We start from the raw sequence: 71,928 nt of genomic DNA, 5'->3' as shown, positions 1-71,928 counted from the left end.
GTGACTGATTTAACAATTAATTTTTAATATACACATAATTATTTCTGAAATATAATTCGCATGAATTGGTTGGTTTTTTGTGACAGTGGATTATCAGCAGGTTCATAGTTAGCTAGAGAGCTTTTATAATTGATGATAATTATTTCTGAAATATAATTCGCATGAATTGGTTGATTTTTTGTGGCAGTGGATTATCAGCAGGTTCATAGTTAGCTAGAGAGCTTTTATAATTGATGATAATTATTTCTGAAATATAATTGAAGAAGTGGCATGATAAAAGAAAGATATAATTCCATATGTCTTCCTTCTTTTCTGTATTTTAAATTATACCAATAGAAAAGTTTTAATGCAAGCAATATTAATAACACAATTAGTTGGAGATATTATTTAGCTAAATTTTATAGGCAATTGTTTTGATATTTTTTTAAAATTAGAGAATAAACTATTATTTATTTGTATTGTCGTATGATAAATCTAGTTGTGCACTTATTTAATGAATGAAAAATATTTCTTTTATATTTTATTTAAATATATCATATTTGAATTAAATTTTAAAATAATTAATTTACTACATCTATTTTACTTTTCTAAAAATATAAAATTTTGATAAATATTTGCAAAATTTTAGAGTTCAACTAATGTATACTCGAAACTTAAAATTGATTAGAAATGTGATCATTTAATTCATATGTTATTAGAAGCCTGTGCGTATGAATGTGTTATGTACGTATGGGTGAATAATTACGTATAAATGAAAAGTGATCAATCATACAAGTATATAATGAAATATGAAAATAACATACTGAATAAAATAATGATACTAAAAGAATTATAGACAAAATATCTGCTTATTAATTGGTTATTGTTTGGTTGCTCGTAAGAAAGGTGGATTGGATGGTTGGTGAGTCAAAAGTAACCGGTTGATCGGGGTCTCGAGGGTACTTTTGAACTTGGGCACGAGTTTTACGAAGAGGTGTTGTTCCTAGTGTCGGTAGGTCGACGGTTGGAGCCACCTGTAAGGACACTCCGATGTTAAAGTGAGCGTTCACATAATAAGGCGGCTAACTAGGGTAAGTGTGATATACCCCTAAAGAGGGGTAGATCCCTTTCCATTTATACCTTGTACTTTGGGTGGGCCCTTTGTCCTGGATCCGTCCGTTTATAAGCTTTTGTCAGCTATCCAGGTCTCCATCAAGGTGTGAGGCGACATGCAGGTCACGTTCGCATGCGGGTCGACGACCCGTCGAGTCGGCAGTCCGTATGGTGGACTTCTGACCCTTGTTGGGTTAGGTTGGAACATTGCCCCCAAGGTGACAAACTATGAAGCTCACGGTTTGGTACGTTCTAATTGTTCACGTGCTCCCGGATTGTGGTCTTCCTTTGCTCGGAGGCCCGTCAACAAGATCCACGCCTTTAGTGCGCGTGAGCTGCCCCCAACCATTGCTTGGGGCATCGTTTCAATATCCGTTCCTGGAGCATTAAATGTTCATTATGGTTGATTTGAAAGCGAATAGAAAAGTCTATTTTACCCTTGCCTTTTCGCACTCCCCCTCTGATGGTTACTATTCAATATCTATATCTCCTTCATAACTCCTTCCATTTCCCATTTCACTCTCTCATGCATCTCCCCTCATTGCCATCTTACAAGCATTGGTTTACCTTCTTTCTACTGCACATTTCACTGCGTTTGTCTTGAATTCATCACTTTCCTCCACTTCTCTTACTGGTACGTTGATATCTCTGTTCTTATTTCCTTTTTTCAATGATGTTTGTTTTCATTCGCTATTGTGTGTTGTATTTGTTGCATTTTGTTCCTACTTGCTTCACCTAAATTGGAATTGCCATTGCTAGTTAGTTCTTAGGGGGATACCATAGGTGTTTTCGCTCCTGGATTTAGGTCCTGGACTGATGCAAAATAGCATAGCGTAGTGACATAGCGAAACATTATTCCATTTTTTCATTTCTTTCAAGTTTCCGACCTCCCGTGTTGACTTTAGTGGTGCCCATATTGTAGGTATAGTGCAATAAACCGTGGCTCAAAACCCTGTAGGCCGTTACGCTTGGGTTACTTTTAATGTGACCAGCACGACTTCTAAGATAACCCAGGAGGAATTACAAGAATTTTGTAATTCTGGGGTGTTGTGCGGCGGTGGACCGGAGGATGCGAACTACGACGTGTTCGTTCCAAGAGCCAGGGAACGGATTTGCCAATTAAACTTGTTGTCTCTCCAGATTCCCGACTGGTTGTGGGTATACAAGCCCTTTTTTACCATACTAGGAGTTTGTCTCCCCTTCTCGCCTTTCGTCATGGCCTTATTAAATCAGTGTGATGTTGTCCCGTCTTAACTTCACTCGAATAGCTGGGCTGCCATTCGTTGCTTTGAGAGGTATGCGAATACTTGGAGCTCCCAGCCTCCATTACTATTTCCTTATATTTCTTCCTACTCACCAATGCCCCCCCCCCCCCCAGGAAGGAAAACACAAAAAGGGATACCTCTCCTTTCGAGATGTATATAATCGATGGATCTTTCGGCTCTTTGAAGATTCGTTTAATGGTTTCAAAGAAACCTATTTCAAGGTTAGGCCGGCTCAGGATCACCATCCTTTTTGGCTTACCCTTGAGGGTGAAAGATGAATTCCAACATACTGGAGCTTCGATGCCAGCTCCAACTATTTGATAAAAATGACCTATGAGGTAAGCTTTAGATCTCCAACTTGCTTATTATTCATTTACTCCCGCGTTGGTGTGTCTTACCCTTCCGACTTTCTAACTTGATAATGTTCTGTTTTCTTTCTTGTAGTTGCCATGGCTGCTAGGAACACGAGCTTGACCCACTTGATGACTCATTTCTTCCCAGCGAAGACAGCTACGATGGCAGCTCAAAAACTCCTTCTGTAGAGCCTGAGTCCTAAGTCGTCGTGAGGGTGGAACTCAATCTCACCCGTCCACCGAAGCACCCCCCGAGAACTCTGACAAGAACCCTGCCGCCGACGAGGCGAACCGTGGTAAGGGGTTACAGACCGAGGATGATCCTGAGGTGATTGTCATCACCAACCCGAAGAAGAGAAAACCAAACTCTGGCTCTGAAAAAATTCTCACCGTCATGGAAAAGAACTTTGATGCAGGGTACTTTATTGATTCCCAACTCTTTCCGGGTACTAAGGAGTTCTTCTGGGAAGAAGACCTGGCTACCCAGGCGAGGTGGGCCTACCATAGTCTTCTCCGGGCAGCCGCTATCGCTAGGAAAGTGGCACCCGTGCTGGCGCAAGGCCAAGTTTTAGAAGGAAAATTTAAGGCTGTCCAGAGTGATATTACCAATCTGAAGACTTAGAAGGAGTCTCTGAAGACTTATCTTGATGAGGAAGAAAAGAAAGCCCAGGAGAGTTCTGTGGAGATTAATCGTCTAATGGATCATGACCTCTCACTTTCCACCAACTCAACACTGCTTTAGTTCGGGCTACCGTCGGAGAGGGTAAAGTGAAAAATCTGGAGGAAAAACTTGCTGAGGCTGTAAGGTTAGTAGAGACTGCTTGGTAGGAGGCCTTGGCCATGAAGAAGAAGAACAAGGAAATCATTAAGGACACTGATGAGCGGATATTTTATACGCTTTTTGGGGATAATTTCATGTGGATTTTAGTATGTTTTAATTAGTTTTTAGTTAAATTTTATTAGTTTTTAGGCAAAAATCATATTTCTGGACTTTACTATGAGTGTGTGTATTTTTCTGTGATTTCAGGTATTTTCTGGCTGAAATTGAGGAAGCTGAGCAAAAATCTGACTTAGGCTGAAAAAGGACTGCTGATGCTGTTGGATCCTGACCTCCCTGCACTCGAAATAGATTTTCTGGAGCTACAAGAGTTCAATTGGCGCGCTCTCAACGGCGTTGGAAAGTAGACATCCAGGGCTTTCCAGCAATATATAATAGTCCATACTTTGCGCGAAGATAGACGACGTAACTTGGCGTTGAACGCCAAGTACATGCTGCTGTCTGGAGTTAAACGCCAGAAACACGTCATGATCCGGAGTTGAACGCCCAAAACACGTCATAACTTGGAGTTCAACTCCAAGAAAAGCCTCTACTCGTGGATAGCTTTAGTCTCAGCCCCAGCACACACCAAGTGGGCCCCAGAAGTGGATTTCTGCACCAATTATCTTAGTTTACTCATATTCTGTAAACCTAGGATACTAGTTTACTATTTAAACAACTTTTAGAGACTTATCGTGCACCTCATGACATTTTCAGATCTGAATTACATACTTCTTGACGGCATGAGTCTCTAAACTCCATTGTTGGGGGTGAGGAGCTCTGCAGCGTCTCGATGAATTAATACAATTCCTTTATTTTCCATTCAAACACGCTTGTTCTTATCTAAGATGTTCATTCGCGCTTAATTACGGAGAAGGTGATGATCCGTGACACTCATCACCTTCCCCAAATCATGAACGTGTGCTTGACAATCACCTCCGTTCTATATCAGACTGAATGAGTATCTCTTAGATTCATTACGCAGAATCTTCGTGGTATAAGCCGGATTGATGGCGGCATTCATGAGAATCCGGAAAGTCTAAACCTTGTCTGTGGTATTCCGAGTAGGATTCTAGGATTGAATGACTGTGACGAGCTTCAAACTCCTGAAGGCTGGGCGTTAGTGACAGACGCAAAAGAATCAATGGATTCTATTCCAACCTGATTGAGAACCGACAGATGATTAGCCGTGCTGTGACAGAGCATAGGAACGTTTTCACTGAGAGGATGGGAGGTAGCCATTGACAACGGTGACACCCTACATAGAGCTTGCCATGGAAGGGACTTTTCGTGTGTTGAAGGATTTCAAGGAAGAGTTGTAGTTCGAAGGACAAAGCATCTCCAAAACTCCAACATATTTCTCATTACTGCACAACAAGTAACACTGTTATCCTCTTTTATTTTTATAATCAAATCTAGTAATTTCACTTATAATCCTATTGGCCTCCTGACTAAGAGGAATAAAATAAATATAGCTTGCTTCAAACCAATAGTCTCCGTGGGATCGACCCTTACTCACATAAGGTATTACTTGGACGACCCAGTGCACTTGCTGGTTAGTTGTGCGGATTACAAATTCGTGCACCAAGTTTTTGGCGCCGTTGCCGGGGATTATTTGAGTTTGAACAACTAAAGGTTTATTTTATTTCTTAGATTAGGAATAATTTATTTTTATTATTTTTATTGTTATAGAGTCATCAAATTCTGATAGGATAGTTTCTTTTCAAAAATTTCTTTTCAAAAATATTATTTTTCTTTATTAATTGTTAATTTTTCGTGAGTTTAGTGTCTTGTTCTAAGTTTGGTGTTAATTGCATAATTTATATTCTCTTTGAAAAAAAAAAATTTTTTCGTGTTAGTATTCTAGGTTCTTCCTTGATCTTCAAGTTGTTCTTGTTCACTTTTCTTGGTTGATCTTTAATTTTTCTTGACTTGTGTCTTTTCTTGTTTTTCTTATACTAATCCAAAGCATTAGTCTTCCAAAAGGAATATACCTATTCAGAACAATTGTTACCTTTTCTGCCCAATTGGCTAGAATATTGGTTTATATTCTTGATGAGTGAGCACCAATACTTTTGAAAATCTTTTTCAAAAATAATTTTTCTTGACTTAATCTTGTGCCAAACTCTAAGTTTGGTGTTTTCTTGTTAATCTTTCTTTAATTTTCGAAAATTTGTCTTGGTTTTCTAAAAATTTTAAGTTTGGTGTTCTTTCTTTTGTTCTTGGTGTTCTTGTGAATCTTCAGGGTGTTCTTGAGTTTTTCTTGTGTCTTGATCTTAAAATTTTTAAGTTTGGTGTTCCTTGGTGTTTTCCCTCCAAAAATTTTCGAAAATAAGGAGCATTAGATATAAAAAATTTTAGTCTTGTGTCTTTTGTGTGTTTTTCTCTTTCATCACAAAATTCAAAATTCAAAAAAAATATATTTTCTAACTAATTTTGAACTTCTCTTTTCGAAAATTTTATATAAAAATTCAAATTTTAATTTCAAAATATTTCCAATTTCTTTTATTTATTTCGTTTTTTATTTTATTTTATAAAAATTAATTCAAAAAAAATTAAAAAAAAATTAAAAAAAATAAAAAAATCAACATATAAATTATCCCTTGTATTCCATCATGGAAGCAAGTAGGAATGAACAGTCCAAGAGGACTCTGGGGTCATATGCTAACCCCACTACTGCTTCATATGGGAGTAGTATCTGTATACCCTCCATTGGAGTTAGTAGCTTTGAGTTGAATCCTTAGCTCATTATCATGGTGCAGCAAAACTGTCAGTATTCTGGTCTTCCACATGAAGAACCTACAGAATTTCTGGCACAATTTTTGCAAATTGCTGACACAGTACATGATAAGGAAGTGGATCAGGATGTCTACAGATTATTACTATTTCCATTTGCTGTAAAAGATCAAGCTAAGAGGTGGTTAAATAACCAGCCTAAGAACAGCATAAAAATATGGAAGCAGCTGTCAGAAAAATTCCTGAATCACTATTTCCCTCCAAAACGGATGACACAGCTAAGGCTAAGCATCCAAGGCTTCAAACAAGGAGATAATAAATCTCTTTATGATGCCTGGGAGAGATACAGAGAGATGCTAAGAAAATGCCCCTCTGAAATGTTTTCAGAATGGGTGCAATTAGACATCTTCTACTATGGGCTTACAGAAAAAGCTCAGATTTCTCTAGACCACTCAGCTGGTGGATCTATACATATGAGAAAAACAATTGAAGAAGCTCAAGAGCTTATTGATACAGTTGCCAGGAATCAACATCTGTACCTAAGCAGTGAATCTTCCATGAAAGAAGAAGCTAAAACAGTAACTGCTGAGCTCAGTCCGGTGGATCAGGCTAATGAATTCAATCAGCAATTAGACTTTCTAACTCAGCAGCTAGCCAAATTCAAGGAAATATTACAGGAAACAAGAATGGCTAACAGGAATATGGAAGTACAATTAAAGCAGACAGAAAAGCAACTGTCAAAACAAATAGCAGAAGAATGTCAAGCAGTTCAATTAAGAAGTGGGAAAACATTAAATACCTCACTTCAAAGCAGCAGGAAACCAAGAAATGAACAAATGGCTAATCAAATCCCTCTGAGGACAGTCAGAGCCTAGAGAGGAATAAAGCTGGCGCTGAACGCCCAGACCATGCTCATTCCTGGCGTTCAACGCCAGAAACAAGCATGAATCCGGCGTTGAACGCCCAAAGGGAGCATGGTTCTGGCGTTCAAACGCCAGTAACAAACAAGGAAGTGGCGTCTAACGCCACTCCAGCTTCCACCTCTGGCATTCAAATGCCAGTGGGGGATCAGTCACATACAAGTGCTGATAACAATCCTTCTAAAAAGGCTTCCCAACCCACTTCTGTAGGTAATAAACCTGCAGCAACTAAGGTTGAGGAATACAAAGCCAAAATGCCTTATCCTCAAAAACTCCGCCAAGCGGAACAGGATAAGAAATTTGCCCGCTTTGCAGACTATCTCAGGACTCTTGAAATAAAGATTCCGTTTGCAGAAGCACTGGAGCAAATACCCTCTTATGCTAAGTTCATGAAAGAGATCTTAAGTCATAAGAAGGATTGGAGGGAAACTGAAAAAGTTTACCTCACTGAAGAATGCAGTGCAGTCATTCTGAAAAGCTTACCTGAGAAGCTTAAAGATCCTGGGAGCTTTATGATACCATGTACATTAGAGGGTACTTGTACCAAGCAAGCTTTATGTGATCTTGGAGCAAGTATCAACCTAATACCTGCATCTACTATCAGAAAGCTTGGTTTAACTGAAGAAATCAAACCAACCAGGATATGTCTTCAACTTGCTGATGGCTCCATTAAATACCCATCAGGCGTGATTGAGGATATGATTGTCAAGGTTGGGCCATTTGCCTTTCCTACTGACTTTGTGGTGCTGGAAATGGAGGAGCACAAGAGTGCAACTCTCATTCTAGGAAGACCTTTCCTAGCAACTGGCCGAACCCTCATTGATGTCCAAAAAGGGGAAGTAACCTTGAGAGTCAATGAGGAGGAGTTCAAGTTGAATGTTGTCAAAGCCATGCAACATCCAGACACCCCAAATGACTGCATGAGTGTTGATATTATTGACTCTCTGGTAAGAGAGGTCAATATGGCTGAGAGTCTCGACTCAGAGCTAGAGGACATATTTAAAGATGTTCAGCCTGACCTGGAGGAATCAGAGAGAATAGTAGAACCTCTGAAAATCCCTCAGGAGGAGGAGAAACCTCCTAAACCCGAGCTCAAACCATTACCACCATCCCTGAAATATGCATTTCTGGGAGAAGGTGATACCCTTCCTGTAATCATAAGCTCTACCTTAGAGCCACAGGAAGAGGAAGCACTAATTCAAGTGCTAAGGACACACAAGACAGCTCTTGGGTGGTCCATCAGTGATCTTAAGGGCATTAGCCCAGCTAGATGCATGCACAAGATCTTACTGGAGGGTGACGCCAAGCCAGTGGTTCAACCACAAAGGCGGCTAAACCCAGCCATGAAGGAAGTGGTGCAGAAAGAGGTCACTAAGTTACTAGAGGCTGGGATTATTTATCCTATTTCTGACAGCCCCTGGGTGAGCCCTGTCCAAGTCGTCCCTAAGAAAGGTGGCATGACAGTGGTTCATAATGAAAAAAATGAACTGGTTCCTACAAGAACAGTTACAGGGTGGCGTATGTGTATTGATTATAGAAGGCTCAATACAGCCACCAGAAAGGATCATTTTCCTTTACCATTCATAGACCAAATGCTAGAAAGACTAGCAGGTCATGAATACTACTGCTTCCTGGATGGATATTCAGGTTATAATCAAATTGCAGTAGATCCCCAGGATCAGGAGAAAACGGCATTCACCTGCCCATCTGGAGTATTTGCATACAGAAGGATGCCATTTGGCCTGTGCAATGCACCTGCAACCTTTCAGAGGTGCATGCTCTCAATTTTCTCTGATATGGTGGAAAAATTCCTGGAAGTCTTCATGGATGACTTTTCAGTGTTTGGAGACTCATTCAGCTCCTGCCTTAACCATTTAGCACTTGTTCTAAAGAGATGCCAAGAGACCAACCTGGTTTTAAACTGGGAAAAATGTCACTTTATGGTGACTGAAGGAATTGTCCTTGGGCACAAAATCTCGAACAAGGGAATAGAGGTGGATCAAGCTAAAGTTGAAGTAATTGAAAAATTACCACCACCCACCAATGTTAAGGCAATCAGAAGCTTTCTGGGGCATGCAGGATTCTATAGGAGGTTTATAAAGGATTTTTCAAAAATCGCCAAGCCTCTAAGCAACCTGCTAGCTGCTGACACGCCATTCATCTTTGATAAAGAGTGTCTGCAGGCATTTGAGACCCTGAAAGCTAAATTGGTCTCAGCACCAATCATCTCTGCACCAAACTGGGCATTACCATTTGAACTAATGTGTGATGCCAGTGACCATGCCATTGGTGCAGTGTTGGGAAAAAGGCATGACAAGCTTCTGCACGTCATTTACTATGCCAGTCGTGTTCTAAATGACGCTCAGAAGAATTACACAACCACAGAAAAAGAGCTACTTGCAGTGGTTTACGCCATTGACAAATTCAGATCCTATTTAGTAGGATCAAAGGTGATTGTGTACACTGATCATGCTGCTCTTAAATATCTACTCACAAAGCAGGATTCAAAACCCAGACTTATAAGATGGGTGTTGCTTCTGCAAGAGTTTGATATAGAAATAAGAGACAGAAAAGGGACAGAGAATCAGGTAGCAGACCACCTGTCCCGAATAGAACCAGTAGAAGGGGCGTCCCTCCCTCTCACTGAGATCTCTGAAACCTTTCCGGATGAGCAACTCTTTGCCATCCAGGAAGTGCCATGGTTTGCAGACATTGCAAACTACAAGGCAGTGAGATTTATACCCAAAGAGTACAGTAGACAGCAAATAAAGAAGCTGATCACGGATGCAAAGTATTATCTTTGGGATGAGCCGTATCTCTTTAAGAGATGTGCAGACGGAGTAATCCGTAGATGTGTGCCTAAGGAAGAAGCACAGAAGATCCTATGGCACTGCCATGGATCACAGTATGGAGGACATTTTGGAAGTGAGCGAACAGCCACAAGAGTCCTCCAAAGTGGCTTCTACTGGCCTACTCTCTATAAAGACTCCCGAGTGTATGTACTTAATTGTGACAGTTGCCAAAGATCTGGCAATCTACCTCACAGTTACGCCATGCCTCAGCAAGGGATCTTGGAGATTGAGTTGTTTGATGTATGAGGCATTGACTTCATGGGACCCTTCCCACCATCATACTCAAACACTTATATTCTGGTGGCAGTGGATTATGTATCCAAATGGGTGGAGGCTATTGCAACACCCACCAATGACACTAAAACAGTGTTAAAATTCCTCCAGAAACACATCTTCAGCAGATTTGGTATCCCTAGAGTGTTAATCAGTGATGGGGGCACTCATTTCTGCAATAAACAGCTTTACTCTGCTCTGGTGCGTTATGGAGTTAGCCACAGGGTAGCTACTCCATATCACCCACAGACTAATGGGCAAGCTGAAGTCTCAAATAGAGAACTCAAAAGAATCCTGGAACGGACTGTAATTAACCGTAGAAAGGATTGGGCAAGGAGCTTGGATGATGCTCTGTGGGCATACAGAACAGCATTCAAGACCCCTATAGGGACCTCTCCATACCAGCTTGTGTATGGAAAGGCATGTCACTTGCCAGTGGAACTGGAACATAAGGCCTACTGGGCAACCAGATTCCTAAACCTTGATGCCAAATTAGCTGGAGAAAAACAATTGCTTCAGTTAAATGAGCTAGAGGAATTTAGACTCAATGCTTTCGAGAATGCAAAGATTTATAAAGAGAAAGCGAAAAGATGGAATGATAAGAAATTGTCATCCAGAGTCTTCGAGCCGGGGCAGAAAGTTCTGCTATTTAATTCTAGGCTCAAATTATTCCCCGGGAAATTAAAATCCCGGTGGAGAGGTCCATATGTCATTACAAGTGTATCACCATATGGATACGTAGAGCTTCAGGATAATGACTCTAACAAAAAGTTCATTGTTAATGGACAGAGAATTAAACATTATCTTGAAAGTAACTTCGAGCAAGAATGCTCAAAACTGAGACTTGATTAGAGCTCAGTGATAGTCCAGCTAAAGACAATAAAGAAGCGCTTGCTGGGAGGCAACCCAGCCATTTACAAAGTTTATTTATTAATTAAATAAATTTCCTTTTTTTACAGGTATGTGTCCAAGTATCTTCAAAGGGTAAAAATAGCAATTGATTGAATTCACAGAGTTACAGGGAAATTTGGAAGCTCACTGGCGTGAAAAAGCCAGTAAGAAACATTTTGGGCGTTGAACGCCCAAAAGAAGCACCCACTGGGCGTTCAACGCCAGTAAGGGTAGCCATCTGGGCGTTAAACGCCAGAAAGGAGCATCTTCTGGGCGTTGAACGCCAGAAAGAAGCACCTTCTGGGCGTTTAACGCCAGATTGTTAGCATCCTGGGCGTTCAGAAAAACGCCCAGTGACAAAGGACTTCCTGGCGTTCAACGCCAGAAAGAAGCATCAGCTGGGCGTTGAACGCCCAGGAGAAGCAGCATTTGGGCGTTAAACGCCCAAAACATGCATCGTTTGGGCGTTTAACGCCAGGATGGTGGGGAGGAGGTAAAATTCGTTTTTCTTTACAATTTTTCTAAATTTTTATGTTTCAATTCATGATTTCTTGCATAAACATGTTTCAAAATGTCATTCTTCAAAATCAAATTAGTTTTCTAAGAACCCTAATTTCTAAAATCCCTTTTTCAAAAATATCAAATGTATCTTAATTCATAAACACAAATCTTTTTCCAATCCAATTCTTTTTCAAATATTTTTTCTTCTCATATCTTTTTCAACTCATCTTATCTTTTTTCGAAACTGCCTCTCCTTCTACTCCTCTCCTTTCCTTTCTTTTGCTTGAGGACAAGCAAACCTCTAAGTTTGGTGTGATTTGCCATGATCACCGAGTTAAAACTCATTAAGATCATGGCACCTAAGAGAACAGGAAGAGCAAGGATGTGAACTTAAGGGAGCTGAAGCGTCAGAAATTAATTCTTGAAGGCACCCCACAGACTAGAGGAACATCCACTTCCCAAAATACAGGTTGTTAAGTTCTAATTCTAGCTTTAACTCTGTGATAGTATTATTATAGGATTTTACCTTAGAAGTTATATAGGAGTAGTAGTAATTAGCATATCTATTTTGGCTTTATTTCCAATTAAGTTATAACTTATTTTTCTCATCATCATCAAACATGAATAAAATAGTAGATTTGTAGAATAAAGAGGCAATTTAATTTTTTCGAGTTCTTAATAAGGAAAATTCTAATTATTTATATGTGGTGGCAATACTTTTTGTCTTCTGAATGAATGCTTGAACAGTGCATATTTTTTATATTGAAATTTATGAATGTTAAAATTGTTGGCTCCTGAAAGAATGATGAACAAGAGAAATGTTATTGATGATCTGAAAAATCATGAAATTGATTCTTGAAGCAAAAAAAAGCAGTGAAAAAAAAAATTTCTTGCGAAAAAAAATAATATTTGGATCAAAAGGAATAAAAGCCAAACAGCCCTTAAAACCAAAAGGCAAGGGTGAAAAGGATCCAAGGCTTTGAGCATTAATGGATAGGAGGGCCCAAGGAAATAAATCCAGGCCTAAGCGGCTAAATCAAGCTGTCCCTAACCATGTGCTTGTGGCATGCAGGTCCAAGTGAAGAGCTTGAGACTGAGTGGTTAAAGTCGTGATCCAAAGCAAAAGAGTGTGCTTAAGAACTCTGGACACCTCTAATTGGGGACTCTAGCAAAGTTGAGTCACAATCTGAAAAGGTTCACCCAATTATGTGTCTGTGGCATTTATGTATCCGGTGGTAATACTGGAAAACAAAGTGCTTAGGGCCACGGCCAAGACTCATAAAGTAGCTGTGTTCAAGAATCAACATACTAAACTAGGAGAATCAATAATACTATCTGAATTCTGAGTTCCTATGGATGCCAACCATTCTGAATTTCAAAGGATAAAGTGAGATGCGAAAACTGTTCAGAAGCAAAAAGCTACTAGCCCCGCTCATCTAATTTGAATCTGAGCTTCACTTGAAACTCTGAGATATTATTGTTTCTTAATTTCTTTTCATCCTATTTTATTTATCTAGTTGCTTGAGGACAAGCAACAGTTTAAGTTTGGTGTTGTGATGAGCGGATATTTTATACGCTTTTTGGGGATAATTTCATGTGGATTTTAGTATGTTTTAATTAGTTTTTAGTTAAATTTTATTAGTTTTTAGGCAAAAATCATATTTCTGGACTTTACTATGAGTGTGTGTATTTTTCTGTGATTTCAGGTATTTTCTGGCTGAAATTGAGGAAGCTGAGCAAAAATCTGACTTAGGCTGAAAAAGGACTGCTGATGCTGTTGGATCCTGACCTCCCTGCACTCGAAATGGATTTTCTGGAGCTACAGGAGTCCAATTGGCGCGCTCTCAACGGCGTTGGAAAGTAGACATCCAGGGCTTTCCAGCAATATATAATAGTCCATACTTTGCACGAAGATAGACGACGTAACTTGGCGTTGAACGCCAAGTACATGCTGCTGTCTGGAGTTAAACGCCAGAAACACGTCATGATCCGGAGTTGAACGCCCAAAACACGTCATAACTTGGAGTTCAACTCCAAGAAAAGCCTCTACTCGTGGATAGCTTTAGTCTCAGCCCCAGCACACACCAAGTGGGCCCCAGAAGTGGATTTCTGCACCAATTATCTTAGTTTACTCATATTCTGTAAACCTAGGATACTAGTTTACTATTTAAACAACTTTTAGAGACTTATCGTGCACCTCATGACATTTTCAGATCTGAATTACATACTTCTTGACGGCATGAGTCTCTAAACTCCATTGTTGGGGGTGAGGAGCTCTGCAGCGTCTCGATGAATTAATACAATTCCTTTATTTTTCATTCAAACACGCTTGTTCTTATCTAAGATGTTCATTCGCGCTTAATTACGGAGAAGGTGATGATCCGTGACACTCATCACCTTCCCCAAACCATGAACGTGTGCTTGACAATCACCTCCGTTCTACATCAGACTGAATGAGTATCTCTTAGATTCATTACGCAGAATCTTCGTGGTATAAGCCGGATTGATGGCGGCATTCATGAGAATCCGGAAAGTCTAAACCTTGTCTGTGGTATTCCGAGTAGGATTCTGGGATTGAATGACTGTGACGAGCTTCAAACTCCTGAAGGCTGGGCGTTAGTGACAGACGCAAAAGAATCAATGGATTCTATTCCAACCTGATTGAGAACCGATAGATGATTAGCCGTGCTGTGACAGAGCATAGGAACGTTTTCACTGAGAGGATGGGAGGTAGCCATTGACAACGGTGACACCCTACATAGAGCTTGCCATGGAAGGGACTTTTCGTGTGTTGAAGGATTTCAAGGAAGAGTTGAAGTTCGAAGGACAAAGCATCTCCAAAACTCCAACATATTTCTCATTACTGCACAACAACTAACACTGTTATCCTCTTTTATTTTTATAATCAAATCTAGTAATTTCACTTATAATCCTATTGGCCTCCTGACTAAGAGGAATAAAATAAATATAGCTTGCTTCAAACCAATAGTCTCCGTGGGATCGACCCTTACTCACGTAATGTATTACTTGGACGACCCAGTGCACTTGCTGGTTAGTTGTGCGGATTACAAATTCGTGCACCAGACACCCGAGAAGCAATCACTGCTACCGAAAAGGCGATCAAGGCCCAAGTATCCCTCCTTGCTCCTGACTTTGATACCTCAGCTGTTGGGACTTTCAAGATGATTCAGAACGGGAAGATGGTCGACATCTCGAAAAAGTGAGGTGTTCCATAACTTGTAATTTTTTGTGCTACGTTGAACTCTTTGTACTTTTTAACTATTGGGCCGATGTGATTCTCCTTTATGTAACTTGAACAATGTGTCACTTATGACTTGTCGTTTGGCCAATACAATGGCCTCTGCGTATTTTGAATGATTTTAATTTTATCATTGACCCGATCCGATGCTCCTTTTTAAGTTACCGTTTTAATGTTTTCAACTTGTAGTTTGGATCTTTACATTTTGGATGCTTTGATTGTTGTTATTTCCTCGCTTGGCCGTCTTAGTCATCGTATCATGGATATCCGCTTAACGTAGTGTTGTGGTTCCAGTGGTGATCAGTCCTGGGAAACCGTTTCCATAACTTGATAACAAGGATGAAATAAGTCGATACAAAAATGAATTCAATAAGCATAATGTAATTGCCTTTCAACTGCGGGCCTCGTTAAAACCCCTTACTGTTACCTCAATCTGAGGGCAAGGAGAAAGAGTACCCCCTCCTTAATGATAACACAAAAACTTTTTGTAACAATGTGAGTTTAAAGAAAAAAACAAACTAAATCACAAAGTAAAAAGAAGCAAAGATAAAGGAAACAGAAGTGAAGTAAAGAGTAACCTTCTGGTCGTTAAGCCTTCAGTCCTTTAAGAGTAGAACCTCTTAAGGTTTGTCGTATTCCAAGTCCTCAGAACCTCTCTCCTGTCTAAACGTTCAAGCTTGTAGGCGCCTTTCCAGAGCACTTCCATTACTTTGTATGGTCCTTCCCAATTAGGCACGAGCTTGTCTTCTCTCCTGGGATTGGCGGGCCAATGTCGTTATGCTGTAGCACTAGATCACCTTCTTCAAAACTTCTGTTCTGCACCTTGCGATTGTAACGCAACTCTATCCTCTATTTTAATGCAGCTTCTAACAAATGGGTCATCTCCCTTGTTTCATCTATTAGGTCCTTTTCAATCACTTTGCTACCCACTCCCAAGAGTAATCTTGGACTTGGCTCTCCAATCTCTACAGGGATGACCACGTCAATGAGATAGGTAATTCAAAAAGGCGTCTCCTCGGTGAAAGATTGTGGTGTTGTCCTGTAAGACCACAAGACCGAGGCCAGTTTGTCTGCCCAAAAGCCCTTTTGCTGATCTAGACACTTCTTTAACCCACTGAGGATGACTTTGTTCGTCGCTTCGGCTTGTCCGTTACTTTGGGGGTGCTCCACGAAGGAAAGCTTTTGCTTGATTCCCAGTCCTGTCAAGAACTCTCTGAATTTTTCGTCGGAGAATTGCATCCCTTTATCTGGCACATCGATCTCTGGGATCCTAGATCTAGCAATCACTTGCCTCTATATGAACTTTCGACAATTTGCAAATGAGATACTAGCCAAAAGTTCTGCCTCCACCCACTTGGTGAAATAGTCAATAGCTACAATGAGGTACTTGACTTGTCCTTGGCTACTGAGAACGAACTCAGGGTTGACTCCCCACTGCGAGAAAGGTCGGGAGGCCAGCATGGAACTTAGCTCTTTTGGCAATGCCTTGTGAAAATTCGCATTTTCTTAGCACTTCTTGCACTTTTTTATGAACTCCCGAGCATCTGTCATCATAGAAGGCCAATAGTATCTGCCTCTAACGAGCTTCCAGGCCAAGGCTTTTCCCCCAATGCGATGGCCGCAACATCCCTCATGGACTTTGCTTAGGACGTAGTCCGTCTGGTCGGGACGCAAGTATTTCAGTAGGGTTGATTAAGTCCCCTCTTATACAGCTGCTCTTGTATTACTGCATACGCAGCCTCTCTTCTTATTGCTTTGGCCTCCTTTTTCTCTCAAGGGAGCGCCCATTCTTCGAGAAAACGTTAGATCGGGTAGATCTAAGAGGGAAACTCTAGAACTCGGGTCAGACAGAGGGTCACCAATGGCTCCTTTGCCAAGCCCTGGATAAGAGATCGGTTTCCTGCCCCAGGTTTGGTGTTCGCTAGTTTCAATAGAAGGTCTGCTTTGGCATTTCTCTCTCTGGGCACATGTTGGACCATTACATCCTCAAAATCCTTACACAACTACTATGCTTTCCCCAAATACTTTTGCAACAATGGGTCCCTAGCTCGGTAGGTCCCACTAACTTGCGAAGTCACGACCTGAGAGTCGCTGTTGACTTCGAGCTTTGTTACTCCGACTTCTTTGGCTAAAGTTAAGCTGCTTATAAGGGCCTCATACTCTGCTTGGTTGTTCAAATCTGGGAAATCAAACTTGATAGATTGCTCATAGGTCATTCCTTTTGAGCTTTCTAAAATGCTTCTGGCTCCTCCAAATGCTTGGTTGGACACTCCATCAATATAGAGTTTCCACCGTGTGTTCGAGTTCTCGGGACCAAGAAATCAACCATCACTTGCGCCTTGATCGCGTGTCGGGGTTCGTACTGGATGTCATACTGAGGCAACTCAATTGCCCAGGTCATCATATGTCCTGCCAGGTCGGGCTTCTAGAGGATCTGTCGAATCGCCTGGTCAGTTCCCAGTGTGAATGGGCGCCCTTAAAAGTATTGTCTCAGCCTTCGTGAGGATATTAGCAGAGCATAAGCCAACTTTTCCAACCTAGTGTACCTTAACCCCGCCCCTTGGAGAATTTTTCTTATGAAGTACACGAGCTGGTGAAGCTTATCCTCCTCCCAAACCAGGGTGACCGCCATGGCTTCCTTAGTTACTGTAAGATAGAGATATAGGGTCTCCCCTTCCTTTGGCTTATCGAGTATTGGTGGTTCTGATAAACTCCAATTTTAGAGTTTATCTTGTGTTGAATTTAGTGAATTTTATCTACTTATCTCACATTTTATCCACTTATCTCAAATTAAGAGCATGGTTTTGTGAATCTCTCCTAGTTTACATTTAAGAGTAAAAATATGCTTTTTAGGCTCTTAATTTGCTAAATTTAATTCACTTTAATTCTAGACGATACCTTGATGAGTTTGATGAAGTAATTTCATGTTTAGAAGGCAAAGATTGGATTGAAAGAATGAAGAAAAAGCATGTAAAAGTGGAGAATTCATGAAGAAATAAAGTTTGGAAATCTGCCTAGTTCCACGTACGCGTGACCAGAGATTTCGTCAAGCAACGTGTACGCGTGACCCATGCGTACGCATGACACTTGTCACATGACCAACTTAAAGAAAACGTGGCTGGCAATTTCTGAGCTCATGCAAGCCCAAATCCAACTCATTTATGAAGTATTTGAGGCCAAATTCAAGAAGGAACAAAGGGGGAGCAATTAGTGTAGCTTAGGAACCATGCTTTAGGTCATTTTCTAGAGAAAGAAGCTCCCTCTTCTCTCTAGAATTAGGATAGATTTAGGTTAATTTCATCTTAGATTTAGGTTTTAATCTTGTCTTGATTTAGTTTTCCTTGTAATTTTTTATTCTTACATCTTTGTTCTCTTAGTTTACATTGTTAATTTTTCTTTTATGTCACTTTTATGTTTATGAACTCTTGTTGATTTTGATTTCTATTTAATACAATTTTATGTTTTTATGTTTATTGATGTTGAATTGAGTTGTTATTATTGTTATCTTGCATTTGGCAGCCTTAGATTTTATTATTATTGCAATTTAATATGCTTTTCTTTTTATGCACACCAAGTGTTTGATAAAATGCTTGGCTTAGTTTTAGAGTAGATTTTTTAGCATTCTTGGCTTGGAAAGAAAAGTTTGGTAATCTTGAGTCATTAATACCCAACTTATGTTAGTGATCTAGAGTTGTTAGTTAATCTTGTTTCCATTAATGCTACTTATGGATTGGGATTAACTAGGCCTACTTGATATTCTTCCGATGTTGGAGATAATGTAACAGGCTTAACTCTTGGTAATTATTGTGTTATGATTAATGACTAGGATAGAAAACCTTGATTAATCCTTGCCATGAATGCCTTTTTAGCATTTGTCATCTTTAGTTGCTTGTTTTACTTTCTTTCCATTTAATTTCTCGCTTCTTTATCCGCAAATCACCCCCCTTGAACCTCATAACCGATAACACGCATACCTCACTGCAATTCCTTTGAGAGACGACCCGAGATCTAATACTCTCGGTATTTTTATTGGTTTGCACTTGTGACAAACAAAATTAAACTTTGATGTGAGGATCAATTGCCGGTATGGAATTATATTTGCAACGAAGCGATTCTTTTATTGAGAAGAAATTCCGAACTGACGATTTCCCAACATTAAGTTTTTGGCACCGTTGCTAGAGAATTGTAATGTGTGCTTGTTATTGGTTATTGTTCATATGTGAATATTATGAATAATTTGATTTTTGCTTGTTTTCTAATTTTAGTTTAGGAGTTTGTTTTCTTTATTTCTTGTTAGCTTTTGTTTTTATCCTCTCTTTTTACTATGAATTCTCACCTTTTTTGCTATGAGTTTGGTTCAAACTATGTTGTAGAAAATGAAAGCTTCAATGAAAGTTTGCATCAAGGATTTGAAAATCGAAGGTGGGAGGAGCCTCAATCATATAGACAATCTTCTTGGTAACAACCTCCTCCGGTTTCTTATGGTTACAATCCAGCTCCTAATGCATACCAATCTAATAGATGTGATGGACTTCCTTGTGGTTGTTAACCACAACTACCATATGCATATGAACCCCCTCTTCAACATTGTTATCAACCTTACTCAGAAGTCCCATACCACCATTCACCTCTATATGATCCTAACCCATATCCACCATACCAACAACCATATGAACCATATTTAGAGCCACCACCATTCCAACATCAATACTCCCAAGAACCACTGATTCTATATACACCACCTCAAGACTCTAACCAATATGAACCACCTTCCAATTATGAACCCTTTCTCCCAAATAATGAATCCTCTTTCTCACCACCGCCTTCATTAAATGAAGCTCTCCAACCTTTAATGCAAGAACAAAGAGATCTTTACTCTTTTTTTTTTTCAAAAGCAAGAAGAGCAAAGAGGACTAGAAGCCATGGTGGCTACCATGACTGAAGCTGTTAACCGCATAGCCTCCCACCTATGCTCATGCAATTAAGACACTCCCATTGATGAATCAACCAAAGAACATAGTGAGAAAAAGAGCTTGGAGCTTTAAGGTGAAGAAGAGGAGTTAAAGCAAGAATCGCAACCAAAGGAGGAAGTTGAGATAATTGAGTCGGAAGGAGCAGTTGAAGAATTAGGAGAGGTTAATCAAGAAATGGATTCAATCATTGATGAGTTTTTGTCCACACTAACTAATCACCTCGATGATTTTGTCGAACCTTCTTCCGTTGAGCTTAAAAGTGATGTTAAGGAGGGTGCGCAACCTCCAAAGCATATGGAGAATGATGAAGAATTGGAAGAAGTTGAGCAAGCAATAAATCCTCCTCTTGATGATGATTCCACACCAACGCATGATCCTTTTGAGTTTGAGGAGTCTTCTTCCATTGAAATTGATGTTGATGTTGAGATAGGTTCTACATTACCTCCGAGTTGTGACATGAAATATGGAGAAGAGTTAGAAAAGGTTGGTGAGGAAGTGATTAAATATGAAGAACCTTATCAAGAAGTGGAAATGGAAGATGTTTGTCAAGAGATGGAGGTAATCAAAGAAGAGCACAAGGGAGTGAAACTTGCAAGACCATTGGAAACATCCCTTCTTAAGTCACTGATAAACCACTATTTTATGGTTTATATTGTATTTAATTGAGTGGTTTTATCAAGCTTTTCACCCACTTATTCATAGGATTTGCATGACTTTACAATTCCTTCCTAGTTTAGTTCTATGATTGAAAACATGTTTCTTTGGTCTTAATTTAGCTAATCTTAATCCTCTCCTATAACCATTCGATGCCTTGATTTGTGTGTTAAGTGTTTCAGGCTTCATAGGGCAGGAATGGCTTAGAGAATAAAGAGGAAGTGTGCAAAAATGGAAGAAACACAAGGAATTGAGGAGATGACCAGCGAGAAGTCACGCGGTCGTATGGTTCACGCGACCGCGCGAAATGGAAGAAATCAGAGTGACGCGTTCGCATGCCTGACGCGACCGCGCGGATTGGAAGCTGCACGAACGACGCGAATGCGTGGATGACGCGCACGCGTGATACGAAAAATGCTGAGTGACGCGATCGCGTGGACGACGCGGACGCGTGACGTGCGCGATCTACAGAATTACAAAAGTTGCTGGCAGAGATTCTGGGCCGCATTTCAACCCAGTTTTCGGCCCAGAAACACAGATTAAAGTCAGAGAACATGCAGAGACTCAGGAGGCTATCATAATTCAATTTTAGGTTTTAGATGTAGTTTTTAGATAGAAAGGTTCTCTCCTCTCTCTTAGGATTTAGGATTAGGATTCCTCTTAAAGGATTTAGGATTTCAATTTTTCATCAGGTTCAATATTCCTTTTACTTTATATTTCTCTTTTATTTTCAGATACTTTAATGCTTGTATTACATATGTTGCCTATTTGGCTTATGAGCCATTCATGTTAGGATTTTCTTTATTTAATATAAATTGAGGTATTTAAGACTTATATGTTATGGATGCTTTAGCTTTATCCAATTTATTTTCATTCGAATAGATTTTTCTTCCCTTTTGGCTTTGGTTGATTAATTAGTAACTCTTGAGTTATCAAACTCATTGTTGACTGAAAATTGGAATTCTTCAAGAATTAATTCGAGTTCCAATAACTCTAGCCTTTCCCAAGGAAAGACTAGGACCTGAGGAATCAAAATTAATTCATCCACTTGACTTACCTTCACAGTTAGAAGTTGACTTAGTGGGAGAAAAAATCCAATTCTCATCACAATTGATAAGGATAACCGGGATAGGACCTCCAGTTCTCATACCTTGCCAAAAGCTTTATTAGTTATTATTTTAACGACTTGTTATTTTACATTATTTGTTCAACCCTTTTCAAAACCCCAAAATATACTTTTCCATAACCAATAATAAATCATACTTCCCTGCAATTCCTTGAGAAGACAACCCGAGATTTAAATACTTCGGTTATCAATTTATTTAGGGGTTTGTTACTTGTGACAACCAAAACGTTTGTACGAAGGGATTTTCTGTTGGTTTAGAATCTATACTCACAACGCGACTATATTTTTATAAAATTCTTTACTAGCAAAAATTCCAACGTCAGTCACCATCATCCATTACCTCATTCAAGTGGGTAAAGTTCATATCTGTAAGCTTTCTTATTTCGCTTGAGTATGGTTTGCTTGAAACGGATGGTCAACTTAGAGCTCTTTGTGGAGTGGGAAGTAAGAAAGAGTTGGTTAGTGGTTGGTAACACAATTCAAAGTTCATTATGGTTGAATCATCAAAGTTTAAGTGCAAAGGTTGGTGTAGAACTCAATTGAGAGGATCTAGGAGAGTTTGGTGCCTAAATGAGAATTCACAAGTCTTGTTACCCGGATTGAACTATGGTAATCAACAAGAAGACGGGTGCAAAAACAAAGTTTGGGACCCTGGAATTCACTTCAACAATCAATAACTTTAGGGTCTTGTTACTTGCTTGAGATTTCTTGGAAGGTTGATGCGCCTAGTTTGGGATCCCGGAGGCTATTGAAAACGCAAACATTGGTGGGGATTCAAGGAAGAATTCAAGTATAAGCCACCATAGCAAGAGCATCCCCAAAATGTCCAACTTAAGGACAATAAACAAAAGTGTTAGGTGGGAGACACCCCACCATGGTAACATCTTTTCATTTTTCTCTTTTGGTATATATTAGTAAATAACTTTAAATTCCATGCTCTTTTAGTTTTGTTAAGTTTGTTTGATAGTTTAGTATGTTTAATAAGGTTTAGTAGTATTTTGGTAACTTTTTAGGTGTTTAAATTGCTCATTAAAAGAACACATGTCATGCGTACGCTTGACCCACGCGTATGCGTGACCCCCAAAATTTGACCATGCATCAATGGTGCGTGGATTGTGCCACCGCATGGCCTGCACAGAGAGTTGTGCCAGGACCATGAGGGTATTGTGCAATGAGCACGAGCACCAGTCACGCATACGTGTCGCTTCCCATTTTCCCATTTCACACGTACGCATAACCCACGTGTACGTGTGACCCCCTACTTCACACACTCTTCAACAAGTCGGGCACCACCACCTTAACCAATCCAGAAGATCTCGTCCGAGATCGACCTTGCAGTTTCAGGTAACGCTCAAAACATCATTTTTAGTTAGAAATTGAGTAAAGGAATCATACCTAAATTCTATACCCCTATCATTTTATAACGCTTTAAGCTTTAATTCTATTTGTGTTTCCATAAACACTTTATAATTTTTTAAGGCTTGTAGAAATTGTGATTTATGACTCAACAAGAAAATAGTAATGTATTTCATATGAGCATCAACAATAATTTTAATGTATCACCTAGTTTTCAATTGGTACTATTTTAACAATTGATACTAATAAAATTGAGAATATTTTTTTCTTTGACAAATCTCGTCAAAAAAATTTTTCTAAGACAAAAGAATAACATTAATAATAAGTACATTGGCCACGTCTTTGGTGACTATGTTTCTTGTGGCTATTGGTTGTTAGAAATGGACCAACTAATAAAGAGATGACATGTGATGTTTCTTAGTGTTGTGGTTATCGTAGATGATAGGACATAATTAGATCGTCCAACATAAAGATTCTGTTCCTAAAATCCAGTAACACAACGAAAAGTGAGGAAGGAAATTTAATTCGACGACCGGCGCAAACCCCTCATCGATAATCCAATCTTCAACTAACCACTAGTCGGCCACAACCTCAACCCTCGATGACATTGCCATATTGCAGACATAAGTTCTAGACCCGATTGAATCTTAACCGTCGAATTGGCCATGAACTCAAAGCTCCATGATGTCACGAAGTTGCAGACGAGAACTTCATACCAGTGATTGCATCTTTAACTTCCACACCTGCACGAACTCAACCTTACTTCCGAACTACTCCAGTTGTGCCTTCATAAAACTCTCATTTCAGTTTTTACAATTTACCTCCTCAGCATTTCTATCAAATTTTAATTTTGTTCAAATTAAAGTTTCATTAGTATATTGTTTATTTCTTCTTTTTCTCTGCGAATGTTTAATAAAGACATAAACTTTATCCAGTTTAATTAATGAATTTATTACCACATGAACGGATCATAATCACGGTCAACATAGCTTTCTATCTCTAAATGTCAAAATATCATATATGCCACACCTGTAGTCATTTTAGCCACCAAATAGACTTAGCCACCAAAAACTACACCTACATACACATGCATATATATTTTTGTATGTGTTTATGTGTAGTTTAATTAAAAAGAAAAGTATATTAGTATTTAACTATTTATAGAAAAACGACATAAATGGGACGATGAATGTTGTGCAAAAGAAAAAAATGCGAATTAACAAAAAAAGGTTTTTTAATTTGAATATGGATAAAAAAGTGGTGTTGAATTCAAATGTGGGGAATACAGAAATTTCACAGTCATGTGGTGTCAATGGAACAGAACTCGGACCATGCGAGTTCTCTATTAATAAAAAAATTGAAAACAACAAACAACTCGGAGGGTCCGTTTTCTAGCTTTCGAAATTTATATTTGCCCAACCACAAGTCGGACCATGCGATTTCTTAAGCAAAATTTTAAAATCAAACAACTCGCATGGTCCGATTTGTGTATTCTGAATTTTTTCAATTTTTTTAACACAAATCGGACCCTCCGATTTGTGTACTCTAGATTTTTTCAACTTTTTAAACACAAATCGGAGGGTCCGATTTGTGTATTCCCACAATTTTAAAAAACACCAAAAATTACCATGTTAAAGTATATCATTCCTTTTGTTCCAATATCAAAATTTTTTAGCCACAAAAAAAAGTGTAAGTCTTGTATTTTTTGTTTTCTTTTTTCTTTTAATCTTAAAAACAAAAAATATCAAACATAAAAAATACAAACTAAATATATTCTTACTTATTTGATACTCATTTTTTTTAAATAAGATGATAATTAAGTGTCAGAGGATTTTAACCTCTAACTAGTTAGTTTTTGAAAAAAAATTTATTAGATCCAAAAGAAGAATTAGTATAAAATTTAAGGATGGGCTAAAATTTAATTTTCAAATATAACAAAATTAAAATAAAAATTTTAAAAAGAACTAAACCAAAATTTATGCACAATTTATAAAAAAAATTAAAATTTAGAAGACTATTGCTCCCTTGAGTTATGAGAGAGCCCTTGATTAGATTCTCAACAATAATAAATAATGGACATATTTTATCTTTTTGTTAATTTATCATATAAAATTTAACAATGATATTTATATATATCATTAATTATAATAATTTAAAAATAAAATTTTATTTATTGTATTAGGATTCATAATAAATAGAAATCAATTAACAAGAGTTATACGTAAATTTAGAAGAAATAATTTTTTATTATTCAAAGCAATATTATTCCATGCTCGTTTTATATCATAGAGAATTTTTTTAAGTATTACCGGATTCTGAACTTCATTTAATGATTTATTGCTAATAAAAAAATACTACATGTACAAAACAAAATTTAAATTTTTGATACTTATCTAAATAATTTAATGAACAAACTACTACTAGATCAATCCAAACTCCAAAGTCATTTTTATCGCACAAATAAAATGGGCCATTTTAAATAGGTCTGAAATTTTAAATAGGTCTGAAATTTTGCATTATTACGCTACCCGATTCTGACCAACTCCTCCAACCCGACCCAACTCGAGTAACCTAGGCATTTCTAGTTCCCTCTTCTGGAACTTAACAATACCTCTTTCTTTTCGCTCTCTTTTGTTTAAAGTTGAAAGAAGCCTCAACGAAATGAAAACGCTCGACTAACACGCTGCTCTGCGCCTCTCTCTTTCTCACTCTCTCACTCACCTTCTCCTATGTCTCAACTCTGAAGCTCTCCGCCGGCGGTGAAACTCGTTCCTCCAGCATTGGCCATCGCTCCTTTGTCTCTTCCCGTTGCTCGCAGCAAGCCCCGCCTCAAACTCCGCTTTCAGGTTCAAGTCCCTTCCTGAAGCTCTTCCCTGTTCTCTTACTATCATGCATTATTTTATAATCAATGTATGAAATTATTAATATATGGATTGTGATTTAATCCTATTAAATAGTTTTTTTTTTTAAAAAATCGTGAATCTGTTGTAGTATCCTTTTAGTGTTGTTTATGTGATTGATGGATTGTTAATTGGTGTTGTGGAGGAGGAAAATGTCTTCACTTGGAGGATGTTTTGCAAGTGATGATGATGATCATGGTCATGGCCTCCAAAATCAAACTATTTTGAATGTGTTTTTTAGTTTATGGTTTTTTTTTGTGACTAAATTTTTATTTTATGGTTTATGACGCTTTTGAATTTTTAATATGGAGGTATAGCTTGCTAGACGCTCATATGGGAGGAGGGGTGCTTGACATTGGGGTGGTGTCAGGGAAAATAGAACTCGGACTGTGTGACTGGGAAGATGCAACTCGGACCGTGCGAGTTTCTGCTGCCAAAGCAGACCGACCGATTTGTTGCTACCCCACCCACGTATCGTTGGCCAAGTACTCTCAGAGACGGTGCCCATTTAACACAACCACCCCTCTATTGCATGCGTAAACCAGGATTTCACTTTTCCTTTCTTCCCCAGCCAGTTTCGAAGCCTTCATCTTCTTCCTCTCTCAACCATTTCTGCTTCAAATAACTAAAAAAACCAAAATGTCAAAGAGTTCAAAATCATACGGATAAGAGATTCATTTACTGTGAATTAAAAAAAATAAAAATCCTGCACAATTCAAACCATGCGACTACTAGAATCTACTTCCCCAACAAACAAAACGGACCATCCGATTTGTTCAATGAAAAACCGCAGGGTCCGATTTTCATTATATGAGTTTCATCTCCTCCAAACAAATCCAACCATCCGATTTGCATATAAATTTTTGGAAATAAAGAACTCGGAGGGTCCGATTTCTCCACACCAACTCTGATAAAAAAGCTGTCCCACATAACTGTGTAGAACCCTATCTTTCATAACCCTGCAAAGCACCTACACCCCTCCATAACCAAAAAAATCAGCCGGTTTATGATTATTACTTATATTTTGTGATATTTTGTGTGATTACATGAGATTGGTGATTATCTTCATGGTTCTGTAAACTGGATTGGACCGGTTGGTCAGATTGATCCAACCACGAATCGACAACATTAACGGTCCGATTATGTATAAAACCGCAGATAAAAAAACTGTTGAAGAACTGCTGAACCGGCCGGAAATTGGATGGTCGGATCGAACCGGATCCCGGCCGGTTTACCCGAAAACGAAGCTACTCCTTCGTTTCCTTTCGCCCTTTCTTTCTTTCATTCAAAAAGAAATCACAGAAACTCGGCCAAAAAACCCTAGCACTGTAAGCCTACACCACCGCCGCAAGGAGTGGCATATTGCCGCCGTCCGTCCGTCCGTCCGTCCGTCCAAGTCTTCAACCCCTGTTCGCTGTCACCGATCGCAGCTGCTTCCTCGAGATCGGCGTCCGTCGTCTTTGTGTGCTCAGCCGCGCTTCCGCCGCCGTTTGTTTGCCGTTCACGTTCTCCTCTTCGTTCAGCCGTCGTCTACCTTCGCGTTCTTCGCCGTTAACGTTCGCTCGGCGTTCACCGTTCGCGTTCACTCGCCGTTCACCGTTCGAGTTCGCCTCGCGTTCGTCTGGAAGCCACGTTGCACTGCTTCAAACTCTGCGCCGAACTGCATTCGCGTTCGTCGAACTGCTCTCTTTTGTAGCCGCCGTGAGTTCCCTAAACCCGCCACCAATACTCTGCTTCAAACTCTGCAACTTCTGATTTCTATTACAATAAGTAACTATTTGATTTGGTAGTGGTTTGGATTTTTTTCATAGATTATACAATTGTTATGTTCTCTTCTCTATCACATTGATATTAAGTTTGAATTTTCTTATTTCGTTTTAATTTTACCGCACTCAACATGTTTGATGAAATGCTTTAATCATATTTCTGGTTGGTTTTATAATTTCTAGCTTTTAGGAACTTAGTAAGTTGATTGCATGTAAAATTAAGAATAATTGGATCTTAGTAATTAGGAAGTTTTAGGTGCACAAATAGCATCTTTGCGGAAAACATATTACCATGATGATTCCACTTGCATTAGTGTTCTTCTGGTAAATTTTAACTGTTCTTGTGTTGTTGTTCTGTTGTTCTTCAGTTATCTTTAATTTTTTTTTTTTGTCGGTGTTTTAAAATATCGGTTATGGCGGCGCTATGGCGGTATGGCGCGGTGGAATTTGGCCTCGCCACCATACTGGTCACCGCAACGTGGTTTTCATGGCGGGTGAAAAGGCGGCCGCAATTGCGGTGGCCCCATGGCGGAACACCATTGAAATGGCGGAAATGGCGGGGTTCTTCGGATTTTTTGAAGGAAATTGGGGGTAATTGGGTAATTTAGGAAACCCTAGGTGATACCTGTAACCCTAATTAGCCTCTGTTATTCAAAAACTTCTCTTCCTCTCTTATTCACGTCAAAAACGGCTCTCTGTCTCTGTTCTCTCTTCTCTGTGCCTGCCGTCGACTCTGATCTTTGACCCTGCCCGTCGCCGTTCGTTGCCGCCCATCGTCGCTGGTGGTCGCCACCTGTCGCTGCTGGTGGTTGCCGCCGCTCATCACCACTTCCCTCTCTTTTTCGTTCGTAGTTACATGCATTCCCTTTTTTTTCTTCGTTCGTTCAGTTCATTGTCTCCTTCTCTTCCCTCATAAACCTCTCTTCCTCCAATTTTTTCCCGTTCAGTTTAGTTCACTATGTCAACTTCCAGACCAGTCCCTGATTCTAATACCCCTGCCCTGTCCCTGCCCTTGCCTCTGCCTCTACTGGTCATTCTGCTGGCACTGCTCTTGCTCATCCTGCAGCTGCTGTCCGTTCTAGTAGAATTGAAGCAATGGGGGGAAAATGAGCCTACGGCTAGGAGAAGACAACAAAATAGAAAAAGGAAACAACCTGCAGCTCCAAAGGGGGAACCAAGTTGATGAGAGCTAGAATTTAGATGGTTTATTTCATCATTCTTTAGTTTAAAGACATGATGAGACAATTGCTTTGGTCTTTCTTTTAAGTTTAGCTTTTATGTTCTATGTCTTATGTTTATTTGCTGATTTTTCTATTATATTTGCTGCATTAATTGGATGTCTTATGACTAGAAAAATGATTATATAGATTAGATTTTATAGTTTATTATATTTGCAATTATTCTGCATGTTTTTTGGTACATATATATACATTTTTTAGGTAATCCGCCATTTCCGCCATTTTCCGCAACGCTATCCGCCATTATTTTATGGCGGATTTTTGGCTCACCGCCATGAGCTGCCATCCGCAATCAAAAACTTTTGTTGTGATTTTCTGTTCTTGGTTTAAGCTGTGATTGAAGGTTCTTTGGTTTGGGTATTCTTCACTTTCCTGTGAGCTTAGCTTTTAATTCTGAGCATACACGTATCAAATCATTGTTTTCAGCAATGGTGATTTTTAGAAATTTTTTTGGGTTGCTTTGTTTTAAATGTTCCTATTGCTGTTGTGTTTTTCTGTGATTTAAATGTTCTTTTGATTTTTTTTTTCCGAATGCCCACTCAGTGCTTGGTTGATTGGTTTTGCTCACTGATTGTATTTGATGATACATTTTAAATTGATAACTATTACTGCTTTACTGTCTGTTTCTGTAGCTAAATTTTATTAAAGTTTTATGAATTTGCACCGCCTATGTTACTGATTCACTGTTCCTTCATTGCTTTTTTTTTGTTGTTAATCATTGTGATGAGCTTTGTTAAAATCGGGTTGAAAAAGGTTTATCTTTCTTCATTTTTCACTGTTCTAACTTTTGTTCTTATTAAAAAATTTGCAATTGGTGATCAGTTGATTTATTATATGCTTCATATTTTCATTGTTCTGTTCTTATGAAGAAAAAAATTGCAATTAGTGATTGTATGATTCATGTTTTGATTGTTCTGTTATATAAAAAAAATTCTGTTTTCATTGTTTTGTTCATTGTTTAGTTGCACTGTCCCTGTTCTTGATCTCCTCTGACTTGCTACCCCTCCTCCCTGTTGGATTCTTTCTGTTTCAGGCTTTGTTATGTTTTTGTTTCAGGCTCTGTTGTGTTTTTATTTCAGGTTCTGTTGTGTGTTTGTTGTGCAACACTATCATTTTTTGTTTTACTTTTTGACTCAACTACATTAAGACAATATTCTCTATCTTTAACTTGTGCATTGTAATTCAATCCAGCTATTTTTAATGGAAGTATAATTATGTTAATTGTCAACAAATTTGCAGCAAGTTTTTGAATATTTTGATGATTAATTACATTTAGTTGGTCTGTTGGTGATATTTTATGTAGGGTTTTAAATTTGAAAGATATTTAGGAAGTTTGTTTATAATTTAGTTATTATTTTATTATGGAATGGTTTTTCCGGTTGAACCATGGTTAGACCAGTTGGACCAGTAAATTAGTGAACCAGTAACTAGAACGGTTTGATGATCGGTCCGGTTTTCAGAATCTTGATTATCTTTTTCATATTTGTATTAGTACATTGGTTATTTTTGCTCGAGTCTACGTTACTACATTATGTGCCATCATAAGGATTTTTGTGGGACTTGCGTTCAGTGATGCGTTTCTATGTTTATCGGTCCTTCTGTGCATGTATATGAACTCGTTACTGACAACCTTGGTTTGGATAAATCCAGACATGGAAGGCAGCAGCAGCAATGGTGGTAGCGGGAAACGCGAGGAAATTGTGGACGTTGGATCGGTCGTTGAAGCTGTTACTGCAGAGGAAGGTGATGCTCCCCTCTACAACGTTGAGAGCCTCTGCATGCGTTGCGGTGAAAATGTAATCTCTCTCTCTCTCTCTCTCTCTCCCCCTCTGTGTGTGTGTCTCTCTCTCTCTCTCTCTCTCTCTCTCTCTCTCTCTCTCTCTCATAGCCTTTGATTTTTTTTTTGTTATTTGATTTCTCACTTTCTTTTGTGTGTTGTTTGTTTCTGTGGTTATTGCTGTGTGAGCTGGATTCCACTTTAACAGTGTCCGCTTTTAGAGTGATTTTGATTTCATTTCTGTTGTGTTTCGCAGGGGATTACAAGATTCTTACTCACCTTAATTCCTCACTTTAGAAAGGTATGTGTGCTTTATCCTTATGGAGTTATGGTAATGCTTCAATAATTTCTTTCTTTGCCTTTTAAATAGGAATTTATTGTGTGCTTTAATTAAATGATTAATTTTGAAGCATGAATTTGTGATTATGGTATGTAAGCGTAATGACTTGTGGCCTTTGACTTTTGTGCAGATTTTGTTGTCAGCTTTTGAGTGTCCTCATTGTGGTGAGAGGTGAGTTGCTCTTTACTATGAACTATGTTTATTGGCTGCAATGTGATTGCTTGCTCTAATTTCATTTAGTGTCTTTGTTTGCCCATTAGGAACAATGAAGTACAGTTTGCTGGTGAAATTCAACCGCGTGGTTGCTGTTACACTATGCAGATCCCATCTGACAATCCAAAGGTTGTGTTGAATGGAATTATTAGTGTTTGGCTTCCCCTGATTAGTAATTAGTTATATTAGTTTGAACAAACTAATGTTGCCAATGGATGGATTAAAACATAGTATAAACAGAATATTCTGTTTAAGGATTATACAAGATTGACTTGAGTGGATGTGCTCGAGCCTTCCATGTCTCATCACATGGTTTACTAGTGAGGTATCCAACAGTGAGTCTCCACATTGGAATTTCTTTACACTATTGACCAGGTCTAGGATGCAGATTCATTTGCTGCTGTTCATTTATTCAGAATACTTCCGTTTTTAGCCAAATAGACATATGTTTTAGTGAGGGGTCAATTATGTAACAAGTTTGAAGTAAATGACCTACTAATGCAAAGGAAAACATAATGAATAGTGGCTCGATAAAAGTTGATATTGGTGTGCTTGTGAAGAAAGGGGAAAGATGTCATATTCTTTAACCCTTAGTCCCTGACCAAAGTATTTAAATGGGAAGACATAGAAATGTCTTTGGAAGTAGAATTGTTAACATTTGTTCAAAATGTTAATTTTATGGACATTACTTATGTTTTTGCACCCTTATTTTGGGTTTGGGGCTTTTTGATTACTAGATTTCATATGAGCTCCTAAACACATTGCACTCTCATCTTTTTTCTCCTTTTTAAAATGGTCTTTGTTGCCTGTGTCATTTGATGCAGATGCTTGACAGACAAGTGGTAAAATCAGAATCTGCTACCATTAAGGTACTTAAGCTGATGATGCTTATCTTTCTGTACTTTCCTAAACTTTGTTTACATTCTCCTATTCTTTCAGTCCCTATTATATTTGTATAAACTATGAACATTTCGGCTTATTGGCATTTTGATTCATTTCAAGTCTTGACATGCTGTTGCTGCTCATCTGTGGCATCTTTGTCCTTGGCATTGACATTGCTATATCTAAAAGTTGCTCTGATTAGAAGACATAGAGGAATGCCGTAACATACAATACGATAACAATTAAAAAAGACCTGACTATGAAATTTGGTATTTGGTAGAGCTGGCATGGATTGTTTCATGTGCTTGACCTTACATTGTAGGTTAATGCTTGATTGTTGTGACTTTTACTTTATTGGTCTTGCTGTGTATGCATATTTTGTTGAATTTATGACTGCTGCTTGGTTGGTGAACTCTCTGTATTAGCAGTATATTATTTGCCAAGGGTCTTAGTTAGAGGATCCTGTATTATATTTGTTTATGCACCATTTTAATTAGTGATTCTTGGTGAATATAAAATTGTGAATACGTAATGTGGTTCTGTTTTTTGAAGTTTTGAATTGTTTGTGCAATTCATGATAGACACACCACTTATATGTATGTGATTATGCAGATTCCAGAATTGGATTTTGAGATTCCACCAGAGGCTCAGCGTGGTAGTCTTTCAACGGTACTTTTGATACATATTTTTATTTATTCTTTTCTAATTTTGAAGATTGATGATGTCTTTTTTTTTCCTTTTATTTCATTTTTTTGCTTGTCTAACATTTTATTTTTCAATGAATATGGCCTTCTTTTTGACATGCATATCCGGCTTTAGTGTTTTATGCAATTGAATAATTGATTTTGGCCAAAGTTATTTGCTTATGCAAAACCGTTTTAGGAATTGACCTTCAATTGATCTAGCTGAGTTATAATGAACAAATGAACATGTTTATGTTTTCTTTATTTCAGCCGGTCAAAACATAATTCCATAAGCAAAAATAATACCCATTATCCATTCGTTGATATTGAGTTTTTTCTTTCTTTTTTTTTTTTGGCTGTAGGTGGAAGGCATACTAATGCGAGCTGCTGATGAGCTTCAGGCCCTTCAAGAGGAGCGCAGGGTACAAATTTTTTTATGCTTTTTATTCAATTTTTGATGTAACATTTGGCATTCAGTAACTTAATATAAGATTTTGTCTTATAGAAAGTGTCTCCAGAGACAGCTGAAGCCATTGATCAGTTCTTGGTGAAATTGCGAGCCTGTGCTACTGGGGAGTCAGCCTTCACATTTATTCTTGATGATCCTGCTGGAAACAGCTTTGTTGAAAATCCGTAAGTGATTGCAAATGGTTGTATTACATTAGTTCTCTCCATATTATTTCACATCGTATCATATATCTTTATTGTATACCACTTTGAACAGAAACCTGTATGTTATTTAGACAGCTTGGTGCCTCTATTTAGTGCTTCCTTTGCATCAGTTGAATGCATTGGCTACTTCTGTTTACTCTGAACAGGTTTGCGCCATCATCTGATCCATCATTGACTATCAAGTTTTATGACCGAACACCTGAGCAACAAGCATTGTTGGGATATCTTGTTGATTCTACACAGATTGAAGGAACTCGCAACGAAGCACAAGCAGGGGGAAATGCTGTGGTTACTGATCAAGTGAGGGGAGAGCCACATGGATCTGTAGGGGCAACTGCTGGTCATCGAGCCATTGCACAGAGTAATAGTTCAGAAATTGCGGAAGCCTTATTTCGATACACTGCACCGGAAGAGGTATTAATGCTGAACTTTGTATTGTTGAAAACCTGTGTTGGGTCTCTTTATTTTGTTGTAACTGACATGCTTGCTTGTGAACGACAGGTGATGACTTTCCCTTCAACTTGTGGTGCTTGTGCCACTAAGTGTGAGACTAGAATGTTTGTCACCGGTATCCTTTTACTACTTTTATACCACTTTCTGTATGTTCTTTTGTGTTTTTAAATTTGTTAGAAGGATTGTCCATTTTACCATCAACAGAAATCATGGTTTAAAACTTTGAACTGTTTGATTTGAAGGATTAATACTTTAGTAATGAAACCCAAAATCCTATAAGGCTGGTTTGCTTTAATAATTTACGTGCTTATGCTTTCCTTTGTTCCTAGCTGAGTCCATGGTGTATTTTTCAGTTGAAATTTTATCTCAGATATTTTGATAGCTAAATACCACAAATTAAACACCCTCATAGTTTAACCTTAGTTTTGGATTCAGGCTAGCTACCCAAGATTAATTTCGAGATTGTTGATAAAAAAAAAAAATTTGCAAACTGATGTCTATAGGGTGACATGTATGCCAAGAGCTTCATTTGAATGCTTTGGTAACAGTGACTCACTTTTCAAAAACTCCGAAATATTGGCAGAATGTGTGTGAGCAATTTGCCTTGTTAATTTATCTATACATTTTGTTAAGCTTAACAATTCACAGATATTCCATACTTTCAAGAAGTAATTGTAATGGCATCCACATGTGACTCTTGTGGCTACCGCAACTCCGAGGTATGTTCTGATTTCTTGAGTGTAGATGTCTCTCGAGAGCTGGGATAATTATTTATTTCATCATGCAGTTAAAACCAGGTGGACGAATTTCTGAAAAAGGCAAAAGAATTTCACTTCATGTGAAAAATGTTAACGACTTAAATCGCGATGTAATCAAGGTATGTGAGCATCTTTATTATAGCAACAGATGCAGTTGGGTGGTTTGACTTAGAATAATTAGATATTGAAATATGAATATGGTAGTAAATCTTTGCTTTCAGTAAAGAAACCAGCTCCCTGGATTCTTTTGAAGTTTTGCTTTCAAAATTGTAAATCTGTTTATTTTATTTATGATTTGTTATTAATTTATTATGATACTTCAATGAAACTATAATTGCTATGAGCAGACTGAATCATAAGTTTTGTATTTCCGAAGCTTCAAATTGATGGTTTTATTAAGAGCTTTTGTCACAAATTATGGCTTTCCTGCTATCAATGTATCCTGTTTTCATCTGTGTTAACTGCTGTTATGATACTTATGTAGATCTTTCCACTGAAAGTAAACCTGTAAGGAAAATGTAGTACCTTACATATGAATTCTTCATTCTTTTGCACGCTCATCTATTGTCAACTGTTGATTTTGTGTGGTATGAGTCCTAAAAATATAATTGTCCCTCAATAATTGTTACATATTTATATATTATTTTTTAAGGCATTATCAACCTCGTCTTATCTTCTTTTTTTAGTCTGATACTGCAAGTGTAAAAATTCCTGAACTTGAATTGGAATTGGCAAGTGGCACCCTTGGGGGTTTGGTTTCAACTGTTGAAGGTTTGATTACAAAAATTAACGAAAGTAAGTGCGCTCTTTCTGTCACATCACCCCACACATTTGCATGCACACATAATAACAGGACTACCTATCCGATCATAATAGGATCTTTGTAGTGTTCATATTTGTGCATGAAAAGGAAAAGACAAATGGTATTGTGCATAGATTTAATTGAGCTTCAAATGTACAAAGTAATCAAATTTCAACCACCTCTAACATGAATATTCTTTCCAATGTGAATAATCTGCATCAAGTATGGTGGAACAGGCTTCTAAATGTTAAATGTTAATGTGTTGGAAAAATTGAATTTAAGTTGTTCTCCTTTCATCCATAAGTTTATTTTCCTTGCTCTACTTTATCATTTATATATGTAATATTCATTATGCTGGGTTTAATCCTGTACATTTGCAGGCCTTCAGAGGGTCCATGGATTTACTTTCGGTGATAGTTTGGATGAAAATAGAAAAAGCAAGTGGCTAGATTTTAAAGAAAAGCTAGACAAGGTAGAGCGTCTTCTTTATAAAATAGGAATAATTTTCTCATAGCATATATTCTCGCAGAGTCAGTTGCTTTCCTCATTCCTCTCATGGTGGAGCACAAAACTTGCTATTTTCTGTTCCCAGGGAACTAGCATTCTACTTTTGAGCTCCAACAGAGTTCAGATGCTTTCTAAAATATCAGTGCTTAATAAGCAGTTGCTGTCATACAATCAGTAGATTCCTATCCTTGAAGGACTTTTACCTAATGGCATCTTTTTATTTATATTTTTGTGTGTGCAGCTTCTTAGCTTGGAAAAACCTTGGACTTTAATTCTTGATGATGCATTAGCCAATTCCTTTATAGCACCTGCAACTGATGATTTAAAAGACGACAATCAATTAACGTGTAAGTGTTTCTTCAACAGTCTTAGACATAAAGCCATGCTTAATGAAGTTCATATTTCCCTAGTTTGAAATTAAAATCTGAATACATATTTTGTCTTTGGTCCTAGCCATTGCCCAACATGCATCAGCGTATTCTGCTTCATTTGGTCAAGTTACTGAGATGATAATAATATGCTAATCTTTGCATTAAAGTGGACTGAATTGAAGAACCAAACCAATAAATAAAAATTTATGCTCTTGGTTTAATCACCTTATGCTGCTTGCTTGTGTAGTACAGTTGTAACCTTCAGATTTCAATATGCTTGGCCAATAAATCATGTCATTTCAATATACTCTTTTCTAGAACTTGCCAATAATAATGTTCTCGAATGATAATTCTTGCATTTGACAGTTGACACTCCTATTTGAACTGTGTACTAATGGACGATATTTCTGTGCCCTTTATGGATGTGGATAATGGCAAAGATGATGATGATGTGTATTTATTGATAGTTGGTTGCTTGTATTCATCTGGATGAATCGTTCTTCATCTTAATATATTCTTGTGTTATGTTTTTCTGTTGTGGCAATTTCATTGCTCTGGTTGCTGCAGTTGAGGAGTATGAGAGGTCATGGGAGCAAAATGAAGAATTAGGCTTGAATGATATGGATACTTCTGCTGCCGATGTTGCTTACGAATCAGCAAATAATACTAAAGTTGAATGAACACCGCCTCCTCTCCTCTCATCCTGGTGGCTGCCGGAACCACCCTAATTAATTGAAGAGAAGATGGAAGAATTGATGTGCCAGATGAAGAAAACCAAAAAAGGAAGAAAAATTGGTTCTTTGATCCTCATGTACTAGCGCTTTTTTATTATTATCCATTTTTTGAAAAAAAAAATGCATGCAATCTTGCTATTTTTCATATTTTTGATATAATGTTTTGAGAGAGAATCTTTATATAAATTTGGTAAGCATCTGTCTTTTTGTTTTAAGAGTTTAATTTTGATGCAGTGACCGTAAAATGTTTTAGGGTCATGTAATTATATCTAGTTTTTTTTATGACTATTCACGCGGTTAATGTAAAAAGTTCTTTTTGTTGAGGTGACGTTATATAATTGGAAGTAAAATTATTATACATTTGTGCTTTAAAATTAAATTCCTGTTTCAATTTGGGGATCTTCATACTTTTAAGGATAAAGAGCAACAAGAGTGGAATGTGAAAGCATTGTGCACTGAAGTTTTGCATCGTCACCACATTATTTTGGGAGATGAGATTGGCAAATTGCAAACCATGAACATTAGGCGAACATGTTATCATTGGAAGTATTTAAGGATCATCCATTGCCTTTTGTTTTTGTTAATAGTCAAAATGATTGTGCTTTCATTTTTGGGATTATTTTGATCAATAATTTTGTCTTTTTTTTATATAAATGGAAGACATGATCTTTTTGTAAAATACTATGAGTATGTGACATTAAAATATGAAATATTATTTGCTGGATATAATTAGGGTAAATAATTGAAAAAATTATTATAAAAGATTATTAAAGAGATTTAATTATTAAAAAAGATTTTTAATATTGAAAGGGGAGTTTTATGGTGTGAATGGTATTAAATATGCACACCTGTGGATATTATGTGGAGAACTTTTTCATTGAACACGTTTCTGTTGTCTATGTTCACAAGAGAAGCTGATGGGACATCATGTCAGGGAGCAGCAGATATTTTGCAGATGTACTGCACGGTCCAGAAAAATTAATAAGTATGATTAGGTGCTAATTATTTTTGGGAGTTGGGACTATTGGGCAGGTTCTATTTTTTTTTGTATGTGATCATGACTAGATTTTGGGTTTGGGTCATCATTTTTTGTGCAACTGTGCAGAAAGAAATTTCGTTGTGGATAAAAAGTAAAGTGTAGCATTAAAAAAGAGATAGACTAATGTGTATTTGGGATTTCTTTGGGTAAACTGGCTTTTTAATTTTCAGGAATGTGGCTAAGTTTGGGTAATTGTTTTTTTTTCTCAAGGTGTTCTCATAAGATGGAAGGGATTGTATATTATTAATGGATAAAGAAAACAAGAAGGATGTGGTGCATTATTTTGATATTTAACAAAAAAAATTTAAAAAATAAATAAATAAATAAATAAATAAATAAATATGTGATGTATGTTACTGTTCATACCCTGGCCCAATGTTAAGGGCCCAGGTCCAATCGAAAGGCCTGATCCAATAGATTAAGCCTAGCGAAGCACCGACCTCCACTTAAGAAGTCGGTGTCAACCACGACTTAGTATGAAGAAGTCGGTTATGAGATTAGCTGGCAGATAAACACTCATTCAAATGAGTAACCGCCCCTGAAATCTCTCTAACCACTTCATAAAGCCATATCTTAACCTCCCTAAGATAATGGGACGGTTACTATCCTAAAGATACGGCACTACTCTAACGGTGGTTATTGGCTCACCACTATAAGTACACTGACACGCCTCAGGTATCTTCAAGTCCAATACTCTCTAGACCTGCTTACGCTCTTGCTAACTTAGGCATCGGAGTGTCTTTGCAGGTACCACCCCCCATTCACTCGCGAGCACAAGTCGGACGGAGCCCCCCGAGTTGCAGATCCACCCGGAGTTCTCCTCCTTCATACACTTGGGCCGCCGAACGCCATCCATTGTGTTAATCTCCGATTACCTACCGTAACATTGGCGCCGTTGCCGGGGACCCGCGAGATCATCCCTCGATGGCAGATAGATCCCACGAAGAAGGCCATGCCGAAACAGATTCTGAACAAGAGAATCTTGACATGGGTAATGACAATGAAGACATGGCCCAGCACCAAGACAATGACCAACACAAAGAGGGTACCTCCGGAGTAAAGAATCCGAAGGTAAATTCCTCAGATGGGCGTGAATCAGAAAAAGGCGGACCACCCCATGTAGCTGAGTTAATGGGATTGGTCCATAGCCGCTTGGAACAATTGGAGCAAGAGCGGGAGAAACAGAAGGAAACCGAAAGGTACCTCAAAGAGGAGATGGAACGGCAAAAAGAGTTAGAAAGAAAACTCTTACAGCTAGAATCCTCCCTCAAAAACTCCCGCGACGAACAAGAAGACCAACTCCCGGGCGGAGAAGATCCGTTCAGTGAGGACATAATGAGGGCAAAGGTTCCGAGGAACTTCAAAAGCCCTGACATGGACCTCTACGATGGAACCACGGATCCGAAGCATCATCTAAGCAATTTCAAAAGTCGGATGTATCTAGCTGATGCTTCCGACGCTACGAGATGCAAGGCTTTCCCGACCACTTTATCGAAAGCAGCGATGAAATGGTTCGATAGCCTCCCACCAAGGTCAATCACCAGCTTTGAAGACCTCTCAAGGAAGTTTTTGATGAGGTTTTCAATTCAGAAAGATAAAGTAAAACATGCACCGAGCCTCCTGGAGTAAAACAGGAGGACGGAGAGTCTTTGCGAGCCTATATGGAAAGGTTCAACAAAGCATGTTTAGAGATCCAAGACCTGCCCACAGAGGCAGTCATAATGGGGTTAGTCAATGGACTTAGAGAAGGTCCCTTCTCACAGTCTATATCCAAAAGACACCCCGTTTCACTAAGTGATGTACAAGAAAGGGCTGAAAAGTACATCAACATGGAAGAGAATGCAAAATTAAGAGACCTGAGTTGGCGACCTGGACCCACTTCCTCATCTAAGGAGAGGGAAAGGGAAGTCAAAAAGAAGGAAGAAATCGGTCTCAAGAGGCCCAGGAAATATCACGCTTATACTCCACTAAAAACTTCTATAGTGGATGTATACAGAGAGATTTGCCACACTGAAAGGCTGCCACCCCCAAGACCTATCAAAAATAAAAAAGGGGGAAGCCGCAGTGAGTATTGCGAGTACCATAAAATATATGGTCACTCCACCAACGACTGTTACGACCTCAAAAATGTGATAGAAAAGCTGGCTAGAGAAGGTCGGCTTGATAGATATCTCATGGAGAGGTCGGATACCCATGGGAAGAGAAAGCGAGATGATATGGACAGGAGAGATCCGCCACCACAGACCCCAGAGAGACATATCCATATGATCTCAGGAGGATTTGCGGGAGGCGGGATCACCAAATCTTCTCGCAAAAGACATCTCAAAAGAGTCTACCAAGTCGAGGAAGAGACACCCGACTTCCCCACTATCTCATTCACAAAAGAAGATGGGCAAGGGATAATACCCGGGCATGATGATCCCGTGGTGATAACTATGATCCTAGCTAATGCCCATCTCCATAGAACCCTAGTAGACCAAGGAAGCTCGGCGGACATCCTTTTCAAGCCCGCCTTCGACAAGCTAGGGTTAGATGAAAAAGAGTTGAGAGCATACCCCGACACCTTATATGGATTAGGGGATACGCCAATAAAACCACTGGGATTCTTACCCCTTCACACCACTTTTGGAAAAGGGGAAAAATCAAGGACTCTGAGCATAGATTTCATAGTCATCAATGAAGGGTCAGCCTATAATGCCTTAATCGGCAGGACTACCCTTAATCGCCTCGGAGCAGTGGTATCCACTCCCCACCTTTGCATGAAATTCCCGACTTCATCGGGAATAGCAACGGTGAGGGGAGACCAAAAATTGGCAAGAAAGTGCTACAATGAAAACCTAAATCTGAGAGGAAAGGGCAAAGAAGTTCACACCATAGAGCTCGGCGGCACAAGGGCCAGAGAAGAGCTGCGGCCACAACCGGGAGGAAAAACCGAGGAGATACAGGTTGGTAAAGAGGAAGGAAAAAACACTCACATAGGAGCCAACCTAGGGGAAACTCTAAAACAAGGGTTGACTAAGCTCCTACGAGAAAATTCTGATCTCTTCGCCTGGAAGGCCTCCGACATGCCTGGGATTGACCCCGAGCTCATGTCCCACAGGCTCTCGGTTTACCCAGGGTCCCGACCTGTACAACAAAGAAGACGCAAACTCGGCCCGGAGCGAGCCCTAATAGTAGAAGAGCAAGTACGGGCGCTCTTGGAAGCCGGCTTTATTAGAGAGGTCAAATACCCAACATGGCTAGCCAACGTAGTACTAGTCAAAAAACAGAATGGTAAATGGAGAATGTGCGTCAACTATACCGACCTGAATAAGGCATGTCCTAAGGACCCTTATCCCCTACCAAGTATTGATACCCTGGTGGACTCCAGCTCGGGGTATCAATACTTATCATTCATGGACGCCTACTCGGGATATAACCAAATCCCAATGTACGAGCCCGACCAAGAGAAAACATCGTTCATCACACCAAAAGCCAACTATTGCTACGTGGTCATGCCATTCGGACTAAAGAATACAGGAGCCACGTATCAAAGGCTGATGAACAAAGTGTTTTCTCCCCATCTGGGGAACCTAAGGGAGGTATACGTCGACGACATGTTAGTAAAAACCAAGCAAGAAAACGACCTCTTAACCGACCTCTCACAAGTCTTCAACACTATAAGGTTGCATGGGATGAGACTAAATCCCGCAAAATGCGCCTTCGCAGTAGAAGCGGGGAAATTTCTAGGCTTCATGCTAACACAAAGAGGGATTGAGGCTAATCCCGACAAATGCAGAGCCATCCTAGAAATGAAAAGCCCGACTTGTTTGAGAGAGGTTCAACAGTTCAATGGCCGACTTGCAGCCCTCTCCAGATTTTTGGCGGGATCGGCACTGAAATCCCTTCCACTATTTTCTTTATTGAGGAAGGGATGCCAATTTGAATGGACTTCGGAATGCGAGGAGGCATTCCAAGAGTTCAAATTATTCTTAAGCCAACCTCCTATCTTAACTCGACCAATACCGGGAAAAGACCTCGTCCTATACCTATCCGTAGCAAACAGGGCCGTCTCATCAGCCCTGATCAGAGAAGACGAGGTCGGACAACACCCGGTCTATTTCATCAGTAAGGTACTACAAGGCCCTGAACTAAGGTACCACAAACTTGAAAAGTTTGCCTACTCCTTAGTGATAGCCTCACGAAGGTTACGACCTTACTTCCAGGCTCACACAATAAGAGTCCGGACAAACCAACCCATGAAGCAAATCCTCCAAAAGACGGATGTTGCAGGGAGGATGGTGCAATGGGCGATAGAGCTCTCCGAGTTTGATTTGAGATATGAAACTCGGACAGTAATTAAAGCCCAATGCCTCGCCGACTTCGTCGCAGAATATGCAGGTGAACAAGAGGAAAAGCCGACTACATGGGAACTCTATGTAGACGGATCCTCCAACAAGACAGGGAGCGGCGCAGGAATAATATTGGTAGATGGAAAAGGAACCCAGATAGAGGTTTCCTTAAAATTTGAATTTCCGGCTTCAAACAACCAGGCAGAATACGAAGCCTTGATCGCCGGAATGAAGTTAGCAGAAGAAGTTGGCGCTACAAAGGTGATGATCTACAGCGACTCGCAAGTGGTGACCTCCCAAATAAGTGGAGAGTATCAGGCAAAGGACCCCAATATGAAGAAATACTTGGAGAAAACCTTGGAGCACCTTAGGCACTTTGCGGAAACCGAAGTTAAGCATATAACTCGGGATCTAAATAGCAGAGCTGACGCCCTATCCAAGTTAGCAAGCACCAAACCCGGAGGGAACAACAGAAGCCTGATCCAAGAAACCCTCCAAGAGCCCTCGATATCAAAAACAGAGGATGAACAAGAGGTACTTGAGGTAGCCGGCCTAAACCTCGGATGGATGAATCCCTTAGTCGAATACCTGAAATTCGACATCCTCCCCAAAGAGGAGAAAGAAGCTAAAATGATCCGAAGGGAAGCACAACATTATACTTTGGTGAGAAATGTCCTTTACAGAAGAGGGATATCAACACCATTGCTGAAGTGCGTACCGACCTCAAGAACCACCGAGGTGTTGGAGGAAGTACACAGCGGGATCTGCGGAAACCATCTCGGAGCAAGGTCGCTGGCCAGGAAAGTAATTCGAGCAGGATTCTATTGGCCGACCTTGCAGAAAGATGCCACAGACTTTGTGAAAAAATGCCAACCATGCCAGATGCACGCAAATTTCCACGTAGCTCCACCAGAAGAGCTCATCAGTATCACTTCCCCCTGGCCTTTCGCAAAATGGGGAATGGATTTGTTAGGTCCTTTTCCCCAAGCACCAGGGCAAGTCAAGTACTTGATCGTGGGAATAGATTACTTCACAAAGTGGATAGAAGCAGAACCATTAGCCTCTATCACCGCTCAAAGAAGTCGCAGGTTCCTCTACAAAAACATCATCACAAGGTATGGAATACCTTATTCCATCACCACAGACAATGGAACCCAATTCACCGACGCCACCTTCAGAAATCTAGTAGTCAGTCTGAAAATCAAGCACCAGTTCACCTCGGTAGAACACCCACAAGCCAATGGGCAAGCCGAGGCAGCTAACAAAGTCATACTGGCAGGATTAAAGAAAAGACTACAGGAAGCAAAGGGAGCTTGGGCTGAAGAGCTCCCTCAAGTATTATGGGCTTATAGGACAACTCCCCAATCCGCCACGGGAGAAACGCCCTTCAGATTAGTCTATGGCGTAGAAGCCATGATTCCAATAGAAATCAGTGAGCAAAGCCCAAGGGTAACTCTCCACGACGAGGTCGGAAATATACAGGGGCACAAAGAGGAGCTCGACTTGCTCCCCGAAGTCCGAGAGGGGGCCCAGATAAGAGAAGCTACACTGAAGCAAAGAATGACTACGAGGTACAACAAAAAAGTCATTCGAAGAACATTCGCTACAGATGACTTGGTCCTAATCAGAAATGACATCGGAGTCAACAAATCGGGAGAAGGAAAACTCGCCGCAAACTGGAAGGGACCATACAAAGTCAAAGAAGTCCTAGGAAAAGGTTATTATAAAATAACCGACCCAAATGGCACTGAGCTACCAAGGTCGTGGCATGCTTGTAATATGAAAAGGTACTACAGTTAAAAGCGAACTCTACTCCCTGATGTACTCTTTTCCCAACTTCACGATTTTTTCCCAAAGAAAAGGGTTTTTTCTGGAGAAGGGTTTTTAACGAGGCATCATAATAGAGGCTAAGGGAAAATAGGCTATCAAGACCCTTAGTAGCAAAAAGGTACCTTCCCAATTAATAAAGATCTTTTTCATTTACTATATCTCTCTTAAATATCCTCCTTTATTTTTTATAAGTCTTTCTACGAAGCGCGCCGACTTAAGCTCGACAAAACGTGAAAATCCCATGGACCGACCTAGATGGTCGTCAGGATAAAACGACGAGGTACAAGTCGGCGTAAAGAGGTTATATGAGTTGATCGTAAGAACTCAGGAATCATCCGACTCTCAAGTCGAAATGAAAATCCGAGTAAAACGAACTCGAAAGAGCTCCGAGTAAAAGAAAACCGAGCTCCGAGTAAAGGAAAAACGCATCACAAAAATAACCTAAGTCATAGAAGCTCACTAAAGCAAAGTTGAGTACAAAGGATAACAAAAGAGATAGGAAAACCTGGAAAAAGTTTAAAGGCTGCATAAAAGCCCTTGAACGAAAAAGGCTCGAGAAAACAACGCAAGCCAACAAAGAGGTTTCTTCAAAAAAAGATCAAAAAATATCAAAAACAGAAAAGCATGCACGCACGAGGTAACTTAGAACCCTTGTTCAAAAAAGGGGCAATCGCCATAAATATTTTTGTTTACGGCCTTAAAAGGCCAAAAAGAAATTGTTCACAACCACCAACAGAGAAATAAAGTTTAAAAAAGAGGGGACCCACAGGCCGGGCCCCCATATAGCCATAAAAAATAAGAGTCGTTTCTTCAAAGGAGTAGAGGAATCACCACCGCTAGGCTCAGGAGGGGCGCCACCAGGACCGGTCGGAGGAACGGAGGAGGAACTCGGAGCCTCCTTAGGACGAGGAGGAGACTCTATAACCCTCTGCCCCCGAGTCTTCAGGTCCGACTCAGAAACAACCTCGGGGACAGGAGGATCAACGATGGCGCCATCAATAACTACCTTGTCGGGATGTAAAGGAGAAAGGTCCAAGTCGGGAGCGATAACTCTGACTTGTTCCAGGAAAATTCTCCAAGACTCCTCGGCACCATCAGCGATAGAGTCCTCCAACTCGGCGTACGCGTTCCGAGAGTTCAGCAAGTCCTTCCTCACAGCAACAATATCTTGAAATAAACTGTGGTAGCTGTCTTGTGCTGTTTTCCTCAAATTCGCCTCCAAAGTGCATTAAGCTCGTAGCTTACCCACCTCCTCCCTAAGGTGATCCCTCTCCTTCCTCAATTTATCTCTCTCCTCCTTCAACTCTTTCTCATGTTTTTCAAAAAGAAGAAGCCTCCCCTCCAACTCCTCAACCTTTGAGGTTGCCCCCAAGGAGCTGAGAGGAGTCTTCTCAAAAATGTCCAAAAGTTTGCCACAAACGCCCGCTGCCCTAAAACTCTCCTCGGCCATGGTGGTAAGGTGGTTTCGAACAGAAACATCATCCATACTTATAAAAGGATAGATGTTCTTCCGGACGAATGCAAGAGCATCCGCCTTAACCCCACCATCAAAAGAAGAAGAGCCAGACTCTGAAGTCTTGCGCTTCTTCTTCTCTGGCTCGGAGAGAATTTGAGCAGAAGGAGGTGGTCGAGACAAACTTGAAGAAATTATAAGAGGTTGAGAGGGAGTGCCAGTATTCTTGGGAGGAGGAGGAGGAGGAGGAGAAACGACTGCTTTAGCACCCCCGGACCTAGCCCGGGACTTCGCCTTGGCCTCCTGGACCCTTTGATAGGCCTCCTGAGCGTTCCTTTTTGCCATATCTACAAAAGAAAACAAATAACAAAAATTACAAGTCGGTAGAATGCAAGTCGGCAGAAACAACTCGGAAATAAAGAATGCATGCACTACCTAGCTGAGATTGAACAAAAGTCGGTGTACCCTGGAGAATTTTCCTGGTATCCAAGTATGGGGCCCTCCCCCACGCTTCTCGGAAAAACCCCACAATAGCCGCCTCCACCTCGTCCAGGTCATCTGGACCATACTTTTCACAAGAGGAAGGCGGCGACCAATAAAGGGGGAAGCGGGGAGAGGAATGCTCATCCAGGAAAAAGGGGTGGTGACCCTCTACAGCTTGAAGTTTGAAAAAGAAGTTTTTGAAGTCGTGAAAAGATTCGTCAAAAAGGGTGAAAATTCTCCGACCTTGTATGGCTCGGAAGGATACCCATTGCTGTTTGTTGTTTAGCCCACTAAAGGGCTTAGTCATATGGAAGAGAAAGAAGAAAATCCTTAGAGAGGTCGGAAAGTCCAGAGCATGGCTTATAAACTGATAGATCTTCAAAAAACCCCAAGAATTGGGGTGAAGTTGAGTAGGGGCAACTCTACAGTGATGCAAAACAGATATCTCGAAATCTGAGAAAGGAAGAAAAACACCCAAACGGGTGATCATACACTCATACATAAAGAAAAAATGAGGGGCCGCCTCATTTTCTCTCCCAAAACAGACCCGGTCTTCAGGACCCGGGATTATTAGTTCATATTTTGGCTCGTCCTCCTCCGAAGTACAGAGCCTGTGATGAGTACGAAGATGAGTGATGAACTCAGCATCGACCAACGGTTCCTCCCCAAGGACCGTAACGTCAACCCACTGAGAAAGAACATCTACGGAAGCCATTTTTTATATAAAGAAAAGTGGCAGAAACCTACAAAAGGAAAAAAGAAAAAGAAAAATAAAAAAACACGGCCCCTAAAGAGGAGAGATACGAGGCTAGAATCTACAGGCCAACCTATCCACTCACAAAACAAAACATGCAAACATAAGGCATGACATGGAAGAAATAAAACTAACCTTTATCCAAGAAATGAAGGTTGGAGAGAGCAGAAATCTTCGAACACAAGAATGCAGCACGAAACAAGGGAAGAAGAAGTTTGAAAGTTTGCAGAAACGGAAAAACGAAAGAGAGGGAAAACATTTATAAACACATTAAGGGGCATAATGGTAAAAACGAGGCAGTCATTAATGCGATTGCAACGTTACCAAAGCCCCCAATCCCTAAACGCTTCCCCAACGGACACGACGCTTGAATTGACGTAACTGTCAGAAACAAAAGGTCGCGAAAATCACGTCGGTTTCAAAACCCGTGAAGGTCGGCTACGAACCCGAGTTAAATACTTGAACCCAAGCCTTAAAAGGATCTTGGGCTCAAGTAGGGGCATTGTTCATACCCTGGCCCAATGTTAAGGGCCCAGGTCCAATCGAAAGGCCTGATCCAATAGATTAAGCCTAGCGAAGTACCGACCTCCACTTAAGAAGTCGGTGTCAACCACGACTTAGTATGAAGAAGTCGGTTATGAGATTAGCTGGCAGATAAACACTCATTCAAATGAGTAACCGCCCCTGAAATCTCTCTAACCACTTCATAAAGCCATATCTTAACCTCCCTAAGATAATGGGACGGTTACTATCCTAAAGATACGGCACTACTCCAACGGTGGTTATTGGCTCACCACTATAAGTACACTGACACGCCTCAGGTATCTTCAAGTCCAATACTCTCTAGACCTGCTTACGCTCTTGCTAACTTAGGCATCGGAGTGTCTTTGCAGGTACCACCCCCCATTCACTCGCGAGCACAAGTCGGACGGAGCCCCCCGAGTTGCAGATCCACCCGGAGTTCTCCTCCTTCATACACTTGGGCCGCCGAACGCCATCCATTGTGTTAATCTCCGGTTACCTACCGTAACAGTTACTAATATCACAAAAAAATAATATTTTAGACAAAAAATAATTTTTTATTATTTTTTGAATGTTATGGTTTATGGTGCTGTTATTAGTAATTATTTATATAGCATAAATTTGCATAGTGAACTATAAAAATAGAGAATTCGTGTTAAACATTAGATATGTCATATAAATACTGTGAATAAAATCTTTGTGAGTACACAATTTATCATAATACTTATGAAAGACGTTAAGATATAAATAAATAGAGATATTTAACACTTTTTTTCATTTATATTTTTATTCATTCAAATAAAGATATTTGTTATTAATTTTTTTTGTTATTGTTCTTATTTTTATTAATGTTTTTAATATTTACAATTACTATATTTTTATTAATGTTTTTTAATATTTTTATTAATGTTTTTACTTCTTTTTATCCATAACAAAAAAATTTTATGCACAGTTGTACAAAAAATGGTGACCCAAACTCAAAATCCAGTCATAATTAGATACACAAAAAAATAGAACCTGTCCAATAGCCTCAACTACCCAAAAATAATTAGCACCTAATCATACTTATTAATTTTCCTAGACCGTGCAGTACATCTGTAAAATATCTGCTGCTCCCTGACATGATGTCCCATCAGCTTCTCTTGTGAATATAAACAACAGAAACGTGTTCAATGAAGAAGGTCTCCACATAATATCCACAGGTGTGGATATTTAATACAATTCACAGTAGGGGTGCACATGGGCCGGGTGAAGCCGGGTTTGATGGGACCCAGACCCGATCCGAAATATACACCGGGTCTATTTATTAGACCCGAACCCGACCCTAGACCCGATGAAACCAATACACTTTCGGGTCACAATTATACCGGGTGAAAACCGGGTGAAAACCGGGCCGTTAACATTACATTACGTTGATACCTTCTTGTAAGCTGGCATGTAAAAATATCCAAATTTCCAAGACTCCAACCATTATTTAACATGGTAAAATTCACTTAAAAAAATATAACAAGAATCAACCCTTCTTTAAAATTAAAGCAAAACCACAATCAATACTAATATTGTCTAATAATATCAAATATTTAAATCAATACAAATAACATAATATTATGCATTAGTCTAAAGTCTTATTCATTCTAAACATAAAACATTAACTTATAGTCTTATAATGACTAATAACACAAAATATTAAGGTTTACAATACTTAAATTCCACATAAAAATAGTCATGATCCATCACTAATAACACAAAATATTAATTATGTATGATGACCGGGCCACCGGGCCGACTTCGGGTGACCCGAACTATGGCCCGGACCCGACCCGAAATAATGACCGGGTCTACTTTTGAGACCCTAACCCGACCCTAAACCCGATGAAATCACACCAAATTAGCCCCTAAAGTGTTCGGGCCCGGGCCGGGCCTTCGGGCCGGGCCGGGTCTGTGCACCCCTAATTCACAGCATAGAACTCCCCATATTAAAATTATTTACATGGAATTTCGCCATTTCACATCCACAACCGATAGTGAGTGATGGGTGTAGCAAACCTTTGTTAAATGAGAAAACACGGTGGGACTTGGGAATAATATCATATTTTTGAATGGTATTGGTAGGGGGGAAAAAAAGGAATGATAACAGAACGGTGTTACTCTGCAAGTGCAACATGTGCTAGTTTCTCTCCACCTTACATTATTAGAGATAACAACTTTAAACACCAACCATGTAACAAGTTTACTCTATGTTCAGCAACATCTTCATCTTCATCTACTACCATATCTATAACTAAAAGAAGATCTTTATATGTGTCTCTCATCTGCATCAATTTCTCTTCATTCATATTCTCACTTGCTCCTGCTTCATCCTCTTCTCTTTCTCCTTCCTCCAAGTTCCCCATATCAGAATTCTATGAGCTCCCCAATTCCAGTGGACTTAAGGTCTTAGACCTCCTTCTTGGTTCCGGTGATGAAGTTCCTTCTGACGGAGACAAGGTACCTTTATCCTTTACACACCTTCAAAGTAACATGAATTTTGAGTTCTGAGATGGATGTTGATTGTTATGAGATAAATACTTTTTTTTCTAAAGTATATGATTATTCTATGTAAATAAATATGGTATTGTTATTGTTGAAGGTTGCAATACATTACTACGGTAGACTAGCAGCAAAACAAGGGTGGCGCTTTGATTCAACCTATGACCATAAAGATGAGAATGGTGATCCTAATCCCTTTGTCTTTGTTCTTGGGAGTGGCAAGGTAAACCCTATTATTACCACAAGTGGGAGTAGTTATTATAGAAATTAGTGTTAATAAACAGTGTAATGATTTTAATCACTTGCTAAGTGAAAATTAAAGGTGATAATAAGAAAAAACAATACTGGCTAGGTGAATAATGGGTTGAATTTAATGTGTGACAGGTTATAGATGGAATTGAGATTGCAGTGAGATCAATGAAAGTAGGTGGTATCCGAAGAGTCATCATACCTCCATCCCTTGGATATCAAAGCACATCACAGGAACCAATTCCACCCAATGTATGCTACTTTTTAATTCTTCTTTACACTTGCATCATCATATGTTACATTAGATTCATTTTTTTCTAGCTATATTCTTCCTCCTAGAAAATGCATATGTATAATTAGATGGCCTAGTAGTTATTTTATATTTTTTATTTTTTTTAGTGGTGCTTGTGCTTGTTTATTGTTATATTGTATCTGAATAGAGCCATAGACAGTTTGTTTGGGTTTTATATTTTTCTTTTTATTTTTAGTATGCACTAAGCTCCTTGATAGACAAGTGATGCTTAAGCCATTTTGGTAACTGTCTCATAAGTCACTACACAACATGCGGACACACTTATAAATAGATGGATCCCGTACAATGGCTATTGAGTTATGAAATGAACATCCCCTATACTATTTAGAATAACCATCCGAGTACAAAGGATAATAAACATCTTCTCGAAAAATTAGTTTAATTTTTGGGTTCACCAAGGATCGAACTCTTGACCTTTCGGATTTAGCACTTTAATACCATGTCATGATACCACTCATCCCAAAAGCTTCAGTTGATGAGAAAATATAACACTAATAATTATATCTCTAATACTCTATAAACCTCCATTGTACACATTGTATAAAAATCTCATTGGCTCCTCATACTTTCCTTAAATAGATAATCAAACCCATGTTTACTAAGTACCAAAATGTCAAAATTTAAATAATAATAATAGAAAAAAAACCAGAAAAAAGGGGAAAGTAGACTCAGTCATAGGAACTTGCTTATCTTACACACAACTTGTGGAGTTGCTAAAGCATGTTCTAGTCTTGTGACTGCTTTTCTCAACACTGCAAAGGTGCACATGTTAAATGTTTGCCCTTTTTGTTACAACTTAGCACTATTGATATTAAATTATCAAATCAATCACTTCCTTAAAAATATGGATATTTTGTTGAGGCGTCGTGTCTATGTGTTAGACATCTTTTAGACATAATACTTATGGATACTTTTTTTATATGTGTATCTTCTGTGTCTAACTATATTTTAATAAAAAAAATAAAAAAAAAATTTTCGAATACGTTAGACACATCTAAATATTATTATGTGTTAGTGTGTTCAATCTTATTTTTAATATGTATTCTTGATATGAGTTTAAAAATAGTATATATTATTATTTATTAAAATAAAAAATATTTTAAATATTTTATATAATTAAAAAAGACATTAAAAATAGTTTAAAAAATATTTATAAATATCAATAAAATATAAAAAAATATAATTTATCTAAAAAAATTATATTTTATATATACGTCGTGTTCTCATCTTTTATAAGAATTTAAAATTTGTGTACCCGCATATTCTGTGTGTATGTTGGTACATTATATATCACTTCTAAGACAAAGAAGTTGATAAAGTGATAAAAAAAATTAAGATAATAAAACTCATGATAGAAGTTACAATTTTAATAATAAAATTCTTCACTTTATTATTTTAACGTATTCTTTTTCTCTATTGTCAATCCCTTAGCTTTTATTATTTTATTCAGTACTAACATTTTGGTCTCTTCCTTTCATTTTTTTTAATAAAGTTTTTTGACAGGCAGAGGCTGTTCACAACCATATTTAATCCAACTCGTCTTGCTAATGGAGAAGGCTCCACTTTAGGGACACTTATATTTGACATTGAACTGGTTAGCCTGAGGCATCAATGAGTTTCTATCTATTTGTAAATTCGAGGGTAGTCATATTTCATTATCCATTGTTATTAGCTAAATGCAGTTGTCTCAACCTATGGTGTCGGCAATGCTGATTTCCTTGTTGCTCAAACTTTTGCACTACCTTATTAGATTGGTTATGTTAGAAGTTACAACTTATTGGTCTTTCTTTTAACGAATAAGATGGATCATATTAAAGACTGAAATCATTGCTAAAATGATAATGACAATAAACTTGTATTTTAAAGAGTTAAAAGTACATTATACTTTAAAAATCCATTACTAATTAAATAAAAAGTAGAATCCCAAATTATTTTTTGTAGTATTTTTTTCTTGCGAATATATTAGTCCTTAAATAAATAATTGGCTACACAATCTATCCATGATATATATAAAAATTAAACACAGTAGTATTTGAGGAGAAAACTTGTTATGTTTATTTATATTTTATATAATATAATATATAATAAAAATTGCAAAAATAATTATCGACCAATTTAAAATTCAATTAAGAAAAAAGATAGTTTTGTATATACATCTCATATTAATACAGAATTCAGAGAAGAGCTACACTTAAAAAATATAATATATATTACTTAACTTAATAACTACATCAATAGATTAATGACTAATTTTTTATAAATTTAAATTTTAATTAAAGATTTAACTATTAATAATATTGTGGATTAGCGAGTGGCGACTACAGTCAGAATGGTGAAAGAGAATGGATGCGCCGTTACCTTTTTCTTTTTTGCTGGAAGGGATGGACCACTGTCATAGTTAATTTAAGAAAATTTTGAAATATTAATATTTTAATAATTTTAATTAATATATACATATTTAGTAATTTTAAATAGTACAATTAAGTATTTTTTAAATACTATTTTTAATTAATATTTAGAAGAAAAAAATAAATAATTTTTTTAATTTTTTAAATAATTAATATATAAAAGTAAATATTTAAATTAATTAAATAATAATAAATTTTTAAAAATATTAACTAAAGATTAAATTTTAAAAGACTAGTAGTATTTTTCAATTTTAAAATTCTTCCCATATTAAGAATTATAAATCCATTATTAATTTGTTTAATCTTTGTTGCCACCAGGTTCTCCGGCTAATGGTATGCTAGTAGCCGCTATCCACTTTGACCCGCGCCTTTTTTCTTTATTCCCTCAATTTATAATAAAAATTTACGTATAATTACTTTTATATAAAATTATTAATTAAGATATTTAAATAATAATTTAATTAAATATATTAAATTATTTAATATTTTTAATTAAATTCACATTAAAATAATTATATGTAAATTTTTATTTTAATTATATATTTATTTGCATATTAGCAAAGATAAAGACTTAATAAAATTATTTTACAGAAAATTAATAATTAAAAATTATTTAATAATTTAATTTTTTAATTATATTATTATTTAATTATTTTTAATTATTAATATGAAAAAATTATATCTAAATTTTCACTTTTAAAAAAGATACAAAAATATGGATTTAACTTTTATATATCGAATGCATTTGTAAAACAGTTTTATACTCATAATAAACAAAAATTAAATTCATATAATATTAGTGATGTTGTTACTATATTTTATTTTTGTTTCTTTTTTTTATGTTATTGTAGTATTTATTCTTCTTTTTTATTTGATATTTTTTTCTTTTTGTTTTAATCTTCTCAAGAGAATAAATCAAAAAGAATTTTGAAAAAATAAAATAAGAAGGAGGAGATGAAAAAAAATAAAAAAGAAGAAGAAAAAGAAGGAGAAGACGAAGCGGAAAATGAGGAGGAAAAATTTTAGTAAAACAAAACCAAATGAACCTAAATTAAAGTAAGAAATAAATTAAAATTTCTTAATAAATAAAAAATTTAGTCAATATTTAACAGTAGTATAAAGTAAACCTCAATTAATTTACAAATGAAACGAAATTACTTCAGATTTAAACAAAAACTAACTAAACAATCACATATGAACAAGTTCAAGAAATTCAAGTGAAACGAAATCAAATGAACCTAAATTAAACAAAGAAATGAACCGAAATTTCTTAAAAAATAAAAAATTTGGTCAATATTTAATAGTAGCATCAAGTAAACCTCAATTAATTCACAAATGAAGCGAAATTAGTTTAAATTTGAACAAAAACCAAGTAAACAACAATACATGAACAAGTGCAGCAAATTCAAGCAAAATAAAATCAAATGAACCTAAATTAAACTAAGAAATGAACCGTAAGGAATAAAAAATTTGGTCAATTCTTAATATCAGTATCAAGTGAACTTCAATTAATTTACAAATGAATTGAAATTAGTTCAAATTTAAACAAGCAATAAAAAAATTCATTCATAAACAAAAACGCATCGAATTCATTTCTGAATCCAAATGAATCTCAAATAAATAAAGAAATGAACCGAAATTATTTAATAATGGCACAAGAGAAAACCAGAACCAATAAAGTGATGTTAACAAAATATTGATGTTGTTGGTGATGACAATAACAAAAGAAAAAGATAATGAAAAAGAAAAAGAAGTGGACGCAACTTCAAGGAGGAGGAAGAAGAAGCAATGGCAGCAAAACGTATGTGCGTGAATTTACGATACTAAAACGTGCGCATGAATTTAAAATATTTGATTGGACTTTGTTAGGATTATGATTTATAGCTTAGATATAAAGCTTTATTCATTAGTATAATAGTATGGGAAGAGTTTTAAGTATATCAAAAACACAGTGTTCCAATTACTTTAATCATTGGTCTAAATTATAAAAAATATATATAATATATATTAACTGAAACTAACGGTTAAAATAATTGGAATATTGGTATTTCAGTATACTTAAAATTTTTTCAATAGTATAAATTATACCTATATTAAACTCAAATAAATAATGACTTTATCAGTAGTTAAGTTCAAAAGCCAACGGCTTCCTAAATAAAATCCTCCTCTCCTGCTTCTTTTACGAGGAATGTCCAAAATTAGTTTTTGACAATTTTTTAATAAATAAAATATTAAGAATAATTCAATAAATAAAATTTGCTATTTGTTTTTATTGTCTCTATCATCTTTCCTTTCAAATGAAAAAGTAGAAAGAAGCGTTCGTTGGTTAAGAAGCGATTCCATTCGACAGAAGCAGAAGAAGCAAAACCACTGGTTTCTTTGTATTACTACTCAGATCTGATCTTGAATCAGAAGAAATCAGAAGGAAAATGGGACAGAAATCTCTGATCTACGCCTTCGTCTCTCGCGGAACCGTGGTTCTTGCAGAGTACACTGAATTCAGCGGCAACTTCAACACCATCGCCTTCCAGTGCCTCCAGAAGCTTCCTTCCTCCAACAACAAGTTCACCTACAACTGCGACAGCCACACCTTCAACTTCCTCGTCGACAATGGCTTCAGTCGGTTCCTCTCTTTTTCTCTCTAGATCTGTTTTCCTCTCATTCAATTTTGTGTATATATGTATGCATTTTTGCTCAGATAATTGTTAGGGTGGAATTCTCATTGTGTTTGAGTGATTTGAAATGCTGCATTGTCGTTTTTCAGCTTACTGTGTTGTTGCGGATGATTCTGCTGGAAGGCAGGTTCCTATTGCGTTTCTGGAGCGAGTGAAGGATGATTTTGTTTCCAAATATGGTGCCTCCGATAAGGCCGGTGCTAATGCTGCCGCCAACAGCCTTAACAAGGAGTTTGGGTAATTTTGTGTTTTGTGCTGTCGTGAGAATTGAGACTAATTGATTATGGAGGTTGATTTGTTTGATTTTGTGTAAATTGTGTTGTTTTGTTTTGTTTGGATGGTGCAGGCCGAAATTGAAGGAGCATATGCAGTACTGCATCGATCACCCTGAGGAGATAAGCAAGCTTGCCAAGGTTCAGAATCAGGTCTCTGAAGTTAAGGGTGTCATGATGGAGAATATTGAAAAGGTACATACAGATGCCTTGTGAGTTCCGATTTATGGGCACTGCCCACGCTGGTGTGTTGGCTTATGGCGATATAGTTGTTACTACTGAAATCGAAGAGATCAAATTGGTGGATCATAGGTGTTGTGTTTCTACAAAGCATAGATGCTGTTTAAATTTCAAAAATAAAAAAGACATGTCATAACACAGAGTGGATCTCTGGAAAATTAATATAATACTTAAACATCATAAATGAGGCTGTTATATTAGTTTGGTCAGCAACTTTTTCAAACTTCTCAAATTCATGCTGTTATACAGTGTTGATATTTTAACTAGTTCTGGTTAAGCATGTCAGATTTGGATCCGAGGTATTATCGGTTATATATTCTTGTTCTTTTTGGATTTCAAGCACTGTAGAAACGTGAGAACTTTGTTTCAATTAGATATGCAGTTTTCTTTTCCCCATAGTATCTGTTGATCTGGTTTTGAAACTTTAATTAAAATAAACAGGAAACTTTAGTTGTGCATGTAGCTTGGCCAATTGATTCAGTAAAAAGGAAGCCTTTGGAGGAACAGGGCCCAGGAGGAGCAAGGAAAATTTGTTCCTGATGGGTTTTACATTCCCCGTTTCATGTCCATTTCTGACATTTGTTGTCTATTGTCCATACCCTAAGCAACAAGGTTAAAAGAAGCCATTTCAATGGAGCAAATGGATTTAAGATTTCTCTGTTGAGAGCAAATTATTGTTAAGTTAGATTTGAAGGTGGGTTATGCTCATGTTAGTTGGTGTTTCATAGATAAGTTTCTTGACTGGGAAAAATTTGAGATTTGATGGAGATCATCATGGATAGTAGGATATTCTCCAGCTACGAATCTTTTTTATTTTTCAAAAGATGGGAATTGTGACTGAACAGCCGGGAATTTGTCAATTCTAGAGCTGTATAGGTTTGACAGCGTTTAAGTTAATGTGTTGGTCACTCGGCTACTGTTTGTAGGTGAATTATTTAATATTATCCTTCTGAGATAAGGGTGACATTTATGCAAATTTGTTGTCTATCATTACAGTTGTCTGTGGCTGAAATAATCTAGCTCAAATATTGTAACTGAAAACTAACTCCATGTTCAATTGTTCATTGACTTCTCATTATATTTTTTTATTCTAACATAAAGCATTTGCTCAATCATATTGACTTGTTCATAATATAATGTAGGTTCTGGACAGGGGAGAAAAGATAGAGCTTCTAGTTGACAAGACTGAGAACCTTCATAATCAGGTTAGTATGTCGTTTACGTGTATCTGCATGTTCTTCTCTCCCTGAAAGGTCTTGATTCTTGGACGTATGAAATTTCTTATATATGCTTGAGGTTCATTTAATAAGCCTCTTGATATTTGATAGTTTTGATGCAATACTGATTACTAGTCTCGTGGTACCCCGCTTCCCAATCCTAGGGTTTTTTTTTTTAATTTTAATTTTAAAAGATAAAAATCCTGTTTCATTCATGGTTGAGATTTTTTGAGACAGGCACAAGACTTTAGGACTTCAGGGACCAAAATTCGTAGAAAAATGTGGCTGCAGAACATGAAGATGAAGCTGATTGTATTGGCAATTTTGATAGTCCTGATCCTCGTAATTGTCCTTTCCGTCTGCCATGGATTCAAGTGTGGAAAATAAGCACTCCATTTTCCAACATATTTTATATTTTTTCATTTTGACCACTCTTGTGATTATATATTGTTGAGGAAAGATATCACATTCGTGACATGATTTTGTACGTAGTAAAGACATCATCATATTCCTTATTCACTTTGTTCTACTTATGATATTTTTACAATATGATATAAGAATGCTTTTTGAAGGTAAATTTTGGCCATCTATTGTAGTTTGATTTCTTCTCCATTGACCAATTTTTAATCAGTGAAGCAAATTTATACCATTTTTCCATCAAGCCTAAGAATTTGGCAGATAGTCACTCGTCCACTTCAGAAGAGTTACTAGATGACTGATTAGCGATTATATTTTATCATAGAGCTATCATAACTAATATTTTTTCATAATTCAGCTAGTATTCTATCAACAAATACTCTTAAAAGTCATATGCTGGACTTTTAAGTACAAGTATGTAATGTTAATATGGTTGAATATATATTGATTCATTATTTCATCTTTCTGTTTTCTTCCTCGGTTTGAACTCATTCCTTTATCTATAAATAAACTAAGGAGGCTTCTTCAGTTGGAGAAAGAATATTGTGATGTTTTAAGCTTATATGAAATTAAGAAAAATTATTTGGGTCATATTATAATTAGTAAATTTAAAAAGAATTCCACATTTATATTTATTAATTGCTTTTGCCACCATCATCATCCTCAACATTCTCCCATGACTCCTCTTCTTCATTTCACCCTTTGGCACCCTAACAATGAGCTCCCCATCGATGAAGAAGATGCTAACTGATATGTCACCACATACCTCGGCCACCCAAAAATCTCGGAATGAAAACAGATAAGGTCGGGCCCACTTATTTGAAAATAAGAAACGTGCTCAGTAAATCTGATCACCAAAACAGAATATAATAATCAACCTACTAACTCGGACTTATCCACAGCAAACGGGTAAAACAACGTCTATAAAGCTAAACTAGTATCCTCGGCTAAGGATCAGGTTCTATTCTCAATCTTCATATTTTACTTAATACACTCACTCGAGATTATTATTGACTTGAGCGTCAAAGTATCTTTTGCAGGTATTTCCGCCGCAGTGTTTGGTCCTGGCTGAGGTATAGCTCCTCCTCTCCGCCAGCAGTCTGCTCGAAATTGCTAAAACTCGGTGACCCCAGTACTTGGACGAATCACTTGGTGCCCACTGTGGGGCCGGAATATATCTAACCCCACCATCCTCTTTGTTTAGTCTTTTACTCTGTGTTGCAGGATTCCCGATCCTCGAACATGGCTGACAAGGAGAACCCTCAACTCACACAAGCTGAGTTCCTAGCCCAAATTGCTGAACTTCAGGCAGACATGCATGCGGAGGATAGCCGAGTTATCTGCACAGAACAATGGAAAACATGAGGGAGAAAGCTCCAAAAGCTCGGCCCAGGACAACACAGATCCCCTGAACATCACCCCGCCGAAGGAAAAGCTTACTCTCGACAATCCCTTTTTCGAGGAAATCACAAAGTTCCAGATGCCAAAAAATTTTACGTTGCCCTCAACCCTTGAGCCATACAAGGGGTTTGGCAACCCCCGAGCTCATGTCAAGAAATTTCAATCTATGATGTTCTTTAACGGCGCTAACAATGAGCCTGTGCTCTGCCGAGCTTTTTCCACTTACCTTGATGGTGCTGCATTACTCTGATTTTCTAAGTTGTCTGCAGGTTCAATTTCTTCCTTTGAGGAGCTGGCGAGGTCGTTTATCGATTACTTTGCTGCATCAAGAATATATGTGCACAGATCAGATTATCTAGGCACCATCAAGCAGGGTCAACATGAAAGCCTAAAAGATTACATGACTCGGTTCGCGGAAGCAACCATGGAGATCCAAGACTTAGATCCGGCGGTCCACCTGCATGCCCTCAAAGCCGGCCTCAGACCTGGAAAATTCTGAGAAACAATTGCAATAACAAAACAAAAACGCTGGAAGAATTCCGAGAAAGGGCTGTAGGCCAAATGGAAATCAAAGAGCTTCGCGAAGCCCAGAAAATAGACAAACAACCGCACAGAAGGGATGAAGACAAAATGTTCAGACCACCGAACAATAAAGAACCGAAGAAGCCCTTCAGGCTCACACCAAAATTCAATACTTACACCAAGTTCAACACCAAAAGAGAGAACATCATCAAAGAAATTCTAAATGCCAAAATCGTGAAACCACCAGCTCGGGTGGGGAGTTACCAAGGCCAAAAGTTCATGAATAGAAGCAAGCATTGCGCTTTCCACCAGAAGTTCGATCACACCACGGACGACTGCATCGTCACAAAAGACCTGCTTGAAAGACTAGCACGCCAAGTGCTCCTAGACAAATACGTCAAAGGTCGAAAAGCCAGAGGAGTCAACTCGGACAGAGACGAACACAAACAAGCAGCAACAGATAAGGACAAAAGAGAACAGACAACACCCAACCCGCCAGGAGGAATCATCAACCACATATCAGGAGGCTACGCAGGTGGAGGTGAAACAACCTCGGCCAGAAAACGAAGCTACAAAGCAATGTTGGCAATCAAAGGAACGCTGCATCCGAAGAAAGAGGAGGACCCAGACGTCACAATATCATTCAATCAGTCAGACTTCAAATCGGCAAGCCCTAACATCGACGACCCAGTAGTAATCTCTATCCAAGTTGGAGAGCTATCGGTAAGGAAAACACTACTGAACCCAGGTAGCAGCGCTGATGTTTTATTTTATTCTACCTTTAAAAAGATGAAGTTATCAGAAAAAACAATGCAACCTTCCTCTGGAGAGCTGATTGGGTTCTCTGGAGAAAGGGTCACCATCATGGGACATATATGGCTCAAGATAATAATGGGAGAGTTCCTATGTCAAAATTCATCGATATCCAATATTTGATAGTAGACTGTTATAGCCCTTATAATATTATCATCGAAAGACCTGCCTTAAATATATTCAGGGCGGTAGTGTCCACTTTACACCTGTGTGCTAAGTTTCCAGTGCAGAAAAATAGGATAGCAACAGTATATGCCGATCACCAAGAAGCTCGGAAATGCTACAATGCCAGTCTGAAGCAAACCCAGACGAAACAAATAGCTCGGCCACAAGTCCAAGCGATACACAATACTGCCAAGATCCTAACGTTAGTCGAGCTTGACCCAAGAGAGGATCTCAGCGAGAGACCCCAACCAATGGACAACCTCCACCGAGTAAAACTAACAGCGGATGAAAAGCAGTACACACACATCGGAAAAGCACTAAAGGGGGAAGAACAAACAAAACTTATAAATATACTGCGCCAGAATGCCGATCTATTTGCATGGACACCAGACGACATGCCTGGAATAAGTCTAGAAGTTATCTGCCACAAATTAGCAATTGACAAAGTAGTCCGACCAGTGGCACAAAAGAAAAGAAACATCGGAGAAGATAAAAAACAAGCAGCACTAGAAGAAACCAAGAAACTCCTCAACGCAGGTTTTATCAGAGAGATCCGCTTCACCACATGACTATCAAATGTGGTAATGGTAAGGAAAAAATCAGGTAAATGGCGCATGTGCGTCGACTTTACAAATTTAAACAAAGCTTGAGTTTTATGAATGCATATTCTGGTTACAACCAGATTCTAATGCACCCAGAGGACCAAAGCAAAACAACTTTTATAACAGAACATGGAAATTTTTGTTACAAAGTAATGCCTTTTGGCTTAAAGAATGCAGGGGCGACGTATCAAAGACTAATGGACAAAGTATTCCGATAGCAAATAGGTCAGAATATGAAAGTTTACGTGGATGATATGGTAGCAAAAACGCTTGCACAAGGATCACATTGTGACGATCTCGTAGAAGTTTTTAACCAAGTCCGAGCATATAACATGAGGCTCAACTCGGACAAATGCGCCTTTGGAGTTCAAGGGGGAAAGTTCCTTGGCTTCATGCTAACCTCACGAGGGATAGAAGCCAACCCAAAAAAATGTAATGCAATACTGAACATGACAAGCCCAAAGACAGTAAAAGAAGTCCAACAACTAGCAGGGAGAGTAGCTGTCCTGTCACGCTTCCTACCTGTAGTGGCAAACCGATCTTATCACTTCTTCTAAACATTCTCTAAAAGTAAAAAATTCACCTGGATAGATGAATGAGAAAGTTCCTTTATGGAGCTCAAAAAGCTCTTAACATCACCCCCAATACTCCAGAGACCAGAAACAGGTAAACCTTTGTATTTGTATTTATCAGTATCTAACCATGCTGTAAGCTCGATCCTAGTGATTGAAACAGGAAAAAAGCAAAGCCCAGTGTACTTCATTAGTAGGGTATTACAACCAACAGAAACAAGGTACCCAAAAACCTCCTCATGTCAAGGAGAACAAGCTCCATGGAGTGCAATTTCACATTTAGGCGAGGCAAAACCTCATTCCACTTTCCTAATTTCAAATTTCCTTTGATAATATGCAAAACATTTTACCCCTGTATACGGATTTAATCTCATCCACTCAATTAGAATATTCTTGACTGGTGTTCAACCACATTCGATTCACTTCCCCACCGGAAACAAACCTTATAAACTACAGAAAAATTTTCAAATATTTTTGAAATATCGATTTCTAGTGACTTTATAATTAAGATCAACAACTAAAACTATTAGAACATTGATATTTCAAAAATACTGACATTCTTCCTAAGCTATAACAAGTAGAATACGATAACCTTTCACAAAATGACAATTGACAAGTCCATCAGCTTCCTTTACGAGATAAAAACTCTTTTTTTTTATTAACTTGTATCACTTAATTAAATTCACAAGTATACACAAAGTTTCTGCAATTTTGAAGGTAGATTATTTTTCGTGTCAAATGTCTTAAAATGTACTGAATTTTGGTATTTTAACTTCATGTCCAAAATAAATAAATAAAGATACTCGTGTCTAAATTAGGATTTGATGTTTACTCTATATGCTAAAGTTAACTCCACTTACAACTGAGTTCTTTTTCGTCGCTAATTGGACTTTTTCGAGAAACTAACGCTAATAACTTTTTTTCTAGAAGGGTTTTATTTTGTAGACCAATAAATGGAAGCAATTTTAGTAATATAAGATGACTAATTGGTAATGCAACCGGAGGCTTCGAAGATTGGCGCACAGGCGAATGATCTGAACTAGCAAGGGCGGTCGTAGTGCAACGACGACCACCAGAACCGCCGAATCTGAACTCGCACGCGGTAGTCTTGGATATAATACGCGACACCGGTGACTCGAGCAATATTGTGGAGCTTGTGATGCGCGAATTACGGCGGCATCATCACGGAGAGGCAGCAAGCAGACGTGCCTGGTTTGTTTCTCCGATCGCAGCTAAGCCACCACCCCTCACGGCGGTGGTATTTCCTTGGGATCGCAAAGAGGAGACCCAAACCATGAAGAAGTAAGAGGAAGTGGCAGTTTCAAGCGTAGGTGTGGCTAGAAGAAGTGGCGGTCGACGGCGGGAATTGAAGGGCGTTCCTCCCATCTCCCTGTTCAGCTGCATGGATGAGCAATGGACGGAGAAGGAGAGAACAGTTGCACATTTGAAAAGGAGGACAAATGAAGCAGGTTTCTGGAAACACCTGTTGCCCTTAGGGGTGGCAACGGGCGGGTAGGGGCGGGTTTTCGCTCTACCCGACTGATAAACCGTTTATCTTGTGCTCAATTGAGTGGTTTTTATCAGATTCTTCTCACATTTATCCATGTAATTAGCATGTTATACATTTACCTTCCTGATCTAATACTATGATTGAAAACCTGCTTCCTAAGCCTTTAAATTGTTAGATTATAATCCCTCTCTATACCATTCGATGCCGTGATCTGTGTGTTCGGTGTTTCAGGCCTTATAGAGCAAAAATGGCTTGGAGAACGGAAAGGAAGCTTGCGAAAATGGAAGGAACACAAAGAAACAATAAAGCTAATCAGCGAGACGTGACGCGCACGCATGGCCGACGCGTGCACGTGATTTGGAGCATTTCATTGCGACGCGCACGCACACTTGATGCGCTCGCGTGAGTAACGCACATGACGAGCGACGCGTACGCGTGACTGACGCATACGCGTGACGAGGAGTTTTCACAAACGACGCGCACGCGTGACCTACGCATACGCGTGACATGCGCGATGTACAGCAGTTGCAGAAAATCGCTGGGGCGATTTCGGGCCAGTTTTAGATCCAATTTTCGGCCCAGAAAGACATATTAGAGCCAGTGGACAGCAGAGACTCAGTAGATTGACACATTGACAAAAAAATCATCTCATTCATTAGTTTAAGTTTTAGTTTTGAATCTTGGAGAGAGAAATCACTTCCCCCTCTAGGGTTCTTCACATTCATAGTTCTTAGTTCTATGCTTTTGATCTGGATATTGAGAAGATTGACTACCTCTGTTGAAGTTTATACTATTCTAGTTTGTTCCCTCGTACCTTTACTCTTTTTATTGCCCATTCACCCCGTTCAGATACGTATGTTTATGACTTTTGGATTTATTAATGCAAGGAACTATTTTTACTTTTAATTAATTCTCAGTTATTATTCAATTTATCATGTCTTCTCTTTATTCTCTTTTTATGCTTATGAATGTAGCACTTATGTCAAGTGAGTAGACTCCCGACTTGACTTGGGATTTGATTGAGAGGAGACCCTTGAGTTGGGAACACTCAAGTGTTAATTCTAATTGGAAGTTGTTGGCTGACTCTCTAGTCTCTAACTCTAAACCTTCCTTCGGAGAGGATTAGGACTTGAGGATAGAGTTGATTAGCTAGTTACTTGACTTTCCTTTATTCAGTAAGGGATAACTAAGTAGAACAACAACCTATCACTATTACACTTGGGAATATTTAACAAGGATAGAACTTCCGATTAATCTTCTCCCGGTCAAGGCCTTTTTATCATAATTAATTAAATCTTTTGTTAATTCTCTAGCTTTAATTCTATTCTCCAACTCCAAACTTCTCAGAAACTTCCTGATCAATAAATAGCACTCTCTCTGCAACTCGTTAGGAGACGACCTGGAATTCATACTCCCAATATTTTTATTCTTGTTTTGTGACAACCCTTTTAAATTGATAAGCGGATTTTCGTCGGTTAAGAACTATACTTGCAACGCTACTTTCATTATAAATCCTTAATCGGCTAATTTCCGCTACGTCACCGACCCCGCCCCACCGTACAACAATTCGCATAGAACCGCTCCACTTTTATTTGCGAGTAGTAAAATGTTGAACCCTAACCCGCCTCGCCTCTACTCACCCATACAATTATGAAAATCCAATAAATAAAATTAAAATTTAAAATTTATATAACCATCATCACATACATAACATAAATTAAAATAAAAATTTAAATATAATACAATATTATTAATCATTTACTAATTATTTTACATATATTATACATATTATATATTAAAATTATATATATTATATATAGCGGGACGAATAGGAGCGGGTATTACCTAAATCCGACCCCGCCCTGCCCCGCTAAAAATATGTCCCGGTGTGAGACGGATAATTACCTGTCTCGAGCGGATAGGAGCGAAATGAATACCCGCGAGTTCGGATGATTTTGTCATCCTAGTTACGTTAATTGGTCAATGACAAGCCTAAATCTACCAGCTTCAAGTCAGCAACATGTTTTTGTTAATGGACCAAAACTCACTGATAATTTTTGCTGAAGGCATATTGAGGCCCATTGAGGGTTATTTATTTGAATTTTTGGGGGGAAAATCAGCAAGTTTATTATACTTTAGTTGGATATTAATATATTATTTTAAACTTTGGGATCCTCGAAGGAATTTTGTGTTGTATGGAATACGATAAGAAATAATTATTTTAAAATGATTTAATTTTTAAGTTCTTTAATAATTATAATTAAGAGTAATTGTATTTAGAATTTAAAGAGTATTTTTTTTACCAACTTAAAAGACAAATACTCTTCCCATCAAAATAATCTTATCTTCAAATAAAGTTGATAAAAAAAACACTCACATACACTCACTTGTTGCAAAACATACATGAGGACCACTCCACCAAGACCTTCCATGCAAATTCATTTCATTTCATTAATTACTAATAAAGCGTCGTTGTGTGTGGGCCTAGATCCTGTACCGAAATTGGAAAGGGATTAGTGAAACATATAAAATATATGACTAATGTTAGGTAGTTAATTTTTTTTAATCAATATTAACTTTTTTTAAAAAAAATATTTTGTTTATTTTGATTCTAGATTTTACATTATAAATTCTCATCCTACATTCTAAATTATAAAGCTTAAATTCTAAAGTTAACCAGTATTGATGTACTAAAAATTGATTCTATATATATTTTTTATAATACATAGATTTCACCATTACATTTTGTACTTATTAGCGGTTACATCTACAACAAATCGAATGTGATGTCTTCACATTTTTTACATTTACATTAAAACAAATGGGATGATTTTATAAATTTAGTATTTGAGAAATATTTATGGCCGAAGGAGTTGAGGTTTAATTATCCACTTTGAATATAATTGTTTTTATAGAAAAGAAATAGTTAATCAATATTATTTATCATTATATTAGAATTTTAGTAACAACTAACCAGTAACTGAAGGAACTTGTTAAAATGTTTTAAGAAGTAAATTTTCAATGAATTAAGTAATTAGAAGTTTTAAAGAAAAATTATCCTTAAAAATTTGTCACTAATCAAATGTCAACAAGTGTATTGAATATCTGTTATCAAAGCTCAAACTAGCAGAAAAAACAAAGGGAGAGAAACAAAAATAAGTCGGCAAAGGCTACTAAGCTAAGGCCTGCATAGACTATATGTATATATATATAGTGTAGGTTACAGGGGAGAAAAGAATGAAAAGATAGAGCTCAGTTAACACTTAAAAAGACAACATTCATCAACAGGTTAGTATGTGGTACATGTGCATGTTCTTCTGTTCTTGAAAAGATTTTATGAATTTATTAATTTACTAATAGGTTAGTATGTGGTACATGTGCATGTTCTTCTGTTCTTGAAAAGATTTGATGAATTTATTAATTTATTAATTTACTAATTTACTAATGGGGAAATTTACTAATTTACGACTTTATCTTTTTATTTTTAAGGTTTTATAAAAAAAATATAATTTTATTATTTTTATTATTGTTTTTCGTTTTCCCTTTTTCAATTACAACGCAAACCAAACTACAGAAAGTCTGCTAATGTTTTGTTTTTTGTTTTTCTTGGGCAGGCACAAAACTCAGGAACTCAGGCGCAGAAAAATGAGGATGCAAAACAAGAATATAAGGCTAATTGTATTGGCAATAATTATAATTTTGATAGTCTTGATCCTTATTATTGTTCTTTCTGTCTGCCATGGATTCAAATGTGGAAAATAAGCACTCCATTCTTCGGACGCTCTATCTTTGTCATTCAAAAAATGTTACAAATCTCTCTTACTTTTAATAAATTTTCGTTTAATTGTCACCATTAATTATATAACTAACATTTTTCTTTGTTATTTTGACGACTTTTTGTAATTATATAATGATGTGGAAAGATATCGTGTGACACACTGACATGACTATGGAAAATTAGCCCAAAACTAGGCACTGTTTATGTGCTAGGAATTTATCAGATAAATTTTATTATATAGACTTTACTTATTAGTTCATTTTTAATCAAATATAAAACTTCACCGCTCACTTACACTTAATAGTTAATACGAGGATTTAGATCGGTTTGAGTCAAAAATTCATCTAATTTGAATATTAATTTTATTTGTAGTACGATTTAAATTAAATAATTTTTTTTAAAAAAAATCCGATTTAATTTTTAGCGATTTGGATTGGATTAAATTTATTATTTTACAAATTAAAAAGATTAAATACACAAAACAAATTTTAACGTTAAATTTTAAATAATCAACAATAATATAAAAAATTTTAATAATATCTTAAAAAATCAATAATAATATAACAATAAAAATAAAATGATAAGTTAGTTAAAATAAATAAATAATTTTTATTTGAATATAAAATATTTATTAAATAATAATACATAAATAATATAAAAATACATAAAAATTAAACATATTATAAAGTAAAATTGTAAATATGATAATAAAATAATAAGATTATAGCACATTGTGTAGTTTAGATTGGATTGAATCGAATTTGAGAAGTAGATCTGAATTCCGATCCGACCCACGTGGTTTATAAAAAATAGAATCCAATCAAATCCAAATTAATACAGTTTTAATCGGTTGTCAATTTGAATTGAGTTAGATAAACGATTTGATTCGAATCGATTTAGATTTGAACATTCTTGTTGAATTTAGATTTTATTTAAAGCTTTATGATGACAAACATAATTGATTATTTTCTATTATAATCTTCATAATGAGCAATGCAAGAATCAATCAAGGATAATCAATCAAACAAGTTAAAATCATGCAAAGCATCTACATTAATAAAAGAGTCCCGCTAGGGAGACAATAAAATATCTATACAATGGCTACAATGGGCTGTTTATAAGGCCCAATCTAATTTAAAGGAAGAAATTAACCCATCAATAACCCTAATCTAATGTGGCTGTTTTGTTTACCACACCACACATTTTATGCTAATTACACTTTTTCCCCCAAATCCCAAACCATTAGGTTGTCAACGTTTCACTCCCCATCCAAAACCCTCCAAATTGCTGAACAGACCGGCGAACCACGAAGACCCGTTTGCGCCGCAACCTTGAACCGTGGAAGGCAAACAGGGAACGAAAACGACCTCATCGCAGCCCTCAAGGATGGCGCCTGGCTATCGCTGAACACCCCGCTGTCACCGCCACCCAGCCCCTCCGAGCTCCGCCTCCGATCAGAACTGAAGGCAAAGGAGCGCTCACGGCGGAAAGCAGCAGCCGCACCTCTCTACTCGCGTGGTCGCCGTCATCTGCGAGCAGCTGCACATCCGAACCTGGGAAACCAGCCGCAAGCTCCTCAACGGGTCACCGGAAATACAGTGAACATCATCACTGGAAGAATCCTAACCATCCAATGTAAGTAGGTGGAGTTGTTCATTTTTCGAATGGTAATCGATGTTGCATGTAGTATCATAGATGGATTTTGTTGATGATATGAGTGATTAACCATGCTGAGAAAGCATTAGGTGCGATTGTAGCATCCCGGCGACTGTGGACTCTGTAGTTAGCTAAGGCTGTTGCAATTCATGATGGTTTACCATGGTGAGAAAGCATTTGTCGGATGGTTATTCTAGTAGGATATTGAATGATTAGTCTTGCAATTTTGAAATATTTTCCACAATTTCCGATACTAACTATGTTGCTCGTGTGAATGTAACCAAAGAATGACCTGAACTTTATGATATTGCTTTGTAATGAAAGTAAAATAATTTTCTTCTCAGGTATGGACCGTTTGAGGTTAGTGGGTTGATTTGTTGATGTGATGATATCTGTTTCTCTTGCTACTAGCTGTACATGCACTGAATCTAGCTGAGATGTTTGATTGTTCATAGTGAAGAACTCTGTTGTTGCAATGTCATTGTGTTGGAACTTGTAGAAGAAATTGTTATTATAGATGGTTGCAATGAATTTAGCATGTTCCTGGATGTTTGGTTTCTATTGAAATTATTCAGTTGTTTTTGCTTTAGATATGAGTATCATAACTGCATACCCATATTATAATTCTATGTTTTCAATAATGTTAGGCACTGAACTTGAACCCCAACAATAATTTGACACATCCAACAAGTTAATCAAATCCTTAAAACAACATAATTTCACTCCTGATTTGGTGAATGGCAGAAAAGCTTTACCTGATGAAGAGACTCTACTTTTGGCTTCATGTAACTGTGAAACTAACACTAAATGTGGTCAAGAGGTAATAAAGATTAAGAATGTCTATATTTTTTTTTTCGATTAACACAGTGCCTTTCAGTGTGCTTATTCCTTATTGCAGATTGGATTCTTGTATGGTACTGTATGTGAAGATGTTCACACTGAATTCATGCTGAATTGCAATGGTCGAAATTCAATTTTTTGTGATCCAGCTAAGCCACAGTTCCTTCGAAACAGTACAACTAACCTGAATGAATTGCTAATTCAAGGAACAAGATGGGGTTTTGGTCTGCTTGACATTGGTTGAAGCATGTTCTGGCCTCTTATATATGGATTTTAATCAAGAATGTAATAATTGAATAAAAGTTCTTAATTTATTAGATGTTTATTATCAACTAAAGTGGATGTTTATTTTACTATGTATGTAGATAGTTCGTGCAGAGAGTGAGAAGGATTATTCCTCCTCACTACTTGATGCATTGTGACAAAGATGGCCTAACAGCTAATGATGTTTTGGAAATGGAGCTTCAGGATATGCACAAAGAGGCAAAGTGCTGGATAAAGGAGACAGCTCAATCATGCTCCACAGCAGCAGTTCTTGTTGCCACAGTTGTCTTTGCTGCTGCCTACACAATCACAGGTGGGAGTGAAAAAGGCACACCAGTGTTCTTTGGCTCACGAGTCTTCCTCTTCTTCACTGTCACAGATGTTGTAGCCCTTGTGAGCTCACTTGCCTCAGTGGTGATGTTCCTTTCAATCCTAACATCGCCATTCGAGCTATGGGATTTCTACAAGTCCCTCCCAAGAAAACTCAATCTGGGATTTGCACTGTTGTTCTTCTCATTTGTGTGCACAATGCTGGCATTCAGCGCAACCGTTTTGCTGACGATTCAGTTGGAGAACACAAAATGGACTTCTGTTTTGTTCTATTGTGCTGGATTCCTTCCTATGGCTATATTTGCATGGATGCAATTCCCACTCTATAAGACTCTTCAAAAGTTAATTAGGAGGCTTTACAACGGTGTTAAGCAAGTGGTTGCCAATTACATTGATCAATTATTTCAAAAGACATAAATGATATTAATTAATTCACCAATGGTTAGATAGATGAGGACTCTATTTGGTTAGTAAGTGAATGATATTATTATATCCAATAAGCTCAACTTTTTCTCTTGAGTTTATGTGTTACCGGATATAAAGTAGTATATTTGTAAGGTGTAAATACCGTGAAAGCATATATATATATTAGACCTCACCATTGATTCAGAATTAAATTAAACTAGTAGATTTGAAATCATTGCAGAATTGTACTAATTTTTAATTTTATGTTAGAAATAGATTGCTCATTTCTAGGGCCATATTTTAATGAATTCCAATTTCATATAATATTAGTTAGATAGTCATAGAATCTGTGTGGATTGCAAATTTTCAATTCTTTTCATTGTTCTTCAAAATTTCTTGCCAATCTGAACATGTTAAATTTTATTATGGTATTGTTGCATATATTAGAGATCATTCATATCAGACAAAAGCAAACAAATTTTCATAGTGTCATGGTATAACTTTTTCATTCACATAGCATTTTTACATTTTCAAATGAATGATACAAGGAAGATATCAATGGCTCATTTATTCGAAAAGTCGATGTTTATTTTAAATGGCTAAAAAAAAATACAATCTAGTATTTGTTTTACAAATTTAAATATCAATAATCCTGTTCTAACTTAATCACTTATATCTAACTGTAACAACTCCAAGCATACTTGAACTCAGTGAATGGTACAATAAATCTAATTCTACAATATGACTAAGTTCTGTCTTATCAGTTTCTAGCTCGGTCACGTCCGTCACGTCCACGACCTGCAATCGAACATAAACAAAAAATCAACCAAAGGAATTAAGTGACGTATGGTACTACGACATAAATATTAGCAATATAAACCACCAAGAAAATGACTAACTTAAACAGGATTAAGCGTGTGTTAGTAAAATTTTAGTTTATAATAGACACCATGTTCACAATATTTTCTTAACAAATTCTTCTAATAAGGCAAAATTATATTAAATTCAATTCAAATTAAATAAACATCCAAATTAGAATGAAAATAACTATCAACCTACCTAGTAAAATGAACATCCGACTTAAACTTTAGTGAGAAAATTGTACTTGGGAAGAGAAGAAGCTTTTGCTAGCATTCTTTGGATGAAATGGCCATTGTGAAAGCTTTTATCGAAA

At 37.6% G+C, this 71,928-nt stretch overlaps 4 protein-coding genes across 6 annotated transcripts; 3 read left to right on the top strand and 1 right to left on the bottom strand.

Moving 5' to 3' along the window:
• Positions 1–15,958: 15,958 nt before the first annotated feature.
• On the bottom strand, positions 15,959–17,175 carry LOC130974902 (uncharacterized). Its single transcript, XM_057899742.1, has 2 exons — positions 17,026–17,175; positions 15,959–16,252 (listed from the first exon to the last, which is right to left on the bottom strand). Exons 1-2 carry the CDS (start codon positions 17,173–17,175, stop codon positions 15,959–15,961), a joined length of 444 nt encoding a protein of 147 aa, XP_057755725.1.
• An 8,567-nt stretch (positions 17,176–25,742) lies between these two features.
• LOC130974240 (uncharacterized) lies at positions 25,743–37,524 on the top strand. Of its 2 annotated transcripts, none has more exons than XM_057899039.1 (17): positions 25,743–25,914; positions 30,623–30,768; positions 31,006–31,050; positions 31,220–31,260; positions 31,350–31,431; positions 32,127–32,171; positions 32,797–32,853; positions 33,230–33,289; positions 33,373–33,500; positions 33,686–33,953; positions 34,041–34,107; positions 34,641–34,711; positions 34,780–34,869; positions 35,437–35,545; positions 35,933–36,024; positions 36,301–36,406; positions 36,998–37,522. In XM_057899039.1, exons 2-17 carry the CDS (start codon positions 30,625–30,627, stop codon positions 37,108–37,110), a joined length of 1,518 nt encoding a protein of 505 aa, XP_057755022.1. In that variant the 5' UTR covers positions 25,743–25,914; positions 30,623–30,624; the 3' UTR covers positions 37,111–37,522. The 2 variants fall into 2 exon arrangements, with proteins under 2 accessions (XP_057755022.1, XP_057755021.1); XM_057899038.1 differs by lacking the exon at positions 25,743–25,914 and adding an exon at positions 26,640–27,669 and having other exon boundaries at positions 36,998–37,524.
• Positions 37,525–49,592: 12,068 nt separating this feature from the next.
• LOC130976503 (peptidyl-prolyl cis-trans isomerase FKBP17-1, chloroplastic) lies at positions 49,593–52,491 on the top strand. 2 transcript variants are annotated; one of them, XM_057901381.1, is made up of 4 exons: positions 49,593–50,063; positions 50,206–50,328; positions 50,490–50,606; positions 52,160–52,491. In XM_057901381.1, the coding sequence occupies exons 1-4, from the start codon at positions 49,704–49,706 to the stop codon at positions 52,280–52,282; spliced, it is 723 nt and encodes a 240-aa protein (XP_057757364.1). In that variant the 5' UTR covers positions 49,593–49,703; the 3' UTR covers positions 52,283–52,491. The 2 variants fall into 2 exon arrangements, with proteins under 2 accessions (XP_057757364.1, XP_057757365.1); XM_057901382.1 differs by having other exon boundaries at positions 52,171–52,359.
• Positions 52,492–55,359: 2,868 nt separating this feature from the next.
• On the top strand, positions 55,360–58,069 carry LOC130973134 (vesicle-associated membrane protein 721-like). The gene is made up of 5 exons (XM_057897549.1): positions 55,360–55,694; positions 55,840–55,987; positions 56,097–56,217; positions 57,405–57,467; positions 57,717–58,069. Exons 1-5 carry the CDS (start codon positions 55,505–55,507, stop codon positions 57,864–57,866), a joined length of 672 nt encoding a protein of 223 aa, XP_057753532.1. The 5' UTR covers positions 55,360–55,504; the 3' UTR covers positions 57,867–58,069.
• Positions 58,070–71,928: the final 13,859 nt, after the last annotated feature.

The sequence above is a fragment of the Arachis stenosperma genome, chromosome 4 (assembly GCF_014773155.1).
Source record: "Arachis stenosperma cultivar V10309 chromosome 4, arast.V10309.gnm1.PFL2, whole genome shotgun sequence".
In the NCBI taxonomy this organism is placed as follows: Eukaryota; Viridiplantae; Streptophyta; class Magnoliopsida; order Fabales; family Fabaceae; genus Arachis; species Arachis stenosperma.
Note: the sequence above shows the minus strand (reverse complement) of the source record. Positions and strands in the feature narration are given on the sequence as shown.

Bases quoted from the DNA above. Each gene is read 5' to 3' on its own strand.
- LOC130974902 (XM_057899742.1), bottom strand. From the start codon at position 17,175: ATGACCTATGAGCAATCTATCAAGTTTGATTTCCCAGATTTGAACAAC. The intron at 16,253-17,025 runs GTTAGTGGGACC...AAGTTCATATAG, and splicing joins CTCAGGTCGTGACTTCGCAA to AGGCAAGTGATTGCTAGATC.
- LOC130973134 (XM_057897549.1), top strand. From the start codon at position 55,505: ATGGGACAGAAATCTCTGATCTACGCCTTCGTCTCTCGCGGAACCGTG. The intron at 56,218-57,404 runs GTACATACAGAT...AATATAATGTAG, and splicing joins TGATGGAGAATATTGAAAAG to GTTCTGGACAGGGGAGAAAA. The intron at 57,468-57,716 runs GTTAGTATGTCG...TTTTTGAGACAG, and splicing joins CTGAGAACCTTCATAATCAG to GCACAAGACTTTAGGACTTC.
- LOC130974240 (XM_057899038.1), top strand. From the start codon at position 27,111: ATGTATAAAACCGCAGATAAAAAAACTGTTGAAGAACTGCTGAACCGG. The intron at 33,290-33,372 runs GTACAAATTTTT...TTTGTCTTATAG, and splicing joins CCCTTCAAGAGGAGCGCAGG to AAAGTGTCTCCAGAGACAGC. The intron at 36,025-36,300 runs GTAGAGCGTCTT...TTGTGTGTGCAG, and splicing joins TTAAAGAAAAGCTAGACAAG to CTTCTTAGCTTGGAAAAACC.
- LOC130976503 (XM_057901381.1), top strand. From the start codon at position 49,704: ATGATAACAGAACGGTGTTACTCTGCAAGTGCAACATGTGCTAGTTTC. The intron at 50,329-50,489 runs GTAAACCCTATT...AATGTGTGACAG, and splicing joins TTGTTCTTGGGAGTGGCAAG to GTTATAGATGGAATTGAGAT. The intron at 50,607-52,159 runs GTATGCTACTTT...TTTTTAATAAAG, and splicing joins AGGAACCAATTCCACCCAAT to TTTTTTGACAGGCAGAGGCT.